Source organism: Calypte anna, chromosome Z, assembly GCF_003957555.1.
Source record: "Calypte anna isolate BGI_N300 chromosome Z, bCalAnn1_v1.p, whole genome shotgun sequence".
Classification (NCBI taxonomy): Eukaryota; Metazoa; Chordata; class Aves; order Apodiformes; family Trochilidae; genus Calypte; species Calypte anna.
In genome coordinates, this window is record NC_044274.1 from 64,728,040 (window position 1) to 64,788,987 (window position 60,948).

General features: G+C 38.6%; 1 protein-coding gene across 1 annotated transcript; it reads right to left on the minus strand.

Annotated features, from left to right (window-relative positions):
- Positions 1-7,640: 7,640 nt before the first annotated feature.
- PTBP3 (polypyrimidine tract binding protein 3) lies at positions 7,641-40,958 on the minus strand. The gene is made up of 17 exons (XM_030467627.1): positions 40,635-40,958; positions 37,427-37,549; positions 37,218-37,283; positions 37,063-37,134; positions 26,146-26,221; positions 25,139-25,308; positions 23,662-23,808; positions 21,639-21,797; positions 18,857-18,967; positions 16,206-16,374; positions 13,389-13,457; positions 12,550-12,689; positions 11,044-11,077; positions 10,309-10,401; positions 9,543-9,759; positions 8,451-8,528; positions 7,641-7,773 (listed from the first exon to the last, which is right to left on the minus strand). The coding sequence occupies exons 1-17, from the start codon at positions 40,956-40,958 to the stop codon at positions 7,641-7,643; spliced, it is 2,181 nt and encodes a 726-aa protein (XP_030323487.1).
- Between the last annotated feature and the right edge of the window lie 19,990 nt (positions 40,959-60,948).

Below are 60,948 nucleotides of genomic sequence, written 5' to 3' on the forward strand. Positions count from 1 at the left end.
CGATCCTTCAGTCCGTTCTCTTAAAAAGTTGCCAAGTATGGAATAATGTGGCTTTTCAGATTGAGATTGGCTCTGGAGGGGAAAAAAAATAGCAGCACAAAACACCCTCAGTGAGAAGTGTTATGGACCCTTTATCATACAAGTAAAATGCACACACAAAACAAGTTAACCCATAGCTGGAAAAACACTTTACACCGTACATTTAACACACGCTCACTGCAGAAGGTATGATTTCGCTTTTTGGCCAAATACCTTTTAATGTTTGCATTAAAAGCTAAGGTTCTCTTGGGTGGACACTGACTAGATGTACTTCAAGGAGACTGAAAATAAGACACAGAACCTGAAAGCATTATCCTGACTAAGCAGCAAACACTGAGGAATGGGAACAATTGCTAACTTTAGATTGCTGAAGTATTTCTCTCCTTACAGGAGATCTTTTGGAGTCAGGCAACCCATGGAGCTACCCTACACTAAACTAAAAAGGTTTCTCCTCATTGAGAAGAAAATTCTTCTCATGTTTTGCATCTGAGCTGGGCTGATGGGGGCCAGCAAAGAAATGGAAATGGTCTCTGCCTCTTTCTTATGCCTCCTTGTCCCTGCATATTCAGCTAGATATTTTTCATACCTTTTATTTAGTTACCCTTGTACCCCTCTGCTACACTTTGATGAATTTAAAGCCAAGTACTGACGTGTGCTTAATAAAATGTAAGAGGGGATTTAAATTTTAATACACACGTTATCTTGTTTCTTGTTCTGTAACAGTGTGAGCTGACTGTAGAGTAACATCTTGGGTGTGATCCACATCGTATGAGATCTTATCTGCTGGAAAAGTCAACAGTTACTGCCCTTGCTTCATCTAGCAAGTAACATAACAAATTCTGTTATCAAATATGTTATATCAATCCTATTTAAAAGTGCATTTTCGTTTTCCAGGAGGAACACTTGTATTAATAAGGGAAAGATAATTATTTGTGACTTTATTGCAGGAGTACAACAACAGCAGACAAGAATCTGAGATGGGATTTATTTCTTGGCTAAGGAGGAAAGGGAGAAGAAAGGGAGCAATTCCACTCTCCTACCATACTTCCTCCGGCAGACTTGGCCAAAAAAAAAGAAGCCAAACTCTGGCTACCGAAAGAGCTAGCATTTTCTCCAGAATGTTCATATTAAGTATCAAGGACAAAAACAAGAGTTACACTTGGGGGCTTCCATCTCTAGCCTTTGAAGAACAAACATTTTTCTGAAAGCTGCAGTCCTGTGTACACTGAATTAGATTTTTCTCCCTACAAAAGCACCTGTACTCAGAGATTGGTATTTGCATAGTTTAAGCTGGATTTGCTCGGTGTTCTGGTCCTAGTCCTGAAAGGGGCAGTCACTAAGTACATATATTAGACCAGATTCTTCAAGATCTGCTAGGCTTGACTCAGTTAAATCCTTATCAGATTGGCTGAGAATTGCTCAGAAAGGGGTTATGCACTCTCCACATCACACACATGCTTTTATTACTTTAGACTATTGTCTGTTTACCATCAATCCTGAATTCTGGATGCAAGAATAAAAGGGTCTAAATTAGTGTTGTGCAACACAGAAGAAGAACCAGATGAGTATGATGGAAAATCAATCAACAATACAGTCAGAAAATGGGAAGCTGAAAGCTGAACATCTTTTTTAGCTACTATTTACACCTTTTAAAATCTTTGTGCAAATTATATGAACTAGAAGCCTAAGAGCAGGAAAGAATACAACATGCTAATAGAGAAAACAAAATAATTCTCACTGATGAGGCTTCACAGCTTGATGTTTCTCATTGCTGTCTCATGGAATGAAGAAGCCTTCAACTTTTACAGGCTCAGGCCTGTAGAACTGGTGTCCATACTACTGAAAATAAGAATTTCTGTCCCACTCAAGGAAAAGTTTAGGTATTGCTGAACTTCAGTTGCTGTTGAAGATGTTCATTAGCCTTCTTAAAATACCTTTGATATAAGTATTATATAAAAATATTTGGCATATATATTGCCAAAAAAACTTGTCATGTATATTATACGCCAAGTAAGACACTATGAGCTGCATAATTATAAGACAAGAAAAGACCCAAAGCAATAGACAAGAACACAGGAAAGTTTGAGTATACCTTTAATGATATTTCTTAAAAGGCACACTACAACAACTCAAGTTAGGAAAGAATTAACTATAGATACCAAGCAAACAGCAAATGAACTAACAAAAAGAAACAATATACTACAGCATAAACAAAATCTAATTAACCATCACTACACACACTGCAGCATAAACAAAACCTAATTGACCATCATTACACTATCAGAAAATAGGTTTCTTTAATATTACATCTTCTTTTCTGTTTTCATCTGAATATTCATTCATCTTAATATTACATATTTTCACTTAAGGCATCTCAGCAGACATAGAGCCCTTTTTATGCAATGCCACAAGATGTTTACAGATGAAAGCTGCTGCTTATTAAAATATACAAGACAATTTTTTTATATATATATATAAACATTTTACATTTCCCTTTGTTCCTCTAGACACTTTTTGGTCAGGTTTAAAAAAGAAACGAAAAACTTGATGTTACAAATATTTACAGCATTTTCTTATGTTAGATGAACATTTTTTAAACTGAAAGGGAACTTCTGTGAACAGATCATGTAAAATGAAGGAATGCCAGCAATTCTTAGCCATTCTTTGTGTGTCTTGCATACGCTACTAAAGCAATCCATCAATATTCTGCCTTAAGTCACACCATTTGGTTCTCAGTACAGTCTCATTTCCCACTGCGTCTCACCCACCAACAGCAGTCTCAACCAAAGTCCACTTTGCATTGTGTCTTCCCACCAGAAAGGATCATAGAAGAAAGAACTAAAAAAGAGTCACAAAAGAACTCAGTAATCCCCAGTCAGTCAGTCAATCTTTGGTCAGAGTGATGTGACATTCTGATGCAAGAATCTGCTGTTAGCATCCTTTGTCTTGTGCTGCTGCAGCTCTAGGGCAAAGTTTTGCAAAAAGAGGGCAACATACTCAAAAAGAGTTGGAAAGTGGTTAAAATTGACTTAGTGGCACAGGTGGTAGCTTTCAACTCATAAATAATGCACAGTTTCCAAGAATTGGAAAACTCCTGACAGTGATTACATTAGTCTGCTAAGGTAAAAACTTACTTCACTTATCAAGGACCTTCATCTACATAAGCACTTAACTTCTTTGGGCAAAGGCTTCAGGCACACATATTACTATTGGAAGCTGAAAATATGTGGGTTATGCTCAGATGCCTGCATATAGCAGTACAAAAGAAAAAAAAAAGGCAATGGTAAAGATAGAGGGATACTTAAATCTATATTGAAAGAGCTCTAATTTACTTCTTGTATAGTCAGTGGAAAACATTAATTTTTAACAATACATCATTTCTATGGGGAAAAACTATTTATTATACTTAAGACACAAAAGAGATATGAAAAAAACACCAAAACACTACATGTAAAACTACCAAAGGCACGTAAACTTTGGTCCAGTTTTGTTCCAATCCCCCACCTCTCCTGCAATAAAACCCTGAAGTTACCAGGGCAAAATGTAAAGGTAAACCAGTGCTTTTGGTAAGAGCTGACCTCTCATTTGAAAAACAGCAGTATGCACTAACAGAATGGAATGACAAGCAAGAGGTTCACAGCTCTTATTTAGGTAAGAACTCATCACTTTCTCACTGACATCAATCAGGGGAGGGCAGGGTACTTGATCACAAAAACAACAGCCACAGTTTTATCAACAAAAGTGGGTAGTTTTGTTGTCATTAAAAACACAGGTCTGACATCTGTAATCAGAAAATGTCACATATAGGCCAACCTACTGTGGATGTGGCCATTGCAATATAGGGAGCAGCTGTGCCTGTGGGGAGGAGAGGGTGAGCCAGGTGACCCAAATGGACTGATCACAGTGTTCCTGCCCATGGTGCTCAGTATGACAGGGCTACTCAAAGAGTCCCTCTCTGGCTGGTGTTCTGGCTTGGTTGGGTTTTGCTTGATTTATCACCTCTCCTGGGTTCTGTCTACTCAGTGGAGAAGAATATTGTTTATTGAGACAGGTCACCTTCTATTGTCTCCCTGAACAGGAACCACTTGGCTGCTCCAAGGCTGCTCTAGACTGTCACAGACATTCCCATCTGCTGCCAAATCCAATTTGGGATGGACTGAGGAATGTGGGTACCCTATTTATATAATTGTATATATTTGTAATTCACCATTATTGTTGTTGTTATTACTTCATGAAACCTATTCTAGTTTTTCTCCAACCATAAAGTGTTTATTCCTCTTTTTATCTTTCGTAGGAAGTATAGAGGGAGAAAATAAGAGACTGGCACCTGGTTATTAGCTGAAACCATGTCAAGGACCTCAGTCTGTAAGTGCACAAAAAAGTGCAAGTGATGGGACCAGCAGACAAGGCAACCAAGACAAATTATGAATCAAGATTTCAGACATTAGTTCTGATGTCCAATGTCATTCAATGAAATTCAGACAGGTGAAAGATGCACCATTATGCAACAAATTAGAGGTTGCTTGAAAAGGCACTAAGCTCTTCTTGGGTTGTTAAAAAGGTTGTACTACACTTTGAGCTAAGTGTGCATCCACCCAAAAAAATGGAAGCATAGGCAGCCCAGAGCTGACTTGTGGACTTGACTTATACATTGCCAGAGAACACTACCCTTAACCATTTCCTGTATCTCTAGTCAGGATGTAACAACTAGTGTTTTTAGACTACAAGTTCCAGGCTACACTATGCACATTACTAGGTACTTCACAAATTATTTAAACAGAAACTAAGAACTTATATTAAAGAAATTATGATCATATCTTAAACAACTATGGCCACAGTATAGGGATTGATCCAGAAACTTTTCTGGAGCTGCACAGTTAACAGGGCAAAAGGCAACAAACATAGGCTGCAGGATGTTTACAGACAGATTACATATTAGGGAAAAAAATGCACAATGAGAGACAGTCAAACATCAGAACAGTGAAAACAGAGAATTTCTGAAATCTCCATTCCTGGAAATACTGTAAACATAACTGGACAATTCTCTAGAGAATTCAACTGCTTGAAGTTTGCAGGGGTAAAGCCGCCCAACCTACATAATTGAGAGAATCTGTACAGCAATATCATCCTTTCCCAAATCCTGCTTTTTCACATATATCAAGGGGTATGCTCGTATATGCCTTAGAGAATCAAGAACTGAGGTGCAACTGTGCTTTTGCAGCCAGGCAGTTATGAGTCAAGCACAAATTACCAGAATTACTTCTTTTGTCCTGATCCTTCACTAACAATGCATAATGATAAACAAGGGTCATGTTTTTGCTTTTAATTATTCAAGGCAGAATACTGAATGAGATAAACTGGCCTTAACTATTGTCTTCATTCTTCTGAGCAAACAAGATGTATGCAAAACTTTTGTTGCTTCTCTTCACTCTTTGTTAAAGAACTCTTCCTAAGAAGTATCTTTAACATACACACAAATCTAAAAGCAAGTTGAGAAGTATAATTCAACTGTAGAAATAGAATAACATCAAAGTTGAATTTTAAAAGATGCATGATAAATCTCTCACAAAACCACACAGCAAAGATTATAAATACCCACCACCCAGAGTTTTCTTAAATTATTAATTTCAAAATCTCTTCTCACTCAAGATATGGGCTTCTACTGAAAACAGCCTGGAGCTGACATTAGCTACATATGAACATTAAGTTAAAATTAATAAGTGATTACATTCTCTTTTCAAGAGAATATAAGAGGCTCTTATCCCTTTAAGTTTGATTAAGCTGCCTCATCTTCTGCTACCAGAGTCAGTAAATCAAAATACACATGCATGCACATATAACATTTAACACAGAAACTTATATATACTGCTTGTGATACATGTACCACTATCAGCTCTCAAACTGAAGGTGCATTTTTTGCTGCTTTAGAGTTACATTCAGATCTAATACCATTTATATATCTTTACAAGAAATTCCTTACAAGTGCACTTTGCTGAAATTAGAAATGTGTCACTTTTTAATAGAGTACTCTGGTACCACACAATTACTTATTTTCAAGATTTTTTTTTTTAAAAAAACAAATATTTGGTTTCAAACTTCACCAATACCAGATTAGCAATTTTAGAAAGCAACAATTCAAAAGACTTTCTCAAATACCAAAGATAACATTATTCCTAAGCCAATTAAATATTCATAATGTACTATTTACTGGAAAATTATTTTTTGTATGTGTTTTACAGTAAGCATTATAGCAACATGTGTATTCTGACAACATTGTATGTATTAACAATAGCACGCTTTGTTTGCAGTATAGAGATCTGGCACCATCTTTGCTATGAATAGCAGCTGCACCTCTAACTTTGATGTTTGGTCTTTGTGACTTTGATGTTTGGTGTTTTAATACATTTTTTTTTTAGGGGACATTTAATGGGCATGAAGTTTTTTGTTAGCCTAGCACTGGTATCAGACAACTACAACCAGGTAAATTTGAGGAATACCCACATGATTACACAGTGATGCAAACTCATTCTCATCTCTATTGAATCAATACACCAAAGCACAACAGACTAGAATTTGGGGCACTACTTACTTTAAAAAAAATAATAAATATTTGGACATATCAAGGAAAACATTTCTAAAAAGACTAAGAAGAGAATTTTCAGAAAGGCCACAATATATTTTTCAGATACTTCAGAGAAAACTCTTACGTTCTTGTATCATAAGCACATATTAAGGCACGTCATAAGAAGATAAGTCAATACACAGTAATTTAAGTATTAGAGATTACAATGGTAAAAAAACTCTTGAGGTTTAATTTTTCTGCCCCCACAGATGTCTTTAGCAAAAATAACTTCTTAAAACCACTGAATATTTGTCATAAGATTATAAATATTTTTGAAAGAAATGTTAACAAATCTTTGAAAACCCCTTTTCCTACCTTTTTTTTTCCAAAGTCCTTATTACACTACATCACTTCATTGTGAAAATAAGACATCAAATTTGACTTCCAGTTGAGTCAAGCTAAGTCTCTGATGCTACATCCTGAATGAATTTGTCAAATATATTGCATTCCACAGAGAGAAGGAAATGTCTTTTCTCTAATAATTTAAACCATATTAAAAGCACAGAGATTTGTTTTTAAGAAGTTATGTTTTAAGAAATTATTTGTTAAAATTTGCCAAAGCATGAACACATACTCTGCTGACATAAATGCTTGGTTTTCTTCAACACAAGCACTTTTTCACTTTCAAATTAGTGTTTAATCTGTGTAGAGTAGATTTACCATTTTGTTAAAAATATTCTTTGTTTGGTATGTTGTAACAGCAATCTAAAATATATTATAACTTGATTTTGATAATTTTAAACAGGAAATCTGACTATAAGAATTGCTGCTAAACAATTTCATAGACTAGTATTTCTATTTTTATGAATATTAACCTTTGATCACACACTGGCAGCTAAAATCTAAAAAGGTCATCACTTGGTTCTTTGTGTATGAATGAGCATTTTCTTTTAAGAGACAGAGTTGGCCATAGTTGTTTTCATACTCAGCTTTATGATCTTCCTAGAACTGTGATGCAGCCTTAAAGTTCACAGAAAATTCAGAGTGGACATTTTGAAAAGGAAACTCGGAGGTGATGCTTTTCTCCGAAGTCATGATTGTGAAGCTCAATGAGAGCTTGAATTGCTTCTTCCACAGAGCCCAGCTGGATCAGAGCCATTCTGCAATCTGTCCTGAAGTACATTGAAAACCAGTATTAATCCTGACTGAATACTCATTGCACCAACCAAGACAGAAACGTGACACAAGGATTTTTTCAGCCACATCACACACACTGAACACCTGTACAGCAAAAGAATAACTAGTTGTGTACCTGCTAAAATAACTAGATAACAAAACTGTAAAGATTTTGGAGATTATTGGCCTACAGCCATGACATTCTACCATTACACTGTACTTCAAAATAATGGTCAAAATAAGGCTTGAAGACCTCTAACACTTGTTTTGTCCATGTACATGGGAGTATTCTAGCAGGTATGAGCATACTAAAACAATGGTGTCAAGCGACCTTAATGAATGTTAGAGAAGATTCATTGCCATCTTTTAGATGACATTTTACAAAGACAGAGCTTGTACTTAGTTTTAAAAAAGTGAGTGTTTACTTTCCTTAAACTTATCTTACTTTGAACATGTGGAATTTGTCAAAAGCCTGAATACTTTCAATTTCATTATGGTGACATAGCATCCCATTTAGAATTTTAAGATTAGAATTTTCATATCATAGAATTTTCATGTCATAGATGTACTCTTTTGTCTATAAATATACACGCATGGAATTTCTAAAATTTTTTAAAAAGTAATTAGCCATCTTCCAGGATGAGAGCTGCATTTAAAAAAAAAAACAACTTACTGGAAAACTCTGAAGGCTTTCACAGTAGATCCTGTACTTGCAAAAAGATCCTTCAGTTCTTCAGCAGTAACAAAAGTCCTATTTAAATAAACAAACAAAACAAAAATAAAACAGAAATAAAACCACCTCAACATTTAAAAGAGCACAGTTCCGCAGTAGTATCAAAATCTCAAAATAAATTTGAACAGCAAAATCTATCTCCATCAACTCAAGCCTTGTCAACACATTAGCCCAAACACCTTAGCTTTGGCATGAACATTTAGCAACACAATGTGCTACAAAAGATATTTCAGATACACTACTGCTTTTCACGCTCACTGATTCATCCTACAATTAAATTTAGGTTGTATAAAAATCAGTGATAATAACTGGTATCTTCAGAAGTACCTTTTCATCTTACATGTACAGTAAGCTTCACGTATTTTCAATTTTCAAAGCTTTCTATTTAATCAGAAAGCCATTTTCTACGTCTTTTTTTTCTTTTTCTTTTTTTTCTTATTTTCCCTTTCCCCTTCCTGCACAGCTACTGAACAAAAGAAGCCTCTAAAAGCTGATGTTTGGCTGTCACTCCACACAGTGTTGTCAACATTCTAGATAGGAAAAATCATTATTTCTGTTTTTAAAAAAATGCACTCTTAAAAGACTTTTTTGAGCTAAAACAACTTCCCCTGGGTCCAAGAGGTCTGAATTCTGTAGAAACCACTCCTTAAAAAGTGTTATTAGAATGATTAAATCTGCACCTACATTAAAAAATTATGCTAGTAATGAACTTGATGAAATGCAACTCCAGTACATTATCTCAAAACCCATGTCTTTGACCTTTGCAAAAATGTTTAACACAGGACTTAATACCTGAAAAACAAAAGCATATTTTCAAGAAAATGTAAATTGCATTGAAACTCTTTAAGAAGAGCATTCAGTCTGTTATCTTCTTTACTAACAATAAAATAGTGACATTTAGAGGATTCATTTTTGGTTAATCACATAGCAGACTGACTTAGAGTCTCAGGAAACTTAGAAAGGCCAAGGAAACCATTATGTCAGACTTAAGAAAAAAGGGTATTTTCCAGAAAATCACACATGGATACTCACGGGATGTTGGAGAGATGCAGGGTATCAGATGGAGGAAAGATATTCTGGAAATTCTTAGAGCCAGGATTCTTAAAGCGATGTAAAGGGCTATGGCTATAGTCCTTTGTCAGACCATAGTCATCGTGTCCCGCACGAGGAAGTTGAACCGTATAATGTTTTGAAAAAGTAGCATGGAGGACCCTTCCATAAAGCCTCTGTCCATTCAAGTGGAAGATAGCTAACCAGTGGAAAAAGAATATGAAGAGGAGTGAGGGGAGGTGTAGTAAAAAGAATTCTTTAAATAGGGTATTTTATTGAGTATCAGATTTCCCATTCTAAATTTAAACAGCAACTTCCATGTCTACCAGGTGGACTGTACTGTAACATTCTATTTGAAAAAGGTATAATGACTCTCCAGTCCAAATACAACAAAAATGCAAAACATCACTTCAATAAAGAGCTGTTGATTATTCTTAAATATCTAGATAAACTTCAGGAAAATTGTAGGATGTCTTATTAATTAAACTACAGTAATGTTGTATGATGTTTTAATTCTAACATGTCCAAGATTAAGATTCACAGGATTTTTTTTTAAATCATGATATGAAAATAATTTGTTTACATGTAAGCAAACAGATAATTATAAACATATACAAGGGAGGATTATTATGTAGTAAAGCATCACAATGATGGATTTGTTTATGCTTTTCAATGACAGATGGCAAGTTCCTCATCTGTATCACACTCTTGCTAGTTTGAAGTATAAGCATGCCTTAAAAACTAGTACCTAATTGAGCCTGAGCTACATCTGCCATCTGAACCAGAGCATTATCTTTTTTCTTAAACATGATCTTCACACGTTGCACATCACCGTACACACCTGTGGAAATCCAGAAGGAAAATTATCCAGAGCATTACTACACAAAGCACAAGAACAAGTCTCTTTCTTTAGACTAATATTAGTGTTACAAAGAATAATCACCTCATTAAATAGATGGGTTAGAATATTAGCAAGAAGGAGACCTTTAAAGCTTATGTATCATTTTCTGAGACAGAAATGGTGGAAAAAAACCCAGGATCTTAGGAATAAAAATGCATGTTTATGTTCAGCTTTTAAATAATGCAATAGTGCTAAAGTCATCTTAACAGAAGCATATTAAAATACTCCATGACAACAAGCTGTCCTTTGCAACTAATGTATATGGTAATCCAGTACTCCATTTCTTCTGACTCAGTCTGTGTTTTCTGTACTTTACTTTCCCATTCTTTGCAGTAAATAAATGTAGTAAGTAAATTAGGTCCACAAACTAATACACTTCTAATACTTAAACCATTTTGCCTTTTTGGTACCTATGGCAAACAACTACTGATTCAAATTATTCTCATTTTAAAACCAGCAAATTGTCTTGTGTGGTTTTTGGACGAAGACAGAACAATGCAATTTGCATTAACCAGCATGTGTCAGACAAATGAAGACAACAATAACCCTGAAGTTTCTCAAGGTATTTTAAATGTATCTTACCAAACAGGATGAAAAGTCCATGGGGTGTGATGGCCTGTTAAAATCATAAAATGAATGTATTATTTTAAAGCCATGCAAATAAATAAATCTATTCCACAACTAAATGGTAAACTAAAAGAATGGAAGAGACACTGCACACTAATACACCAACCTGTCTCTCCAAAAGCCTTAACATATAATAAATACAGTGTCTAGCATTCTTGTTAATACATATTTGATGTGCACATAAAATATTTAAACAATCTAACACTTCAGCTCATGCTTTTTTATCACTCAGGTCTCTGTCATACCGAATAAGTTATTAATATTTTAGGTGGCCTAATTATTTAAGCTTATTCTTTCCAAGCTAGCAGTTCATTCTCTGGAAAATGAGAGACATTTGCTAAACCAGAAAGAGGAAAAAGCATTAATAAACTTTTTTTGGTAATTTCTATATAGCAGGCAACACCTATGAAATTAAAAATAGTTGCTTCAAAATGTATTTGCTTTGTCTTCAGTTTTGTCCCTGTCTCTGTACATGACCATGACATCCTTAAGTGGTACACATATCATTTAATTGTTTATACATGAAGTATGTTTGATTAGAAACTGTGAGCAGAGAGCTAAATATTGAAAGAAATAATTTTTCTTTGGTGATTTTAAATTAAATCCTTGTGTATCAAGCTCCTTAAGCAGCAAAGAAGGTAATTTACACCTTAATGTAGCCAAATTTTATTCAGCTGAGCTAAAGGTTTTGCCAGTAATGAGTACTAAAAATGCCTAGGTATCAAGAGCGCTACTCACACGACCTAGGTCTCTTCCATCTCAACTCATGGCATTGTAAATGTGTACCATATAGACCTAAATTATTTAAAAACTGAAGATACTGCAGCCTGAGTTTTAGCCCATAATTTTTCCATCAGCAGCATTTAGTAATAAAGAACAGTTACTATCAATATTAAATTTAAATGCTTCTAGAGTTCATCCTTCTGGCCCAAATATTTTAATTCAGCACAGGTTTGTTATTTAAAAAAACTTCTTAACCAAATGAGGCTGCAGTATTTCTACTATAAATTTATTTTTGAAGTCAAAACCAATTAGTTTAAAAGTCACGAGGGAATGTTCAAATACACATTTAAACCCTGAAAGATGGGAGAAATTTAAATTGAAATAAGACCAACCAGACTTTCTATATACAGAAAAAGAATTCAAAGACAACAAGTATTGAAAAGTGTAACGTTACACAACTGCCAACTAATTTATTTACAACAATTTATATTTCCAACAATTAATGTTGAGGTACAGTCTTATTTTGTACCTTTTAAGAAGTTGGGCATTTTTTAATGTATTTATGTTGTATCATGCTTTGTAGCAAAAGTACTACAAGTCAGAGAATAGGGCTGGTCCTGTTTTTTGTATTACCAAGACAGAGATTTCTACTCTCACTCCTTAAGCTGATGTCAGTTTGCAAGGATTCTGGCACTGGTACAAGTTGATACTTGCATCAGTTCCACCAATCAAACCTACTTCAGGGTTCAGATTGCTGACAAGCAAAACAGAAGTTAGTGGAAGACTTATAAGACCAGGAATAGTCATCTGTCCAGATGCTGCAGATGTAGCCATTGCTTGAGAACACAGTGCTCCAGGAAGAGGTGGAACTGAAAGACCTGGAAGGGTATTAAAAACATCACTTAACATCTCAGAATGGAATCACAGAAACATGGAATTCATTGGCCAGAAAAGACCTCAAGAGACATTTTAGAAGACAAAAACAGGTTACATTTGGGGAAAAAAGTCCATATTAAATTAAAAATATTTTTTAAGGAATTTAGCTATTCCTAGAACCTGAAAGTAGGAAGCACCTCCTCTCTGGAGGTGAAGAAATATATTCAGCTACACCGGCAGACAAAAAAACCCAAGGGGAAAATAAATTGCAGCCCAAGGAAGAAGAAAAATAAGTTAGCACAAATGTTTATCCTGTGCTAGAAAGGAAAAGATCACAGAGCCTCGAAGACTACTGATTTCTAATTTTACAGAAAAAAAGGGGAAGACTTCCTGCTTTAGCTTTTAATGCCACTGCAATATTATTCTTCTTAGAAATATAGGTGCTTGCTTTCTTCTCTTGCAGGTAATCCTTTATCATGGCATTTAATTGCTTTGCTTATTAAGTGATAAATTACAGAATTTATTCATTTATTAGAGAAACTAAATTTACTGAATAATATGAAAGTCACAATAACTCTAAGGAACATTGTATTCTGATTGCTATATTTGAAAACAATTTGCTCTGCACACAGGTGTATTCAGATAGACCACTAGCCCTGAACACAATGCCACATTTTTAGAGAAGAGGTACTTATCATTACCTTGAGCAAAGTCCAAAGCTGGAGTAAACCCAGAAGCCCCTGCATATGTTGGAAAGAGACCTGGGGTCCCTAGAGAGAGACATAAAATTAAAACAGATTTTAACAGTTCAGAAAACAGAAGAAAATCAGCAATAAGGATCACATTCTAGTGTTGCTATTGTGTCCATGATTACATCTTTTAGAAAACATTTGGGATGTAAACTCTCATTGAAATCCAGGATTCTGTTTTGCAAAAACAATTTAGGGCCACATTTGAAGGTAAATATTCTGATCAGCATTGATGTTCCTCTCGAAAACCAAGTCAGGGCAAAATGTAATTTAGACAAGTTTAAATATGGAAGCACATAATAGATTAGTATCCATCACATTTAAGACACTTGTGGTGTAATGTTCAGCAGCTTTTATTTTACAACAGAAATGCATTCTAGAAATTTTCTGGAAGTAAATGCACTTCAAGACATTTTGCAGTTATGAGATACAGCTATTTCCGAGATGTTTCTTAAACCAATGTGGGCTAAATTGTACAACTACAATGAACCTGAGGTTCTGAACTTTACTAGTTATTAAGATGCATGAAGTATACACATTTTGCTTTTTAAGGAGATCACTTTCTGAGCTTCTATTACTTTATAAATAAGCTGTTAATTTAATGGCTCTCCTGACAATCCCAAGCATTTGAAAGATTTGGAGTTTTGACATGTGGAGAATCCCAGTCTTGAAAACAACTCAGTGATTTTCACAATTAGTCTGGAGAGTTAAGCACTACCTGGGGCAGCAGACAAACTTGTCTTCTAAGATGCAGTTAAAGATAAGCTTGAGTTGTGGATACTGTTATATGTTAGCACACTTCATTTTTTAAAGCATGGCACGCATAATCAGCAGATACACCCTGCAAGCATGGCAATATGTCTGTTTTACTACTCCAGGCTCCACCATTGCCTAAAATAGCCACATTCACTAACAGAGGTTATTGACAGGGATGATAAAATACCGTGAGAAGTATCTGTTATGAATTAAAAAAACAACAAATGAAACAGACACAGCAGGTCAAGTATTCATGAATATTGCATCACATTACACATCCTCTTATCTGAAGCAACAAAGTCTCTTTCGTACAAACAAGAATACACTTATCACAGCAAAGCAAATAATTCTGTCTGTGAAATACAGGCACTGGTGTGTTATACTGACAAGTTCTGGCTATACAGGTATTAATCAGTTATTCACAATTGAAGAATGGTAATGAAAACAAGACAGAAATAAAGCTCTTTTATTCTGCCAAACGAGACCTGCATGTAGCACACTGATACGAAAATCAGGCATGCAAAACATGTCAGACAGACATGATGCAAAAAGAACTGGAATTTTGTGTTGGATTTTTTTATGTGTAAAATAATTTGCTCCATGTCTAGCAGCTAGCTCTCAAAGAAAGTTAATTCATATATCTCTGCTTGTGCACACTGGGTTAAAGAACTCTTGAAATAAAAAACATTGACAAAATGTGCTTGTTTATAGTGCAGTATCTTCCACCAGAAGTAAAACAAAAGAAAAAAAAAAGACAACCTCTCCAAGTTTAAATAACAGTTCAGTTTTGCTACTAAGATAACTTCATGTTTAGATAAAAACTGGATGTATTATTCTGATAGTTATCTGCTTTATCTTACAATTCTCCATAAAAACTACATCCACTAGCAATAACATAGGAAGTGTAAGTGCTGACTGGACTCACAACATCTTTTCCTCATGTTATGCAACTGAGAACTATCAGAACGTGCCTATGGCAATACATCCATGATGTTAGCAGTGACAGAAAGGCTAGAAGCAAGTTCCTCACAGTCTACAGGTATCTTCAGAAGAAAAATATCTATGCTGTTTCTTCACTGTAGCTGCACTACAAATTTTGATATAGAGATTAGACACCTCTCTACACCATCACTGTTCTTACAATTTCAGAAAATGTTCAGACTGAAAACAAGATTGCTAGTAATGACAAGTTTGAAAGGCAATTCTTTCCCAGCACTTGCTACCTTTCTAACCAGCTGGACAGCACACAGGTACCTATTCCACAGCTGAGACAGCTCTTAGCTGGGTATTGTTGCTAATGATTGTCATTGAAGAGAAAAAAATTGCTGCAAATTGCTCAAATTGCACTGTGAGCACTTCTGCCAGGTCATGAGATTAACCTGTTTGGTGATTTGCACTACCAAAGTTGATTAAATGAGTATGCCCGAGCTGTTCATGCCAAAAAGGCTTCTCCAGTGTGGCTTCCAGCAGACAGACTCCTCTCTGACTGGAAGTGACCACTGAAGTTCAAGAAAAATTCTGAAATTTTGTCTTTTAGAAGGTGACTACCAAAAATATATAAATAAGTGTAGCATTTCTAAGTCTCTTGTGGTTTTGTTTGTTACAGCAGACAGTTATCCTAAAACAACAACATATAAGAGCTAATGCCCTTAAAACATTTATTTTTGAGCAGTTTTATGGAAAGAGTGTCACTCTTTGGATGACCACCATTGACTGTTCTGATAAGTAACATTTATTATACTATCTGTAGCAATTTTATCACTCATTATATGGCAGCATTTTACAAATGTAGCTTTTTGACAACACTTTGAACTTGCCCAAGAGAATTCCTCATGTTGAAGTTTCAGATATTAATTTGAGTGGGACTTTCTGCTTTCCATATAAACTTTATTGGACCTAACAGAAGTGTGAGCAAAGTGTTCCCTCCTATGAACCTGTGAAGAAGCATAAATGGAAATTCAAAAGTACAATGATCTTATTATGGATTTATCAATAAAAATGAGGATTTCTTACCAAAGGCAGCAGGTGGCGCCAGGGCTCGGTGGCCATTACCAGAAGGAAGGTCAAAGCGAGTGAAATCTCTGCTCTTTTCATTGTTGAACCTTACCTTCAGGTTAGCTAACTTGGAGAAATCAACATGCAGAGTGCAGCAGCCAGTGTAGATACTCTGGCCATCTAGAGTCTAAAGAATAATAATAAAATGTTCAGAGACAAACCACTTAGTAGCAGCCACCACTCTTTCCACTCTGCAACTGTATGCAAACAGAAATTAATTTTCCGTTTTTAAGGTGCTTCATTTAAACACCAACAAGACAATGATAGTACCTGCCAATATCCTTACCTAAACATCCTATGTAGAGTACTAGTGTAGTTGACTATTTAGAATTCTATAATCTTGTGCTTGTGCCAATGGGTAAAACATAGCTTTAAGTATAACTCGGCTTCCCAACTGTACTTCTAATCTTGTCTCCCACTTAACACATGATATCAGATGCTACTAGTACTAGTAATTTTATTGTGGAGATTCATGTACAGAACTGTCATACAGGCTGGTGAAATGCCTGGAGCACAAGTCTTACAAGGAGCAGCTGAGGGAACTGGGGTTTTTTAGCCTGGAGAAGAGAAGGCTGCAGGGAGAGCTTATTGCAATCTCTCTTCAACTACATGAAAGGAGGTTGGAGCCAGGTGGGGGTCAGCCTCTCCTGCCAAATGAATACAGATAAAACAAGAGGAAGTGGCATCAAGTTGTTCCAGAGCAGGTTTAGATAACATATTTTTTGAATTTCTTCACTTAAGAGGTTGTCAGGCCCTGGAATGGGCTGCCCAGGGAAGTGGTTGAGTCACCATCCCTGAAGGTATTCAAAAGATGGGTACCTGTGCTGCTGAGGGACATGGTTTAGTGGTGGACTTGGCAGTGCTGAGTTAATGGCTAGACATGACAATCTTAAAAGTTTTTTCCAACCAAAATTATTATTTAAAATCCATTTTTTAAAGAGCAGTTATGCTCAGAAAGTCACTGAAGTAGCATTTTCTGTCTGTGCCAGTCATAAAAGAATTGAGATGGATGAAGGAGGAAGAAAACTCCCAGGAGTGACTTGTCTGTTAGAATTATTTAATACAATCTAGATTGAAATTATAATTTTGGTGAAATCCTTAATAAAGCATAATTTATTATTAATACTATTATTTAAGAAAATATGCTACTGATAGCAAAGAGGCTGTAATCCCAGTATCCAACTGGGATACTGTTGGCTGTATCCAACTGCCTTTACTAATTTGCATTATATACTTAATCTCTGAAACACATAGTGAATATACTGACTGCAAGTAGCAATAGATAAACATTCTGTGCCTTCAATTTTATAGTTGAAAATAAAGTCAATTTCTGTAACAGAAGTAGGGTAAAATTCCCATTCACTATAGTGTTTCAGGATTTTTTTCTGAAAATGAATGCTAAATACCACTTAATACTAAGCAGAATTTGCTTTGGAAAAAAAAAACAAAAAAAACAAAAAAACAAACACATTAGGTTTACATGGGAGTGTTTGACAGTTGTAGGGCTGCTGCCCTATGGGGTAAGAGACCAGGGGCCGCCTCATGCTGGACAGAGTTCCAGCCAGCTCCAAAACAGACCCATTGCAGCCCAGAGAGATACCAGTCAGGACACTGATGGTACCTCTGTGATAACAGAAAGGGTAAAAACCACCATATAACAACTGGGAGAGAGGAGTGAGAAAAATGTGACAGAAAGAGCCCATCAGACACCAAGGTCACAGAAGGAGGGGGAGCAGGAGGTGCTTCAGCTGCTGAAGCAGAAATCTCTCTGGAGAAGATGGTAGGCAAGGCTCTCCCTCTGGAGGTCTCTGGTGGAGCAGACATCCACCTGCTGGCCATGGAAAGCATCCACATTACAGCAGTTGCTGAAGAATCATATCCCATGGGGAGGACCCACACTGGAGCAGAACAGTGCAAAAAGGAAGAAGCAGCACCCTAAGTTGAATATTAATGCCTGTGATGGTAATTAGAGAGCAATCTCCCTGTTTTTAACCCAGGAGATTTTTCAGTTTGTTTTCTCCCCTCTCCTGCTGAAGAAGGGGAGGGATAGAGCAGCTTGGAGGGTGTCTGGCAGCCAGACAAGGTGAATGCACCACAGAAGAAGTAGCTGACATAGATGTACTCTCAGTAATTAAGAAAATTCACTTTTAAAAATCAGGGTACAGCTGTCTTGAAAATAAGAAGTTGAAGGTGAAAACTCTAAAGTTTGTAAATTTCTCACTGATAATCAATCAAGTAAAACATGTAACAGTTCTGTCCCTGAAAATATTCCATGTCATTTGAAAGGCAAAAGACATTCTGGTCCATGAGCATTCCCATCACTCATTGCTACTGACAGCTCTGATTTTTTTTTTTGGCAGACTCATGCAAGTCTTGGGGTATATGCTATGCATTTATGTTTGCAGTTGATAATAAAGTGTTATCATCTTAACTAACAAGGGATGTCAATGTGCAACAAGAACGTTAAAATTATGAGAAGCCATAAGTTAATGATCAAACTATTCCCAATGTTCCCCATTAATCCTAGGAGAAACAAAATAGAAACAAACCAAGAACAAATAACAAAACAAAACAAAAAATAATCAAGCTGAAGACACTACTACACCTACCATTTTGGCATAATATGCATTCATTGGATCAGCATACTGCAGCAGAGCTTGGAATTTATTGTTCTTACTGAAGGTGATAATCTTCAAAACAGATCCAAATTTTGAGAAAATCTGAGAAGGAAAAACCATAAACAGTTGAAAAAACATATGAAACTACTGATTAATGCACATTAGAAACTAGTATTTTAATACTTCATATAGATTTCTAAAAATTATATATTTTGCAAGGGCAGAACAGAAATTGAAGGAACTCTGATTTTTGCTTTGGGTTAAAAAAAAATATGAAAAAAGAGGTTGCAAAAGATGTGGAAGTAAGATAACATTTCCTTAGAGATTTAGCAGTAACTGCCCAGCTAAGAGCAGGAAAGGCCAGCCCAAAGAGGCATTTGTCTAACATCTGCAAAGAAATTGTGGATAATTGAAGTTGAGCTTTGAGAAATGGGCGTTCACAAGTCAGTTGAGATAGGAATTGCAAACTGCTTTTCAAGGTATCCATCTTAGCATTCTGTGCTTAAAACAAATTCTGCAAATTTAGTGACAAAACCCACATATTAGATAGTTGATGTGCCTACAAATCAATTACACAGACCTACTGTCCAAACTAGAAGACAAAGAGGGAAAGAAGCAAGACAAAGACCTAGTCTGGGACCTACCTCTCTAATTTAAAACTGAATTCCATTTGCTTTATAGCAAATGCAGGCATTGCAGAAGAATTTTAAAGGGTGGAAATTAAATATATATACACTCTTGTATGAGAGTGTGCACTACACAAAAGCAAATCCACAAGGAATGAGGACAAAAGTCTAGCTATTATGCAGGGGCTGAAAAAGAATTTTGAGATTAACAATGGAATAGGGAATGTGAGTTTGGGAAGTACTAACAGTTCTAGAACAAGCTGCTAGAATCAATGCCAATTTAGGAAAGCAGAGCCACCTAGACAAGTATTAAACCTGAAATGATAAGAAAGGCCAGGGATAAGGAAAAGTACCTCTTGCCAGCCTATACGGCCTAGAATCATGAATATGAGACACACTATCCTAACCCTTCTGTGCCCATTTTTTCAGCCTCTCAGGGACAAGGTTTTTATGCTTTAATTGTTTTGTAATAGAAGACAGAACAGAAACCTTTTCCACAGCAACTTAAAATTAGCCATTGAGTTTCTGTTCACAGAAATACACTTTCTGAATTATGCTTCTCCATGTTTACCCACAAGACGAAATAGCCCTTTTTAAAGATAATGAGATTCAGTGTATTCCTGTTTGGTTTTAAACCTAAAATCCACTGTGTATATCAGTTTTGCTTCTGTGACGATGAGAATGAGTATTCTGTTTCTTGTAATAAATATTTTAAACTAAATTGTGATTAAGAGGGCTAAGCTTCTTGACAAGCATTTATATAATCAAAGTTTTGGATAACAGCTTGAGTATTAGTGTTCCATATGATGGTAATAAATTAAAGTTTTAATTTCCATTAACCATAGAACTTACAAAGTAATGTTACATTGTAGCTATCAGGTACAAAGTGCTGCCTTATTAGATTAGAGTATCCTGCTAAGAACTCCAAATAAGATCTCTTTTCAAATATTGCTTAATTTTCTAGAACTGTTACAAATGTGAGGGTCATTGTCCAATCCAAGCATTGAAAATACAGTTCAGATGCACTGAAGTAAACATCAAACAGATTAAAGAAAATTAGTGTGAATCTCCTCTTCCACTGCTTCCTTATTAGAAAACAAAACAAAAAAACAAGCAACAAACCAAAGAAAAAAGCCACACAAGATTAGACTCAGGAATTGCTGCTGCCCTGTATTACAGATTCCCTAACCAAAGAAGTTTGTTCTTGGGTTATTTGGAGAGCACTTGTAATCCTAAACAATGGTCTTATTTGTATGAGCTCAGTAATGAGTGAACAACACTCATAGATACAAAAAGAAGTTTAGACCAGGCAAACTGTGACATCAGAGTGACAACTAGTATCCTAGTTAATCAGTATTGGAGGAGGGAAAAGATACAGAAATAGGAAATATTAAGATGTAAGAGGAACAATAAAGTGTCAGAGAAAGTGTAACAATCAACTGTTGTTCGAGCAGCTAGTAAAGCAGCACAAATCATCTTCTAGGACTGCAGGTTTCTGTAAAGACATCCCAGTTATTTGAAATCACATTTATTCAAAAAGCTCAGATTTGGGCTAAGCTTTTATTTTTTCAGAAATTTACCAGTAACTACAAAATCTTGAAGTATGAAATCCTTTGCAATACCTGAAAAAAGTACTGCCAAATCCTTCAGGCACTAAGAAACGGTCTCATCATGTTTTGTTTTTAAACTTGCAGTTCTCAACAGCAGAGTACAACCCCTGGCACGAGTTACAGTAATGGCTTATTGGTGTACAAGGTCATAAAAATAATTATTTTACTAGCTCATGATGTAGGCATAAATTTCAAATAACATCAAGTTTGCTACTGCTTCCACAGAAATGAAGGAACGAAAAAAACGAAGCAAGATAACATGAAAAGCTGAGTGAAGAAGCTCTAGTTCAAAATTTTTGTGCAAAACTGATTCAACTGTAGATGTCTAAGTTGCAACAGAACATTTCACAGTGACAGTCCTCTGTCACTCTGATCATGAATCCACAGGTGGTACTTCTTTTTAAAAAAACAAACAAACAAACAAAACAAAAAACAAACAAATGAAAACAAAACCAAACCAAAAACCAACAAACCCCACAACAATTTACAATGGCAACACTGAAACAGATTTGAACTATTTTTAGCAGTCCTCTTTACCTGAAGGAGCACTTCCAATGTGATGGGGTAGAAAACATTTTCAACCATGATTCGAAGAACAGAACTTGGACAGAACCCACCTCCAGGAGGAAGACCATTTATAACATCCAAGCTTCCACACTGCTGAGTATTCACAGCTTGTAATGCAGCCTGAGCTCTCTGAAATCACGCAGCAGAGACCAGAATCAACTTATGCACATATAAATTATTCCATATCTAAACAAGGTTCTCTTACAAAGAAAAGCAAGTAAAATGGATTTAAAATGCAACTTTTAAAAAAAATATATTCTTTTTATCTGATTATCATTATATTAAAAATGCCATTTTAATAGGTAAATCATACCTCTTCCACAAAAAGAAGTCAGATTGTTCCTTCACAGATTTTTTTCAGTAAGCTTTTGTCATTCTAGAGGTTTTCCAGCAAACCAGTGTTATGATAATACTGTAATGGACCTATCTGCTCTGCTTTATTAGGACTTCATTGTCTTCAGGAACTAAGCTTTGCTGGGGATAAGCTTAAAGGTTCATACCCTGCTCTTTTTTTTTTCTGAGCCAATCTATCTATTTCAAAAACCCCTTCAAATCCTACCCCACAAAGAGTTTCATAGAGACTTTGGAGTCTCTAAGCTTGCTTTTGATGGGCTTTCATAAAAAAGGCCTTCAGTCTTCTTCTGAAACCACCATGGAGAGTGGTTTCACACAACCACGGCTGTGTTGAGACTAAGTCTCATCTCCATAACACTATTTCCTTGAAAGAAGGACTAAACATGGCTATTACCCAGTTCCAGAAACATGTAACTCTACAAAACAATTTGTACTTCAGTTATGAGCCTAGGCACCAGGTGAGTCATGTACTGTTTGGCCTGTTAATTGTTCTAAAATAAACCCAAATGTAAGAGTTTAATTGCAAAAAAATACTTTTTTTTTTTCTTTTAAGTAGACAATGTTGTTTTTATAGAATTATAAAGCAAATGTCATGCAGTGAGTTAAAAACAGTCTGAGAAAGAGATACAAGGAGTCTGTTTGCAAATATGATTACAATTTTCCTGAGGCCATTATATACATCACATCCTTAAGAATTCCCTAAATCTTGCTTTTCCTGCTGAAACACTTTGAGGAGCCATTCTTGTTGCTGTCCACAGCCCTCACCAGAGCCATCTCCACATGTTCTCTGACTTCCCTAATCACATCATTGCATCTTCAGGTCATGCTCTGTGATCCTCGTGGGTCACCTGTCTGCCATTCCACCTTTTCTATACCTCTTTTTACTGTCTGAGTTCAGTTAGGAGCATTTTGTTCATCCAAGCAGTCATCCTGACACCTCTTATTTTCCTGCTGATCAGGATGAACTATTCTTGTCCTTAAGCTCCTCCACCATAATTCTACAGATATTCAGAGGTCCTTGTCTGAAAGAAGTTACTGCTTAGGTAAAACAAGCAGAAATAATGTCCATCAGGATGTGACTGTTGGTGTAGTCAAAAGTAGTCTATTCATTTACCAGTGTTGTCATCTAACTTTTTTAGGCAGCTAAATGCCACACAGCTGCTCAGTCAGCTAGCCAGCTGGGGGAGAGAATGGGAAGGGTAAACTCCTGGGTTTATATACAGGCAGTTTAATAGGTAAAGCAAAAGCTACATGTGCAAGCAAGGCTGAAAAAAGGAATGCCTTCACTACTTCAAGTCAGCAGGCAGGTATTCAGTAATTTCCATGCAAACAGGGTTCAGCACACGTAGTAGTTACTTGAGAAGAAAAACATCAAAACTCTGAACATCCTTCCTTCAGCTTTTAGTATTGAGCATGAATTCATGTGATGTGGGATATCTCTTTGGTCAGCTGGGGTCAACTGTGTCCTCTCCCAGCTTCTTGTGCACTCACACTGTCAGGACAGTGCAAGAAGCAGAAAAGCCCTTAATGCTATATAAGCCTCACAAGATATTGTGAAGAAGATTAACTCTATCTAAGCCAAAGTTAGTGAACAACTCATGTGCTATTCTATCCTGCTAATTGGAAATATTATACTTACAGCATGATTAGCTAGATTGTCAGTCTTAAGCTCCTTGTGGTAGGAATACTGAATCTGAACAGGCTGGCTGTGGAGGTGAGGTGTTGCCATAGTGTAGTACTTCATCACAGCACGAGCGCTATCTTCAGAAGCCATTTCCAAAAGTGCCTGCAACCAACACATAGCAGTTTTCAGGGTTGTTTTGTTTACAGGAGAGAACAAGCCATCAGAGAACCATTTACTCGCAATGTCACTCTCACTAGGAAAAGACCACATTGAAGTACAGTACTGATTTGTTTAGCAGTAAAATGCATTTCTGTGTGTGTACATGTTTACGGGGATGTATTTGAGTTGCTATTTAGGTTTTCTTAAGAGGTTTTACACTGTAAGTACTGTAAGTAATTAAAGAAGAGGTTGAATAAATGGGACATATGGGAAGCAATGCTATTAAAAATACCACATTGCTAATAAATTTACTAGATTCTTGAACCCGAGCACTATTACCTGGGTAGAATATATATATACTGACTGAAAAAGTAGGAACAGGACAGTGAACATCAGTTTGTACATTGTATTAAGCCAGTTGAGTGCTCTAGGCAATGTCTGAATCAATGTCCTATTTTTAGGACTTCAGTCTTTATTCATGATGCAAACTACCCCATCACATATAAGAGGATTTTGAAAAAGCCTAAGCAATTTATTTCACATTAAAAACTTTGCATGCATGTTAAGTATTTATTCAGGCAGGTTATTTCAAGACATATGTTAACATCAATAGGCAAAATGTATCTTTTTATCATCTATGTATTCTTACATAGGTTGGACATAATGTTTAGCAATATTAATAACAAGTTACTGAATCATTATTTAATCCAAAGGTGTATTAACAACTTAAATATCAATACATCCTCTCACATTTGAAAATATTAAGACCTTGAGCTAACAGTGAAATATTTAGACATTGTTGCAGTCATTTCAGCCAAATACAATATTGGTGAGGCTGCACCTTGAATCCAGTGTTGGGCTCCTCGCGAGAAGAAAGACATTGAGGTGCTGGAGCACATCCAGAGAAAAGCAGCTGAGAGAACTTGGCTGGCTTAAGGTGGCTGAGGACAGAGTTTACCCCTCACTACAAAACTACCTGAAAGAAGGCTGTAGTGAGGTGAGGGCTGGCCTCTTCTCCCAAGTAAAAATGTGACAGGATAAGAGGAAATGGCCTCAAGTTGCACTAGGGAAGGTTAAGATTGAATAGTAGGAAACAAATTGTCAGTGCAAAAGGTTGTCAGTCACTAGAACAGGCTTCCCAGGGACGTGGTGGAGGTATTTAAAAGATGTGTAGCTGTGGTGCTGAGGGACATGGTTTAGTGCAATTAGCAGTGCTAATTGTTGGACCTGATGATCTTAAACAGGTTTTCCAACCAACACAATTCTGTGATTGTGTAACATGAACCACATCTTCAGCCTAGCTCTTTCAATGGAAACAGTGAAAACCACGTACCTGTTTTTTCCCTTTTAGCATCAAGATGTTGGTAACTTTGCCAAAAGGGAGACCCAATGAAATTATGTCTGATTCAGTAGCTTGACCTGGAATTTGACGAATATGAAGGACACGTGAAGGGGAGTGTGGCCACCCATCTCGTTTGAATTTCTTCTTTTTATTCCCATTATCTAAAATATTCCAGGAAGGAAGGATGGACAAGCAAACAAGACAAACTTATTGCAATGTAGATATCAAAACCCAAACTTCTGTCTCAGAACTGACATTTACTTATCTATAGCTCTTTGAATCCCAAGTAAAGACAGTTCCTATATAACTACAAGACAATTTAAAACAACCCCTTCAGCTACTCCAAATATCCACTATAATGGGAATGGTTGTGTGTTTGGGGTTTGTTTGTTTGCTTATTTACTTGTGTTATTTTAAATTTTTTTGAAGTCTTACAGAAAGGCAAATAACATCTTCCTGAATGCCCTTGTAACATATTTACAAAATATTAATTACACAGAAAAGGAGCAATTAGCACTTGCGAGATAATAAATGAATTTTTTTTATTACTATCTTCTTTTCCTGCCTGGCATGTGTCTTAATTAGATTCAGTTGTTATCTCAAATAACTTTTTATTTCATTAAAGAAAGCACACTGTTTCACACAGCTGTAAGTTGTAAATTTAGAGAGGTTGATTGTTTTTTTTGACATATGCTTATTTAGATCTTGTAACAAGTAAATGGCCAATGGCTACATTTTGAAAGAGAGGAATAAAGTCCTTGAGAGCACTTTTAAGCAGAACACCACAACTGGAACAGGCTCAGTGAGGCTGCTCATGGTGATCCTAAGTAATAATAATATTAATATGCTTATTAATAATAGCAATATTATTAATAATTAATGATATTTATATAGTAATAATATTACCAGGGGGCAAAGGGGATATTTGTTTTTTTTAAACCCCAACATTTACAGAGAAAATATGTACTGCTTATATGAAAATCCTTTTCTATATGTACCTTTAGGTGGAGCAGAACTGCTCATGGTCAAAAGCCTCTTACTGACACCCAAAGAAAGAAGCTTGCCAGGTCCACACTAAAAAATAAATAACAAGATTACTAGTAAAAGCTGCTATAGAGAAAAGTTTGATATAACAGCACAACTCCTGAAATTTATTTTTCCCAAGAACACCCCCATTCTATACACATTATTCACTAATGCTGTGACTTGAGGCAGATTTGGTGTATAATCCCAGAACTGGAATGTCTCTATCAAAAGAAGCAAAGAAACAACAACAAGTAGTTATTGAAAAAAAGGTCTTGTGGAAAAAACAAAACAAAACAAAACAAAAAAAAAAACAAACAACAACAACAAAAAAACCACAAAAATGGGAAAAATTTTAACTCTATTTGTTACTGTTTTACATGTTTCAAGATATTAGTGCTATCTTATATGCACTGTTAAAACACTGTTATCAAGAAGGAGTTAATGTTATTCTACATCCAATATTGCCACATTAAACTGAATGGCAGCTAGTGTCATCATACCTATGAGTTAGCATCCACCACAGACACCTCACATACAAGTACTAAGTACACTCCCTGCCATACCCTAGCTCCTCAAAATCATACCCAGAGAATGAATCCAGCAGCTGTAAGTGAACTCAGCATGGTGGACATTTAGCTAGCAGTACTGCTGCACGACCCGCTTTCTGCAATAAAACTCCCCTCAGAATCTATGTCTGACACCAGCTTTTTATTAATGTCATGGTTTAGGTCAGTACAGACCAAACACTGGCATTACTTAGTATGCAATAATTTGATTCATGTGAAGGAGTATAGTTTTGGGGGGCCTTTGCCTCTGCAAAAGACTGAGTTTTAATTGCAAGTACCAGAACAGTGGTCCTGCTGCTTCCCCCTTCTCTGCTGAAAGGAGCAGCAGGTGTCAGGGATGCTAAGTGCATCAGCCACACAAGCTTGATCTCAGACACCCCTTGAGATCCTTCCTTTGAGACCTCCCTTTAAGACAGAGGACAGAACCTTGGCTCTTCACAGTGAGATGGGTGACATTTATGAAAGGAGAGCATCTTCTAGATTGTTTGATCTTTACTGTTCATTAGACTTCTTTGAGCTGTTACTTGTTGATTGGTCTGGTGAGTCATCAGGCAAATATTCCTGTGTCAGTTCAATTTGGCCTGAATCACAACTCCTTTCACAGGTCTGACTGTGTGTTATCTAACAGAAGTCCTATCCTTAACAGCTACATAGCAACATAAGGGAAGTCAAACTGTGGGCATACAACATCAGAATGATGCTGGTTTTTTTCACAAATAAGAGGCTACTTCAGCCTTTGATTAATGGGGCTTCAAATACATACGTAGATATGCTGGACAGTTGAATTCATGTAGAAAGTTATTGCACAAGATTTTGAATTATGAAAAACACCATTCCTATTTTTGTAACTTGGAAAATAATAGTAATTAATAAAAAGATAAGAAATTATATTCCTGAGCCATATGACTTCTCAGCTGAAAGCATTTACCATATTAAGAGGTAACTGTTCTCAGAGAACTGCATAGATATCCTAGTAAGTTAAAATAACAAGTAAATTAGATTCAGCATGTTAGCTTGAGCTCAAATGAAGAAAGCTCTGCCAACACAAGGAAGCTCATAGTCTCTAATGCTCCTGGACGTTTTACCAAAAGCAATTTCTACACTTGTCTATGTGACACTTTACACTTTAGTTCAGCTTTCAATAAAACTCAACAGATTCATTTGAAAATAATTAATTAATCTGAAGGTCAGAATAAGAACTTATATCCCTGTTGTTTCTTTACCCAGTGTACTAAATCAATTTCATCTGTAAAACAACACTAATTTAAAAGTTAATTTCTCAAAGCCATTTATATGTATATCCATTTAGAGAGACAAATACCTTTGTTATTGCAGAAAACAAAAGTTTCTGGTTTGTACACTAGAAGAATTGATGAATGAGCATCACCAATATCAAAGACATTTGTCTCTCCTTAAGCATACTAGGGTCTGTGAAAAAGCACAGTAAAATGTATGGTACAAATGTTGCCTCACTAAGGTGGCACGAGTGTGAATGAGCAAAAGAAGTGGAAATTAGAAATTGCACCATTTCTGTATCAGAAATTTACACTTGAAAGAGCACATGGTGTAAAACTGCAGTACAATCTACTGTTTCACAGGAGTTCCCAGCAGAAGTGGGTGTGAGCCAAATGTAATTATCAGTGAACAGTAATTGAACAATTTGCTGTTCATTTAAACCAAAGAATAAGGTGACACTTCACAGACTTATGACATTTCTTGTACTACTAAAGAGAAAAAAATTCAGTAATGATAAAGTTCTGCATTCAGATAGACATCTTTTGATTTTAATTACAGTCTTCTTACACCAATCATGCCTTTCTAATGTTCAGAAGAGATCGGAGAGGAAGAAGGAGTGGAGATGTTGCCCTCTATGTAAAGAAATGGATTGAGTGTCAGGAGTTGATCCTAAAGAATAGCCACAAGCAGGTTGAAAGCTTATGAGTGGGAATTAGAGAGTGGGACAGCAAAGGAAACCTTGCAACTGGAGTTTACTGCAGGCTGCCTGATCAAGTGAAGCCTATTGATGCATCCTTCTTACTCCAGTTCAAGGAGACATGGAGATCACAGGCTCTCATCCAGCTGGGGGGATTTTAAACACCCTGACATCTGTTGGAGAAATAGCACAACAAGCTGTACACAATCCTGGAGACGCCTGGAGTGCCTAGACAATGACTTATTAAGATGAGAAATTAACAGCCCTACCCAAGGGGATGTGTTATTGGACTTGATGGTCACAAATGCAAGTGAACTAACCAGGCATATCAAAGTTGAAGGCAGCCTGGGCTGCAGATATCATGCACTACTTCAGGAGACAGATAAAAAGCATGGTAAGAATTCTAAATTTTAGGGAATGCAAACTTCCAGCTCTTCAAAGAATAGGATCCAATGGGATACAACCCTCAAGAACAAGGGAGGAGAACAGAGCTGGCAGATCTTTAAGGATGCTTTCCATAGTAGGATTTGAGCCTACTCAAATCCTAAGTTGTATGAAATCAGGCAAGGGAGGAAAGAGACCAGCATGGCTGAGTTGAGGCCTGTTGGTCAAACTAAAAAGGCAAGATGGACCTATACAGGCAGTGAAAGAGAGGACAGGTATCGTGAGATTATAGGAAAGTTGCCCAGTTGTGTAGGGATGAGGTCAGAAAGGAAAAGGTGCAGCCAGGACTGAACTTGGCAGGAGATGTAAATTAAAACAAGAAGGGCTTCTACAAGTATGTAAAACAGAAAGGGAAGGTGAAAGGAAGTGTCCCCTCCCTGATGAGCCACGGTGGTGAACCAATAACAACAAATGAGGACGCTGAGATTCTCAACAATTTCTGTGCCTCAGTCTTCACTGGCAACCCCACTCCTCATGTCTCTCATATTGATGGCCCACAGAATCACATCCTGCATCAAAAAAAGCATGGCCAGCAGATCATGAGAGGTGATTCTGCCACTTTACTCTGCTCTGGTAAGACCTCAGCTGGAGTATTGCATCCAGCTCTGGAGCCCTCAATACAGGAAGGACATGGATATAATGGAGAAGGTGCAGAGGAGGGCCACGAAAATTATCAGGGAGCTGGAACACCTCTCCTACAAAGACAGGCTGAGGAAGCTGGGGTTGTTTAGCCTGGAGAAAAGAAGGCTGTGGGGAGACTTAATAGCAACTTTCCAGTACCTGAGGACAGCCTACAGCTGGAGATGCCTTCGTAAGTCCATCTACAGCTGGAGTGGGACTGTTTGTAAGGGCCTGTGGTGATAGGATGAGGAGCAATGGTTTTAAATGAGAGATGAGTAGATTTGTATCTACAGGTTGCCCAGGGAGGCAGTTGGGGCCTCGTTCCTGGAGATATTCAAGGTGAGGCTTGATGAGGCTCTGAGCAACATGATCTAGGTGAGGGTGTTCCTGCTTCCTGCAGGGGAGTTGGAATAGATGACCTTTAGAGGCCTCTTCCAGCTCAAATTACTCTATGATTCTATGACTGTATTATGATTCACTATCAGAGGTTTTTGTCCTCTTCCAGGTTCTCCCCTCTGACATATCAGGCTGCTCAGCTAAAGTGTATTACTGAGAGAGGCTGCAGTAGAGCAAGGCAAGCAAGGTAGTAAAATAAACTATCAGCAAAAGCAGTCTTATGAATGTGATTATCAAGTGCTGTAAAATTAGTGTGAAAAGTTAAATTTTAAAATTAACATAACATGTGCATTTTCATTCCTAAACCTTCATTTAGTAGGAAGGTTGTAAATTCATCCTAAAGGGCGAAGTCCATATGCAACATTTAAGATGTTCCAGAGATCAAGCAGGCATCATGAAACAGATCCAGTCCTTCCTTAGAAACTGTGGATCAAAAAGAAGATGGCAGCTTTTTCTTAGTTGCATCATTAGCAATTTAAGTTTGCAACCCTTACTAAAGACCTTCATCCTAATTCTTAATAAGCAATTGAATGAGTGAACATTCAATAAACACTATACACAATAAGCCCTGCACAGTCTGAAGATACTTTACCTTAAACTTAAGGTTTTTTTTCTTAAAGTCACACATGTATCTATATAATGTAATTTTGTGTATACTTCTGTGCCATTTTACACTTTTGCTATGCACAAGTTAGAAGATGCTTACCAGACGTAAACATCCAGTAACCAAAATAAACCAATAGTAGGCTGTCTCTTTTGAATTTGGTCAGAAGAAAATTTACATGGCCTAAAAATATAAAAGTGTCTTATGTAGACAATCTGGTTTATAATTTATTATTAAACATTAAAATTGAGGAAGAAATATGGCTAAAAAAAGCCAGAATAGAGATATGGCTATCAGTGTGGTGTCAGCAAAACCCAAGAAGTTTTAATGGACAAAGTAACACATATATGTGAAGGGCTCTAAAGAGATTCCTACCTTTACTCCAACTGCTGAGAAATTTGTAACAGCATTGAAAAAAATTGAGAAAATGAAAGTTAGCAAAATACTGAAACGGTAATGGCAAATAGCTTAAAGGAAGAAAGAAAAACATTGCTATAAAAAAAATGTGGTGAGCTATGATATTTTTTCCATTGTAAAGGAAATAGTTTTAACAATGCACAGCATGGAGAAAAAGGAAAATTATTAGCAGGATCACAATAGCAATCAACAAAATTTCTACAAAATTTTTATATGAAGCACACCCTTGTTTACCATTATTTTTTTATCCTGGTTCCTTCCAAAACCAGAAAAATGCCTTAATGGGATTCCAGGATGCGATGTTTATCAATAGCTCTACCTTGCTATATATGTCATGTTTAAAAGACATCAACTTTTGTTAAACTGATTTCTGTACCATTGCAGAACTAATTATATATTAAGAAAATAGTATTTCGGGGAAAAAGTTCTCTCTTCCCATGCATCCAAAACACACACATCATGGATTCACAGGAAGGAATCCAAAAGGATTAGTCTCTAAAATTATCAGTCACTCAATTTAAAAGCATTGAACTACTTCTTCTGACATACAAATTTTGAGAGAGTTATGAACTGTCTAAAGGAAAATTACCATTGTCAGCCTAACCATGACACTCTAAGAAAAGGTTTTGGATTATTTGCCTTTTGAGTATATGATTTTCTGCTTTTATTTAAAGCTATTCTCCAGACCAGCGAAAGCCAGAAATTTTTAAGAGGAAGAAAATTTTTAAAAAGAGGAAGAAATTTTTAAGAGGAAGATTCATGTTCTCAATCAAGCATGTAACCCTGCAACTAAAAGCTCTAAGAATTGCACACTCAGATGCAAGTGGTTGGAAAGTATTAAGTCTGAATCATGGTGTGCATCACTATTTACGTATTACTTGATCAAGCTCTAGTCCTCATAGATGAAAGATTTGCATCAAATCAACAATAGAGTATAATACTTCTATTCAGAAGCTGACTTTTCAATTACTATTATATCTTCTAGGAGAGTGCTGCTGTATGCAGGAAAATCATGGTCACACCTGTGGTACCCACAGTTCTCATCATTTTCATCTCATCTGTGTTTTGTTTCCTCCCCACTTAATTAGCAACATTTCTTACCAGCTTCTCACTGAACAAAACTTTCTTAAGCAGTGGTGTCTGTTCCACTTCTTCATCTGTTGCAACAATAAACCTGCCACTGTGAGAACCATCCTTTAGATTAAAGCTTCAGTATTAATACAGTAATTACATAAATGAGGGCAAAGTTGTAATTTCAGACTGTCTGAAGACTAAGGAGACTGAACAGAATTAGTATGCTCCTGGTTTTGTTTATGTTCTCCCCTGCATGCAGAAAGCCTACATATTTTATTAAATGAGTGCTCCATCTTTTCAGTCTATATAGACAACCTCTTTACCTCTCATATTCCATCCTAAGTATCATTACTTGCACAAAATGAACTTTTCCCTTCAGCAACAAGACAGCCTCTAACAGTATTCATTTCTTCTACAAATTAACTAGTGAAATAATAATTTTCCCTGACCAAAGAATACTGCAAAGAGATTTAATACTGCTGCTAAAATAATTTTACTGCTAGACATTACTTCTTTAGTAGGCTTTACTCTAGCCTTTTGCTTACAAACATAGAATCATGGGAGAAAAAAGATCCTGAGAAGAAAACCCATAAAGCAGATACAACTCTGGAACTGTTTTAATCAACACATCCTGTTGATGTTCTCTGTGATTTATAAAAAAAAAACAAAAAACAAAAAACCAAAACAGTTTTACATTAGATTGCTCTGGTTAATCAAGTTGTTAACACTTACTCGACTAGAACAGAGTTTTTATCTAGTCTTTGGACTGCATGTTTTGAGAACTCTGGATACTACTGAGACCTGGCTTTCCTGTTTTGTGTTGAGTTCCTCTCCCTATCTTTCAAGGTACAGACTCAAACAGCAAACAGTATTATGATAAACAACCTCTTCAAAGGAATGTTATTCTAATCATGTTAGACTACAGTTGTCATGAGCATGCACTAAAAATTTCAATTTTGTACACAAAACTGATAAACCCTGGGCTTCAAAACAAAATTTGTAAAAACAAAAAATTCCTAATCAATCATAATCTTGTTCCTTGATGATTTTACAAAGACTGTATTTATATTATGACTGTCTAATCCTCAAACCAACAGAAAGGAAAAATCAAGCAGCAAAAGCAAGCAACAGATAGCCAGGGCAAAAGGGAAACACAGCACAGTCAGAACCACCTTTACAATAATATAATTCCCACCGTTGGATATGCATAAGCATACACTCATACACTTAAGACTTATTTCACATGATGGCAAGAATGAAACTGCCATTAGCAAATCAATTTCCCTACAAAAAGCATGTTATCGGGTCTTCTGCAGAGAAGGCTTAGCAGTGAAGAATCATGTTCAAGATACTTTTACATTTTTAAAGCAATTAGTTTTACTTCCATACACTTGCTTTCTGGTTTAGAAAACATAGCTATTCTACATACACAAGCTTTATTTCAATAAAATGAAAGGCATGTATTAGTGGATAAAGCAGAATCATGTAGAATAAAAGGATATTATATATATTCATCATTGACCAACTTACATAACACTTCCAGACTAAAGGCACTGAAGACAGCTCAGTTTCTGAAGCAACAGGTAACTTCTTTTAGTCTTGAAATCAAAATCTAGAATTGTAAAGAATACAGAAATTAATTTATTTTGTTTATCAGGAAGTGACTACCTTAGCTCATGCATTAGTTTTACCTATATGACTGGACAATATACTTAGTTCTACTATTTTGGTACACCACACTTACAAATACTTTTTTGTCTGGTAGAGAAAAACCAAAGGGAAAAATAAAACATTAAAAACCCAAACAGCTCAAGAAACTGTGAGTATCTGCAGTTTGCATTCATCTTTGGAAACTGGGCAGTTTTATGAGGACAGGAAGCATTCCTATATCTTCACCAAATTTTACTAGACATAAACAAAATGAAAATAAAAAAACATGTGCAGCTACCTAAAGACAAGAAAAAGTTTACCAGTCCTCAGTTGATCTGATCCCAAACCAGAAGACATGGTAGGATTTGACTTCTGCTCACATAAGAAGTGGGTTTGGATCATCCTTATTCTCCTTCTCAGGAGTCAGCAATATTTTGTTTAAATTGCAATGGTCCTAGTAGGGAGAACAGACCCCCCTGTGCACTCATGTGAAAAGTATACACTTGCACAGAGTGTAAGTATGCAAACACTATTTTGATTCCCCTGCTTCTGGTAGTCACTACTGAGAAAGAATGATAAGTCTTCTCCTTGGCTTTAAATGCCACTCTAATACAGTGTCTTTTAATAAGTAAGAATGGCAGTAAGTTACATTACTTGTAGTACAGTAGTAAGAAAGTTAATTGCAAAGAAAATGCCTAGGTAATTTAGACCTGTGAGCATTCATTCCATTGGCTTTCAGGAGAAATTCAGTGTGGTTTCCTGGTCTGAGAGCTGCCCTGAGCAGAGGTAGTCACCACTTACCACTATCGTGTTTCCACGGCTCCCCCTGCAGTCACCAACATCTCCAAGGTGGATCAGTACCAGCATAACTTACTGTGCAGCTCACACAGGACAACTCTGGAGCAGATGGGGAGGTGCAGAAATGTGCTGCTGGCAGTCCCAAGTTTGACACAGCTTTAGGTAACAGGGAAACAGCAAGAGCAGAGAAGAATGGTACCAACAAGAGCAGTCAAAATACTTTTTCCTTTTCACTTACCCACACTTCACCACGATGCCAATAATGTTGCCTCTTGCTCCACTGTAAAAGCCACGTCTGCAGACCTGAAAAGACAGGCTCTATTTTTACTTGCTGAAATGAATGGGGAAGGTGGGAGGGGTGGGGGGCCGAGGGGGGAGAAGGGGGTGAGGGAGGTTGGGGGGATGTTAAAAAAAAATACAGGCTTCAGCACAAAATTAAGTACAAATAATACAAATGATCAGCAATAGAAAAACTGAAAGCAAGAGTGCAATGTGATGCAACCCTTAATGAGTGCAAAGGAAAAGAATTAAGGAATGTACCTTAAGAAAGAATGGCTATAAGGCATGCTTTTATTACATACCAAATTTTCATCCTCATTTTTTACACAATATTGTTTAATTAGGATATCCTTCAAAAGAAAGCTGACCCAAACACACATGCTTACCACTTAATGCTTCCAGAGGTGTTTCAGCTAGCACAGGATTAGTTCAGCAGAAAACCTGATAAATACTCCCTGGTAGCACCCAGCATACTTAAGTGCTGATCTCACCCCCAGAGGGTACCAAAGCAGGAAAATTATTTTGACTATAGACAAAATCAAACAAACAGTCATTTGATATCTGGTAAGGAAACTCAGATTGGATTGACTTGTATTTTGCTATTTTTATGTTTCTGATTGTGTCAGATGATGCCCATTTCTGATTATATCAGATATTAATAGCAAACAAGTTTGTTCAATGAACAGCAAGCTCATAAGGAGAGAATTTCATTCATGCTAGGCCTACATTAGATATTTTTGACAAGCACATGACTCAGAGTGGGTTAGAAAGAGATACTGATGAAAGAACTACATGCAGGAAGATGTAAGCTATGCAATACTGCCCTATGTAGAATACAAATCTGATGCCTCTTAAGAGCCTGAACATCGTCTTAGAGATTTTGTTCTGAAGAGCACCAAAAAAACCAAACCAAACCAAACCAAAGCAAAAAAACCAACAAAAAAAAAACCAACAAAAAAACCCCAAAACCACAAACCATCAACCCACCCCCCCAAAAAAAAACCAAAAAACCCAAACCTGCCAAAAGTTGGTTTAAGAAAAGTTTAAATTTGTTTTACTTTAAATTATTAATTCTAGGGCAGTTTCAATTAACCATGATCTTAACAGCTTGCAATGAACAGTATGAAGATCCTGCAGCAAGCCTCACAAAATAATCAGCAACTTCTAACAAAAAAAGAACAACCTTCAACCACCCCCGCAAAAAACAGTCCCCCAAAGCCATCCTAAACCATCACAGGGAAGATCCAACAAATCAGTGCATACTCAAACTCAGCCACCTGTACCATTAATGAAACACCTCAGAAAGCAATACTTCAGAAAAATTATTGAAAAAACACTCAGCTGAGTCACCTTTAATGTGCCTGGCTCTATAACAAGCAAGTTTACTAATAAGGTAGAAATGAAAAAAAAAAAAAAAAAAAAATAAAATTCAAAAACAGGTTGCAAAAGGAACCCATCACATCATCTGAAAGAGAATAGAGACCATAGGAACCATACAATCAGCTTAGAAATTCCACAAACTAAGAGAAAAAAAAATACTATTCTCAAGTAGATTAAAAGAAAAATGAGAATTCAAATTCTTCCTAGCACATTTGACTGATTAAACAAGGAGACGAATGCTTCAGTGAGAACTTCCTTAATTTTCAATTTTCCAAAAAGTAGTTTCAAAGCAAATGTGGAAAAGGCTGCTGATAGCAATATTACTGATTACATTTTTCAATGTTCTCCAAAACTATAGTTCTCCACACTACTTGCTTTTTGATTGATCAGCATTTATGCACAAACAGTCTCACCAACCTGCATTCCTACCGAGGCTTCCACTGCCAAAAGATGTCAGAAAAGTTTGTTCTGCACTGCTTTGAGGCATAAGAAAGACGGATGGACAGACAGATGACGGACGGACGGACAGAAAGACGGAGAGAACAGCTAAGATTTTACAGGGCTCTGAGGCACTTTAAGTTAATTATATATATATATATATAATGAGCTTGGCTTATTAGTTTCAACTTAATAAACATTATCAAGACAAATGGCAGAAGTGAAGTGACCATCGCACTGCCCCAGCAATGGAAGCACAGAACTTCCAACTTGCTAGAAATAATCTTACCTCCTGAGGACCATATACAGTGTAAACTTTATCACTGTAACAGCTCACCGTAGTTACGGCCTTTGGTACAGTCTATAAAAAATGGCATTTAGGGCTACACAATAAACTGTTCCGATTATCGATCAACCTTACAGAAGAGATGTCAGCCAGCTCACTCTCAGACGCGCGCTTCTGCCAGGCTCCAGCGACACGGCAAGCACCGGCACCTCAACTCGTTTCTCCTACGGACCCGGCTGGAGGCATAAAAGTTGAGTTACCACATGAAACTGAAACCGCGACCCTCACTCACCGTTAAGCAAGCAGCGCTCCAAAGGGCTCTGGAACCCGTTAAGAGAGGTTAAGTAAAACACGGTCAAAAACGCGCCCGAAGAAGCAGCCGAGAAGCGAACGCCGCCGCTCCGGAGTTACGGGAGGGCAGCGCGGGGCTCCGCGGCACCCGCTGAGCGAAGGGCGGCTGCCGAAGGACTGTAAGCAGCCCCCGGCCCTTCTGGGGAATCAAAAAGAAGGGAAAAAAAAAAATTAAAGGCGAAAAAAACAGAGAAACCCGCAGGCGATGGATCCCTCGGAGATCTCCGCGAAAGCACCGATCTCTCAGCTCCCGACAAGCAGCTGCTCCGCTCCTTGCATCCAGACCTGACGGAGCAGACCCGACACCTGACGAAGTGGACCCGGCACCTGACAGTGCATTCCCAGCAATAGCCCCTCCCAAATCCAGCCCCTCCGGAACCCGGCCCCCCGGCACCCACCTTTCCCCTCGCTCCTCCGGCCAGGGGTACCTCCCTCGGCCCTTTCACCCCACCCCCGGAGCGGCAGCCCCCCGCTCACGGGAGGAAGGAGCCGAGCTGGCCCGGCCCAGCCCAGCCCGGCCCCCCGCCCCGCCCCGGGGGCTGCCAGGTGAAGCCCTAGAGGGGACCTCTGTCCCCATGGCGAACTGCTGCCACCCGCCCCTCATGGCGGCCCCGGGGGCAGGGCAGCGGCGGCCAGAACTAACCCATCCACGGTCCTGCAGGGTTCAATGGGACCGGGACTGGGATGACAGGGAGGAGCAGCCGCTGCCCCCCCAACCCCGCCCCTCCCCTCCCCTCCCTGGCGCCTGCGCTCCGAGGTGGCGGGGGGAGCAGACGCGCACGCGCCAGGGTTGCCGCGGGTGTCCCCCTCCCCTCCACTCCCCCCGAGACCCTCCACTCCCCCCCTAACCCCTCTACCACCCCCTCGGGTGGTCGCCTGCCCCTCGCCCCCTCCCTCCTCCCCGCCCACCTCCGCGCTTGTGTGTGTGTAGCTTCATGTCATGAGGTCAGGAGGAAATGTGTTCCTCTAATCTGTGCCCCGTGTAGGACAGATTTTAGGGCCTTCCCTGAAGAAACTCCTTCTCTGGGCTATGGTGTTAAAGAGATGCGTAGCCTCAATCAAATGGATGAGAGTCACAAGGCAATCTTGGCGTTATGTAAGTCCTGTGACTCACACAGACATCAGTGGGAAATAGAGACCTGCCCCACTGCTGGGGATAAAGCTCTTTTTGTATTACATCTCCATAGAAATACTAAGTATGGAGGTTTCTCATGTCACTCTTGACACATCTAAGAACATGGGAGGAGATGTGTCTTCAGGGTTGAAAAATTCTACCTGAGATGTCAGTGCTTCACACAGTAAGAAAGTTACCATGTGACAGTGATGGGAACTCTGTACATGTGAGGGTTAGGCTGGGACACTGGGCAGAGGGAGCCCCCATTGGTCTGAAACAAGAAGGATTAATGTGTGTAAGAGATGTCTTAATTTCAAGCCTGGTACCTTGTGACAGTTGTTTATTTGACTGATGCACAGAACTACCTGAAAGTCAAAGCTAAAAGGTAGTGAAGACAAGATGACACTAGAAGAGGGGAGATCGTATGCTTACAGAAGCCACTTTTATGTTGGTGCCCTTATACTGTGAATCCTTGGATACCAAGTGGGAGAAGGCTTGCATTTCTATTTGTTCAGTGCCAAACACAATCACAGAGCATGTGGCAGCATCCTTTACAGGAAGCAATGGGACTGATACATTTGTATCTCCTGGAGTTCACTCAGTGTAAGATTTAGCCTGGCACACAGGCTTTTGGTCACAGAAATCATAGAGTGTTAGGGAAAGGGCCTTGAGAAATCATCAAGTCCAATTCCCCTGCCAGAGCAGGGTCACCTAGTGTAAGTCATAATTCCTGTCATAATTGAAAAGTCTTTTATTCTGACATTGTGCTTTATGTGACCAGTTTTTGAGCATGACATTTCCACAGAATCACAGAAAGTGAGGGGTTGGAAAGAACCTCAAGAACTTGAGTCCAACTCCCCTGCCAGAGCAGAGTCACCTAATGTAAGTCATACAGGAACACATCCAGGTGGGTTTTGAATGTCTCCAGAGAAGGAGACTCCACAGCCTCCCTGGGCAGCCTGTGCCAGTGCTCTGTCACCCTCAGAGTGAGAAAGTTTTTTCTTACATTTATGTGGAACATCCTATGCTCCAGCTTGTGACTGAATAGAGCCTGGCTCTGTCCTCCTGGCACTGGCCCTTTACATACTTCCAGGCACTCATGAGGTCACCCCTCATGCTCCTCTTCTCCAAGCTATAGACACCCAGCTCCCTCAGCCTTTCCACTCCCTTAATCATCTTTGTGGCCCTGTGCTGCACTCTTTCAAGCATTTCTCTGACCTTCTGGAACTGGGGTGCTCAGAACTGGACACAACATTCCAGATGTGGCCTCACCAGGGCAGAGGAGAGAGGAAGGAGAACCTCTCAACCTCCTACCCACCCCCTTCTAATGCACCCCAGGATGCCATTGGCCTTCTTGGCCACAGGGACACATTGTTGGCTCCTGGTCATCCTTCCAGCCACCCACCAGCACCCCCAGGTCCCTTTCCCCCATGCTGTTCTCCAACAGCTCAGTCCCCAGCCTGTATTGGTACCTGGGGTTGTTCTTTCCCTGGTGCAAGACTCTACACTTCCCTTTGTTGTAATTCATTAAATTTCTCCCTGCCCAGTGTTCCAGCCTGCCCAGGTCCCTCTGAATGGCAGCACAGCCTTCTGGGGTGTCAGCCACTCCTCCCAGCTTTCTGTCATCAGCAGATTTGCTGACAGTGCATTCTGTTCCCTCATCCACGTCACTGATGACCATGTTAAATAGTCCTGCTCCCAGTATTGACCCTTGAGGAACTCTTCTAGAATCAGACTTCCAACTGGACTCCATCCCATTGAGTACATCTCTCTGGCTTCTATCCTACAACCAGCTTCTGATCCACCTCACTACCTGATCATCCAGGCCACATTTCTTCAGTTTAGCTCCAAGGATGCTGTAGGAGGGATGGTGTCAGATGCTATACTGAAATCAAAATAAACTACATCCACTGCACTGCCACCATCTATCCACCTGGTTCTATCCTCGTAGAAGGCTCTCAGGTTGGTTAAAAGTGACTTCCTCTTGGTTAAACCATGTTAAGTGCTCCTAAAGACCCGATTGTCCTTGATAAACCTTGAGACAGGACCCAGAATAAGTTGTTCCATCACTTTTCAGGGAAGAAGGTGAGGCTGACAGCTCTGTAGTTACCTGGGAGAGCAGCCTAGCAATGACATCCACCAGTAACCTCAGCACCCATGGGTGCATCCCATCAGGGCACAAGGATTTTAGGATGTCCAGATTACTTAACTGATCCTTAACCCAGTCCTCATCAGCCAAGGCAAACTCATCTTTTTTCCTGACTTCCTTGATGGCCCTAGTGGTCTGGGGCTCCTGTGGACATCCTCCATCACTATACACAGAGGCAAAGAAGGTGTTCAGCAATTCCACCTTCTTTGTATCCTCTGTCACCAGGGCACCCACCTCAGTCAGCAGTGGGCCTACATTGCCTCTGGTCTTAGTTTTATCTAGCATGTATTTGAAGAAGCCCTTCCTGTTGTCCTTAGCCTCTCTCACAATTCCAAAGAGACTTTAGGTTTTCTAGTTGCCTCTCTGCATTCTCTGACAACAGTCTTATATTCCTTCCTAGTGGCTAGCCCTTCCTTCCATGATCTATAGGTTCCCTTCTTCCAATTGAGTTTACCTAGCAGTTCTCTGTTTAAATCATATGGGTCTCCTGGTTCCCTTTCTTGATCTCCTTCCCACTGGGTTGCTCTGGTCTTGAGCATGGAAGCAGTGCTCCCTGAATGTCAGCCAACTACTCTTTGTCTCTTTACCTTCCAGTACCCTGTCCCATGGGATTTTCCCTAGCAATTGCTTGGAAAGGGCAAAGCTGGCCTTTCTGAAGTCCAGGGTTGCAATTCTACTGAACTCCACCATCTCATGGTCACTGCCCTCAATCTTCACTGCTTGCACCAGACCCTCCTTGTTGGTTAGGACAAGATCCAGCAATGCTCCACTCCTGGTTGGCTCTTCCACCAATTCATCAAGAAGTTATCATCAGTGCACTGGAGGAACCTCCTGGACTGTGAATGGCTGATTTGGCCTTCCAGCAAATATCTGGGTAGTTAAAATGTCTCCATGAGATCCTGGGCCTGTGATCATCAGGCTGCTGCCAGCTGCCTGTAGAATTCCTCATTGACTTCCTCATTCTGATCAAGTCACCTTTAATAGACACTCACCACAATGTACCCTACATTAACTGCCCCTTAATTCTAACCCACAAACTCTCTCAACTAGCTCCTCATCTACTCGTGGACAGAAAACAGGGTTGGAAATTTTCTATACTCATTCTAAACAGCATGTTGTCCGTGCTGTTTAGAATGTATATTGAGAAATACAACATGGTTTATTTCCACTGACTGGAATTTTGTTGAATAGATGTGTTGTGTTTCAGCTCTCTGTTTTATTAGGACATATAAACTGAACTACAGTCTTGTTTGCTTTAAAGAGGTATATGGTGTAACTTAATTAAATAGGAGTTCAAGCAGGAACAGAGGTCTGTATGCAGAGATCCCATTATAGCATCAGGACCTGGGTGCACAATAATTAGCCACTCAGCATGCAAATATGATTAGCCAGACAAAATCGGTCAACATGACCTACTCTAAACAAACTATATTTATCTGTTTTCGGCAGCACAGCTTTTTCTAGAAAATTACTTGTCTTTGAGGTTACTCAGATCAGGTATAAATAAACTAACATATACCATATTTTTCTTATTCATGTCTTATGACCACTACCTGCTATTCCCTGTTTCAATAAACAGATTTGTAGGACAGGAATTATACTTATGAGTTTCAGGGAAATTAATTTATCTGGAAAAAAAATGTTCTTTCTTTTCTTCAAGAAATTTAGTGTCACTTTTGCTCTTGCGAGGTTAACAGGTAAAAAAATATAACTTTCCATCTTTTTCCCAGCACCTACTATTTAGCCATTTTAAACAATACACAGAATTACTGTGAACTTCTGGCTTTCATTCTTATCTTCTAAATTATATGGTAATCATAGTAAATTGGGAGTTTAGACATCTTGTTATATTATTTGTAACTAACTCATTAGGATATGGTTTTAAGTTGTTTTGGGTTTTTTGGTTTTTTTGGTTTTCGGTAGTTGGAACCTGAAAGGTCTAAAACAGGAACCAAAACAAGAGATTTCAACTTTTCCTCTTCCATGACAACACAAGGCCTTCACTAGCAAATGTTACTCAAGAAATAACTGCCCCAAATTAAACCTGACAGTGCACTGGAACTTGCCCTCTCTTCAGCTGTTCTGATCTTACTACTTGTAAGGTCATTTCACAAAATTAATTTTTAAAAAGTAACCTCCTGCACTGTTTTGTTGGGGTCAGTCTAGTTAGCCGAAGTGGGGACAGCAATTTCCAATAGAAGGGTAGAGCAGATACCTGGAGGGTGGCTGCTGGGCAGAAACTTGAACAGGATGTTCCTCTGAGCAAACCAATGCCTTTGAGTGAACCACTAAAAATAATAGCTAGATATTGGGATTTACCATCCTGTGTCTTTCACAAAGGGGCCTGATGCATTGCAGAAACTGGGTGCAGAATCTTAGTAGAATTTTATTGGCAGTGAAGAAAAGGGAGAAACTGTATAGGCCAGTAAAGCTGTGTTTAATTTAGGATGAAAAAAATGTGTGGCCATGGCTCAAAGACAGCTTTATTTCATTTTTTAATTTTTCCTGAGATATAAACTTGATAAATCTCTGTTCAGATGGTAAGCCTGAGAAAGTGTTAAAATATATGTGCTGTTTTAATAGTCATATATTAAGTGACTACTAAGGAGTTTAGTTATAGTTGCTTCACTGTAAAGTCTGAAATAGCTTCATATGGGCAACATGTTCTTGTCATTAATACTTGGATACCATTCAAGGTTATGTTTCCTGTCCTGATTTCAATTCTAAGACCACAGTAAACCTAAAGGTATTTGTTGACAAATGGCAAAAAAATGTTTGTCTATCTCAGAAAATTGCTAGGAAAATGAAGTAACCAAACCATTCGTGTATCTAACCTGCTAACTATAGCTTAAGTGGACTGCATTGCAGGGATTTAGTCTAAGGTTGCAAGGGATCTATGGATTCTTTGTAGGGATCCATGCTACAGTAGGTAACAAAAGACTGAGTGAGGACAACAAAAGATTTTGGCAGAGTTTGGATGTAAAGAATCTTACAGAATGGTGTGTGACATATAGAAATGGCACAAATAGTAAGATCCTTTATTTGTGTTTGTTGATGGCAAACTTTAATTTCTAACCAGAGCATAGAATAAGCTTTGAAGAAAGATCTATAAAAAACTTGGAATGTAAAATTATGTTTCAAAATCAGTATTTGTGCATGTAAACAGAACTGACAGGAGGTGTTAGATTGTGAACCCCCCAGGGAGGTATATGAAATTTTTAAAGTAAATATTTGACAAGCTCCTAGTGTCACCCCAAGTCCAGATTTAAGCTCAGAGGCAGCCATTTGAATCACAGAACAGAGGGTCAGGAGACAAAAGAGAGGTACAGGGTAGGAGCTGGAGCTGCAGTTATACCTCCCGAGATAACTAATGATAAAACAGTACCAAACACATCCTGATGTGTTTGACTGTTCTGAGCCACTCTTTGTCCCATGAAAAAAACCCAGCCAACCAAGGAAAAAAACACAACCAAACTGAAACTCAAAGACAAGAACAAAACTAAATTCAGTGATATAGGCAGTAAGTTTTGGCATGCTCTCAAGCTACTTCATATTACTTACCTGGAAGCACAAATATTATCCATTGGTTATCATTGCATTTTTATTATGCTGAAGTAAGTTTCCCACTGCCACCATTTGCAAACCTTTTTGAAGTTGCTGGATGTGGCAGAGGGGAAAAGCATTCAAGGACTTTTATTAATTAGGGCTTCCTGAAGCAGAAGCTACTGCTAAAGTTGCGATGGCAAGTGGGACTTTCTTAAGAAGCCATCCCATTTTTCCATGGGATGGTCAGGCTGCAGCAAGAGGATGCTGCTCCCCAAAAAAAGGTGAGAGATGAACAGCCACAGAAGGTGGTAGCCTCAGCAGCAGGACGGAGTCCATGGCACCAGAGCAGGGCAGTGGTGATGGCAGCAGGTCCTGTTGACAGTGTGGTGAGCAGCAGACAAAGAGGATGTAACATGCCAGGTTGATTCCAAGGTGAATCCAGGAAATCCAAGCAATGATTCAAGTGCAGAGCTAGGACCAAAGGTACTGAAGATGTAGGTAGCTTAGGCAGGGACAGAAAACCATGCATGAAGTTAAATGGAGACCCCAGTCAGAGGGTGTAGATGGAGGCTCTGGGAGAGGATTGTCAGGGCAATCAAGGTTCCTGCTTACTGTCATCTGGGTTCCTGATGGGGACTTCCTGGTCTGGGATTTCCTGTTGATGCTGTGTAGGTCAGAGGCAGAAAGAAGACGGGATATCAAGCTGAAGACCAATCAGCAGAAAGAAGAGTTGAATGGCTGTTTCAAAGGAAGCTAGTGTTCAGAACTTACTTTGGCAGAATGCATGTTGAAAAAATAGAAATTGCTTTTGAAGAACTATTCCTACTTTTCCTTTCTTTTCCTGGTGGGATACAGAGTGGTGAGAGTATTTTTTATTCAGAAATATCTTCCCAGTCCTTCTGGATAGCACTAAAAAACTATGACTCCCATAGTCCATGTTTTTCCCAGATGGAAGTGGTTTCACCTCATTAGTTGTTTTAAATTTACTTATTGGCATGATGTAACTAGTTAGAACATCTTGATGTAATAATGCTGGTAGTACTAATGAAACAATGTTGGAGATCACTTGATCTAAAGTTTCTTAGTTGACTTGATTGTTAGCTGAAGAGAGACATGTTGGTTATTTTGTGTTTTTGTTGGCTGTTTTTCTATCTTTCCAGTTTTAACCATCCACTTTTCAGGGCAGAAACTAAGGTAGTTACATCTTGACATTCTGGGGCCTGGATTTCTGGTACAGCATCTATTCAGTTCAATATTGTTACAAACAGATTTTATGAAGATCTGTCATTCAGTGTTCAGAGAGCTGCCATCTCACTTTTGAGTATTCTTTTTCTCAAAGTCATCACATCTAAGTTTTCTCATTTTTTTTTCCACTGCGGCCACTACTGTGCCTAACAGTGGAGAAATGATTGCATCTTTGCCACAGAGAAGCCTTTGTACCTCAATGTGGCAACAGCACCACATGAGTGAAATAGATTTCTTACCTCCTCCAGGTGTCTTCCTGCTACAGCTTGACAGATTTGTTTGCACCTCCAGGTGATTTTTTTGTTATAACTTGTTATAGCTCCAGTGGCGAACTGTATTTGTTAATGATTTATTGCATATTGGGAAGTGCCAGGGAAACAGCAGATCTTCCAAGATGGCCAGTTAGCTGATAACTGTTTAGTTATATGACTAAACCGATATCTAACTGATAGTGATAAATAAAACTGATAGAGGAATATTGTTATCACACAATACCTTTTTTGTCTATGAAAAATTTCCTTAACACTCTTCCAGTGTTAGAGACGGGTTTAAACTTAATTAATGGACCAAATCTCCCACTAGTACATCTCTTCAGTAAATTGAAACACATCTTTATTTTATAGCTCTGTCATACTTAATCACGTTCCTTTTTTCTTTCCAAATATTCAACGAACCTGTTTTGATAGGTAACCACCAATTTCACTTTTCTTAGTAAAAGATTTTTATATATCCAGGCTGTGCCCTTGCAGACTTTGATTGCACAGCGAGATGTTTATGACTTGTTTCTTGTACATGTTTTTCATTACCTTGTTGTCTTTTAGGATGGTCCAGTGTCATTTTAGAGTTCAGTTCCGCATTATACTTTGCAAATTAGTATTTCCAACTCCGTAGGTTGCTCCACAACAGATGCAGAAACACTCCTTCACATGCACTTTTAAAGTAATTAAAATGTATCAACATTGTCCTGACTGGTTGAGGAGTCTTCGCCAGGGAAACATCTGGCTAACATTTGACTTTTGGACAAGTGGAATGAGGATCTGAAAAATGTTACTTGCTAATGCAGTATCTATATGTATTGCTTGACTACAGTTAACAACTCTATTCCACGACTTTTTGGAATTACTTGAAACCAAAGTGCAGTGTTTTAGAGTTGGCACTGACATTTACTCATGTATCTTTATCATGTGTGGCCACAAACAGGTCCCTGTGGACATCTAGGCCTTCTGAGATTGCTCTCATGAAGACCCAACTTTCTACTTGCACTTTTGTGGGACTAGATAATCTTTGGTTTTTGCCTATGCCCCCTACCCCAAAACTGGTTAGACTACTGCATAGTGCAACTTGTATGTGTTTGTGTCTTTTCTCAGTTCACAGTCTGAGAATGCCTAGGAGAGTGCTTGAGCACACAGACCACAACTAGTAATTTTGTGTTTAGTCTTACAGCTCTTCTTTTGGAAGAGTTTTTAATTGCTGCTGGTAAACTTTTGTGCCTTAGAGTTAAACCTAGGTGTTCTCCTATACACCAAATTCTTCATGGGCTCTCCTTAGTGACTTTGCATGAGCCTTGACACCTTCATTTAGTAAACCATCCATATTCCTGGCAGATTTAACAGGCTATATCTCATGACAGAATGTTTCCATTCATAGTTCTCATCTATTGTGGTTTCTGTTGTTGTTTGTTTGTTTTCTTTAATAACTGTGAGATGAACTGAAAAATCCCAAAATGAGCATGAGTATTGGAGTTCTTTAACCTTCCAGATCCAGCTGGAAAATAATATGGAAGAGATGGCCCTAGTTTTATTGAAGAGGATGGCTTCTGATGGCTCAGATGAAATCCAGTCTTACAAACACTTGCCCTAGTAGACCTAAAGAGAAGATGACAATGAGGCAGAGAATGAAGTGGGGAAAAATACTGTCCAATGCAGATTTGGCACTCTCTTTAGAGAATGTCTTTTCATACACTTTTTTCTTCCTAATCACTCCTATTCTCCCCATAGCTGTGAGGAATGACAAATCAGCTGTGTGTTTGGTTGCTCTTCAGCAAAGATGGGAGAATGTGCTCATTGAGGGAAGTTAGGTATCTCTGAGAATGCTAGCAATAGGTGATCACTATTTGTCAAAATCATCTGTAGAACAGTTACTATTTATCAGCCCTGTTGTTAATGACAGCATTGCTATTCTGCTCCTTCATGTACCCGCATTCTTGCATGTGTTCCCTTTGGGTTGCCTGTTCTTCAGGGAAAGGCCAATTATGCACACCCTGTTGGCTCAGCAACTGGCCCAACAGGATTCTGCCTTTAATATATTATAGGTAAGAAACGAGAATTAAGAGAATAGAATAGAAATATTTCATTTGGAAGGGACCAACACAATCACCCAAGTACAACTCTCTGACTGCCTCAGGCTAAAAGTTAAAGCATGATGTTAAGTGCATTATCTGAATCAGAATCTATCTTTAACACTGACATCACCTTTCTAGGAAGCTTGTTTAAGGCTTTGAACACCCTGTTGATAAAGAAATGCTTTCTCATGTCAAGTTTTAACCTCCTCTGGCATAGCTGTGAGCCCTTCTCACGCATCTTTTCAAGTGGATATCGACCACTCAAAAGACAGGATAGTGAAAAAGTCTGCTGGTCTCCTTGAAAACTTTTTTTTTTTTTTTCTTTTTTCCAGGGGATTATATGAAGACTGAGAAACTTTGCCAAGAATCTGCAGTAAACAGTATCTTCTTTGTATGCTTCTTGTAGCATACAAAGCTTGTAGCACTTCTTGCTACAATACTGTATGACAATGCTAGTGACAGCATTTTCTTGCTGACTGTTCAGAATAGGAATATGTGGTTGTATGTGTTCCCCGTTGTTTTTGAGTACATACATCGTTTGAAGGCTTAAGATTAGGGGAATGATCTGTACTTTGCTGCAGCTGTAACAAATGGTGGAATACTAAGAGCCCTTTAGAGTCTGAAGGAAGAAAATATGTAGTAATAAAAGAGTGGCTTGCTGTATTCTGCTATGGATAAAACTTGCACGTCAGTCTTTGTAGTCTTCTGCTTTGAGCACCAAAGTCCAATTCTGCAAGAGTTTTGCATAGAGATGCAAGGATTTAGAGCTCTATGAGGTACTGGGTCAAAGTAGCAAAGAGTTCATTCCTGAGCTGGGGACACTGGGCTAGATCCTCAAATGTATTTGTATACCTACTTCTGGTTTCAAATGGTATTTTCAGAACTTGTCTAATAGAAGATGAGGTCAGTTGTAGCAAGACTGAATTTCCCTGTTTATTAGAAGACTTTAAGAGGCATTGTGTCAGAACCAAGGTAATTAACCATAAATTCTACTGGTATTATTATCTAGAAGTGGCCAAGAAATACTTGGCATGTTGGGAAAAAGAACGAAAAAGAAAAAGAAAAATAAAATAAAATAAAATTAAAAAAAAAAAAAAAAAAAAAAAAAAAAAAAAAAAAAAAAGGAAAGGAAAGTGGCTTGGCCTATAGCTGTAAACTAAGAGAGACAGGAACAAATGATCCATCTTAATTTCTTATGTTCAGAAGGGAACACCTGACAGCTATGCAGTATTATTTCAGCTGGTTACTTATGGTTTTGGTTCTTTGCTTTTTTAAAGCAGTTTGTCCATTTTATTCACTCTGCAAATTCCCTCAAGCACACTCTGCATAAGTGCCTTAACAAATCGTATGGAAACATATCTTCAAATTCCACTCCTGCAGCTGTTGCACGGGATAATAATATTTCTTTAAACATAACCACATTGGAGAAAAAAAGCAACCGATGACTGACTGTTCTAAATGTTCTAGTTTTACATGGGAACTCCAGTTTACAAGGGAATAGTGTAAATGAAAGATGAAATAAACTATTAAAGACTTTTTAACAGAAATACTAAGTTTGAAGAATATTAAGTACAAATTCAGGTGGTTTTGAGAGAAACTTTACTGCTGTCATTTACTCAGCTCATATCTGTGAGTATTCCAAAATTTAAATCAATAAGAACACATATTCAGAAGTGGGACCTTTGTTCATGAAAGTATAGTCATATATACAGTCAGGGAAAATCCTACCAGCCTAGACCAGAGTCACTGCTCATATAAAGTCAGTTATTTCTTGCTACTCAGACATTCATTTAAACCCCAGAGGAGGGATGTGCACACATGCTCACAAAAAATTCTGTTGTAAAAAGCTAGTATTTCCAAACTCAGGGTTGAATAGTTTTCCATATATTCAAATAGTATTACTGAACTCAGTAGGACCTCCAGCATGTGTTACATGGACAGGGGTGAACATGTAGCTGTCCTATGATAGCTATGTCCTTCTCTACCTATGAAGCAGACTCATTTCAAGAAGATGGAAGTCTCCCAATAGTCTGTGCTTCACTTCCCCCCAGGAGACTTCTGAGCAAAGTCAAACCTTACTTGTAGTGAGCACCCTTATTAATTCCTGCTAATATAATCATAGAGGCTACAATAAGGTCTCCTCAGAGCCTTCTCCTCTCCAGACTGAATAACCCCACCTCTCTCAGTCTGTCCTCACAGGAGAGGTGCTCCAGCCCTCTGATCATCCCCGTGGCCCTTCTCTGGACACACTCCAGCACATCCATTTCTTTCTTGAACAGGGGCTCCAGAACTGGACACAGGACTCCAGGTGGGGTCTCAGGAGAGCAGAGTAGAGGGGGAGAATCACCTCCCTCAACCTGCTGGCCACATTGGTCTTGATGCAGCCAAGGATCCTGTTGGCTTTCTGGGCTGCAAGTGTGCACTGATGGCTCACGTTGAACTTCTCATCCAGCAGCACCCCCAAGTCCTTTTCCTCATGGTTGTCTCAATCCAGTCCCTGCTCAGCCTGTATTGGTGCTTGGGATTGCCTTGACCTGGATGGAGGACTTTGCTCCCACCCCTCCAGCCTGTCAAGGTTCCTCTGAATGGCATCCCTTCCCTCCAGTGTGTCAGCCACACCACACAGCTTGGTGTCATCAGCAAACTTGCTGAGGATGCACTCAATGCCAAGGTCCATGTCACCAACAAAGATGTTAAACAGGACTGGTCCCAACACTGATCCTTGTGGGACTCCACTTGACACTGGCCTCCATTTGGGCATGGACCCATTGACAGCCACTGTTTGGGTGGTCCATCCATCAGACCCATGTTTTACCAGTTAACCTTGAGTGGGAATCAAACCAGGAGTGCACAGCCACAAATTGTTACATGTGCTGTTTTGCCTAACTCTTGCCAAGTTTCTAGGAGGGAACTGGACCAGTCTCAGCAGTGCCTTGAGGCAGAGCACCCCAGACCAGCATGTCTGCATTTGCTAGCGGTGTGTACAAAGAAAATGTTCAGATTGATTCCAGTTCTAGTACAGGTTTAGAGCTCTTTTACAGAGGCTGTAAAAACACTGTGTGTAAAACTTTTGGAGCTCAGTTATCTCTAGGAAAAGTGACACAAATGTGCTGCCTCATTTCTGGCATCAGTGTTGTGCAGTAGTCCTCCAGCATGACACTGGAGTCAAATTGGTTGAAGGATGGAAGGACGAGAAATTTCTAAACTGACCTTAAGCCATCTCTCTCCCTTTCTTTTCAGTATGAAACTGAGTGTCTTTATCTTATGAGCAAAGAGATAGCATGAGTAGAGAGAAAAAGATTTTATTTGGATGGCAGACTTTTCTGTAAGGTCAAGGGAGGAGCCTTAGTAAGCCTTAGCATGTTAAAAAACAACATAAGCACGTGCGATATTAATTCCGTAACGGTTTGTAATGTATTTCACCTACTCGGGTAAAGGGTACTACATCATCACAACCCTGCAAAACCATACACCACGGACAGGTATGCTGTCAGGGTTACAAGGTAAAAGCCATAGAAAGTCAGTTGTGAAATGAAAGAGCCTTATCTGGGTTACAGCAAAACACAGGAGGATTCACACTTTGAGGTTGCTGAAGTATTTCTCAGGTAATTGGAGACACAGTCAACCTTCAGCTTGTTCCCTAACAGTGCACTGTTTATGGGCACCCAGACCTGCCTAATCCACAACCTATTTCCTGACATATTTCCATAGTCAGCTGTATGGATCAGCAGGCACAAGAGAGCAGTGTCAGCCCTACTGGTTGTTATTAAAGATTAAGCATGGTTCCTTGGCCATACATGTTACTTGAAGCTGCAAGCCTTCTCTTAAAGCTCTGGAAAACTTGTGTGTATAATATATGGTGCCTTGATTTGTTTGTTTAAACTTTTTTTTATCAGAGAGACACTATTTCTCAGCCTTTAACATTGGACATCCATCTTACTCCAAGATTTAGGTTCTTTTCCTGGACGTGTTGAAGCTGGTGTGATAGACTATCACTACTCCTTTAGAATCTTCCCATCCTTTGCTAGAAATATGGCCAATTTTCACAATATCTCCCCTAAAACCAGTGAGAAAAGAGGCGTGTCATGAAGAGGTAAAAATTCAGGCAGATAAATACGGTAGAGGAACATTCATAGAAATAATTGCTCAGGGTCACACAACTGAGCTGGAATTGAAACCTGACAGTGTCCTTTCCACCTCATAGGCTGTCTTGCATGCCAGCTTTACTTAGTCTTACTGAAAAAGAGTCACCCATTTGTACCTGCTTTTAAATGCTTTTCTGATTTATCCTTAATCAAGAAACACATAGTTGTACCATGACCCTATTTTTCCACATGCTGACAGCATGACAGGTGGCCCTCTTCTCTGTGTTGTTTTTCACCCTATCTGAATGCTTCTTCTGTCTCATTCCTTGTCCATCATGTTGCCAATATCCATCTTTATGACAACAACATTTTCTGGAGAAAATGGCAAGGAGAGCCACATTAGGGTTCATTACAAGGTATCTAAATATTGTATAGTTTATTCTGCTTCAGACTAGGTTAGAATAAATTACAGTAATTTAGACTCTGCACAATCGGGAGTTGTAAAGAACAATTCTCAGTAGAAGTGAGAGTGCCATATTTTTAAGGGACCAGGAAATGGAAACAGCAAGTTTTGTTCTTGGCACAGGTGTGCCAAGTCTGGAGTGTGCACAGGTCTGGAGTTAGGCCCAGCATATCAAAGGAAGGAAGACTGTAGCATGAGGAGTCTTTTTAATTAAGTTTCATGTTTACAGTGGTCCTCTAGTTCTTTGTGTGCCTGTGTATGTGAATGTAAAAAGGAGAGGTTGCACCTTAGGTTATATACTGAGATTTTACTTTTTTTGTCTGCTTAGCTTTTATGGTAGCCATACTCACTGGTGATTTATTACTGGCTTATTAAAAAGCTTCACTTTGAGGAAAGCAATGGCTTCATTATAGGTTTCTGGCTTTTCATAAAAACAAATACTCTAAGATCTGCATCAGTGATATAACAAATCAAAATAAGGACACTTGGCTTAGTCACACATTTTTTAGCCATCTGCATGTAGGTCTGCTGTTACAATCGGTGTTCTCCACTTATAAACTTATTTTCAGATATGGTACTATGAAGACTAATAGGCTATTGCTTTTACTCTTCTAGCTTGGTTTTCTGTACAATATATACATATATTAAAATATGCACAACCTGAATGCAACACACAGTCCTTGCCATTGCTTCAACATGGAGATGCAGTTGAAGTAGAAATAGGCCTGTACTGAGACTGCCTGTCACCTGACTGTGATCAACACTGACAAAGTTTTGCTGATATGGATGATGCAGATTAAGGAGGAGCCTGGAAAGATTGCTTACCTCCATAGCTGAACATGCCTCAGCTAAATGTAGCTTTACTGGCAAAAAAAATTAAAAATAAAAAATTTTTAAAAATCTTTTTTTCAGTATACAAAACTAGATAACAGACTAAAATGTAAGATTACTAAAAATGTAAGATATATCGACACATCTCTCTCACAAGCAGGAGAGGAGGCTTGCTTTTAGCTTTGTCGGTAGAGGCTTCCCCTGCTTTTACAAAGAGAACCAGAGCATACTTTATAAAGTACCAGTTACTTTTTAGTAGCAGTTGTGAAAACAATAAAACAGAGTACAGGTTCACATTTTGTCTGTTGAAGGGCAGCTTCCTGCCCACCCCACAGTCAGTAATTCAGGAGGAGGCCTAGGGTGGATCTGGGAGTCAGTCTGCAGGCTGCTTGGATTCTGCCTTTGGTGAGGGATTCCAGTGCCAGATTGCTGGTCCCATTTCAGCAGCTTTACCTTCTCACTGAGATTTTCCTGTAAAAACTTCAGGAAGCTGGTGACATGAAACTAGTGTTAAATACCTACTGACTCCTGTTCTCTAACAAAAATTAAAAGCTGGGGAGAAAAAAACCCAACAAAACGAGAAGTTAGCTGCTTCCGAGAAAAAAAAAAATAAGTTTGCTTGCTGCAAATTGTTGAAGAAGTCTGAAAGCAACCTGTATCAGTCATCTGCTGAGAAGGGAAATGCAGGGTTATAAAAAGAAAGAAGCCAAACTATTTGCTGTCTTTGAAAACTCTTATCTCTGGCTGGGTAGAGAGAAGGCAGTTCCTCTGTTTAGAAGAAAGGAATTTATCTTCCAATGAGCTGGAAGGAAAGATGCTGCACTAAAAACAAGTTTGGGGTTGTTTCAATAGTTTTAGGTTTTCTTCTTGAAGTGAAAGCATGGATGTGTCTAGAAACACTAAGCAAACTGATCAGCTTGTTTACCCTTGTGAGCCCGAGGTGTTCTGAAGGTTTTAGGCTGAACTGAAGGGCTCTAGTTTTCTAGGACTCTTGGAAAAAAGTTGTCTCCACCAGCAGTGGGAAACAGAGAAACTTGGACAGAGCCAAACTCAAAGGACACACAACTGAACTTCAGAATCCACGTCTCCAGAAAATATTTTGTAGGAAACTAAATTGTAGCCTGGGAACTATAGGGATATCCAAAAATGTGATGTCTGATTGATCCCAGAATAGATCCTGGAAGGTGACACTAGCAGAGAGCTCAGGAGTGCAGTGCTTTACCATCTAAGTGGTGAGTGGCTCACTGAGGATGCTGCCAGGGGCTGTTGCAGTTGGGATTGTTTGCTGGTCCTAACTGGCAGCTGGATCCCGTGGGCATGTCTTTGTGCCTGCACAGTGCCTGATGGAAATCACTGCATAGCCAGAGGCAGCTTTTTGGTATAATAATAGCTACTGGAGCCAGTGGATACAGGCTCCCTTTGGCTTAATGAGAAGTAATATTTTATAATCCTGTCCTGTCGGCTAGGTAACAAAGAAAACTCTTTTACTGGTCTCTCCTGGGTGTTTGGGTTAGTTATATGTTTTCTCTTGATTTAGGTTAGTTTGAATGCACATTTTATTATCTCTGGTTGCAGACTGATGTTTTTTTTCAATACAAGCATGCACAGAAACCTCATGCTAGTATTTCAAAGCATCAGTTTTGTAACAACGTTATGTATAAGGTTTCAGTTTTATTTTAGTGATAGCAATTAGTAATATTTCTGCAAAAAATTCCTCCTCAGCTCTGATCCTGTTCATCTGGCTGTTCTTGTCCTTTACATTTATTTCTTGTGCTCCAATAAATATTTCTTTATAAGGACTATCGACTAAAGTCATTGCTTCAAGCATTAGTGTCACAGCTTTCTTCTTTTGCTTCCTTTTCATTGTGACTTATTATTAACTGACTTCCTTTACAAAAAACATAATTGTTTTCTATTTGACACAGTCCCACTGGTACTTCATATTATTTCATTGTGCTAGGTCTGCCCTTATGCTTATTCTAACAAACAAGGTTTCTTACTTTTCCTGTGATTTCTTGTTTTCTGAATTTCTAATCATATCTTCTTTCAGCTTGCTTGGTTTGTTATTATTTTGGGGGGAGGGAGTAGGGAATGGGGGGTTGTTGGTTTTGTTTGTGTTTGGTATTTTTTAAAAATAATGTTCAGATAGCCATTGTAGTCAGTTTAGGACTTGTTCTCACAGTTTTTCTTTGCCTATTAGAATACCACATAACTCAGAAGATAGTAATTCTGTTTGCTGGCTGGCATGTTTCCCTCTTTTTCCTTTGATCTGTGAAATAACTGCTCTGCAAGCTAATAACTGCTCTGCAAGCTGACCTCTAAGGCAATTCCTTGTGAATAAAATGTGCTTTTCTCAGAGAGATTCCTCATAGATCAGAAGGCTGAAACTGTTGGCCTCAGTTAGTGGAAAAGTTCCCAGCCTGAGTTTTCTCTGGAACTGGGGATGGAAGAGGTGACAGCTATGTGGATATGAAGCAGCAAGAAACAGCTGCCTCAGTGAGCAGTGTTTTGCCTATCACTTTGGATAAGTTTTTCTACTATTAAAAAGATGCATCCCTTAATTTGGAAACCCCCATTTTCTGTTGTTCAGCTTCTGCATAAGAGCTGCATGGTTCTGAAGTGGCTAAGAGCACTTCATACACAGTAGTGGGTGGCTGTGTGTGTTTGGAGGGAAGTGTTTTAATTTGCAGTTGCTTTTTCTCACTCATTTCTAGGAAAAAATGAAACTTGAACAGCCACTGCTTTCACTTCTCTGCCAGGTGCTTATTGTACTTAGATGATTAGCTTTAGTTACTTCAGCTTTGAATGCTTGAAATGAAATTAGGCAAGTTAGTGAGAAATGTCAGGATAAATCCTATACTGACCTGTATTTTTGTTGAATGTAGTTACTAATGGAGTCATTGTTTGATTTATGTGACAATGGGACTACTTAGGATGACTTTTCAGTGTGGAGTATTGCCTCAGATTTTTACAGAGTGAGTAGGAAGATTTGTTGATGCAACAAATCAGAATATTTAGAAGTGCTACAAAGGGGTGCTGTCTAAAAAAAAAAAAACGTACTAAACACCTAATAGTTCTCTGATCCTGCAGCTTATATTTGTGCCTTTATTTTTATTCTCATCCTCCTGATTTGGAAGACGAAGGCTACCACATATATACCCATCTGTACACATCTGTGTATATATATATAATGCACAGCACCAAGACAAAGTTTACTTTTTTTGTCCCTGAGTTTGATGGGTTGTTGAATTTTGAGGTGGACTTTGTCCTCCAAAAGTCTGAGTTTCATTTTCAATGGGAGATTCTTAACAGCTCCCAGAACTGAATCTGAAAAGGACTGATTGGTTTGGTAACAAGCAAAGAGGAGTTCTCCTTTCACAGTGTTCCATTTAAAATGGTATAAACAACACTGAGAGCCCATTAATTTAATAGTTACCTGATACCTGCTGTTATATGCTGGAGAAGTAAGAATTCGAGAAATTAATCAGTTGAACCAAGACATGCAGAATAAAAGCTTTGCATCCTCGGGGAAATGGAAGAAAGAACCTGTATTTTGATATTTGTACAGTGAGTCAGGTATTATCAGGGTAACTTTGTAGAAGCACAAGGACACATGAGAAAGGACAAAGTGATAAAGATTGGGCTACTGCAGGAGCTAAGCATCTAACAACATCTGTGTTTAAAGTGACTCGGTATATAGAGGTAAATTGTAGGTTGGTCTTTCCTCTGCTGCTCAAGAATTAAGGAGCTACATGGAAAACTTCTAGCTCACTTGATGCCTATGGCAACTTTTTTATCACAGACTGAAGCACAATCCTTATATGACTGTTTTCATTGGGTATCAATGCAAGTGACTGGCCCACAGACAAAGACAGGCAGGAGCAGCCAGATTGCAAAGTTGCTGAATGGTGCTAGATTTATCTCTGTGTATTTCTTCAATATCTGGGACTATAGTTCCTGTTTTACAAAGATGCCCTACACTGACATGATCCATATGTGATATTTTCCCAAGTCTGTAGAGGCTGTTTTTTGAAGGGCTATGTCTGACCTTTAGAAAACATGGAGAAGGAAGGATAGAGCATCTCAGCCTACAGGTCCCTGCCTGAACAAACTACTCACTGTGACTTGAATTTACCTTCCCAATGTTGTGAGGGTCAAAAGCCCCAGTGACACACAGAAAATCAAATGGAATATGGGCTGTGGGCAGCTCCCAAGTAAGAAAGCTCTGGTTCAGCTGGAACATCACTTGCAATCATTTGCATCTGTATTGTAAGGAAGTTGTGTCAGCCAATGTACACCCACTGCAGTATGGGGCCCAGCATACTGAAGGTAAACAGGGTGGGTTCAGCAGCTGGTGTACCAGCAGGAAAAGGGAACTACCTGACCCCTTTGCAGAAAGGGTGGGAAAGGGAATTTGGAGTGGCAGCCCTCTCAAACACACAGATTTAGGAAGCACAACTTACAAATTGTTAGCAAATATCTCACTTAAGTTGAAAGCTGAGGTCATTGAAATTATTTCCAGACAGGGAGAAGTGATAAGGAAGAGTTTTTCAAAAAAATATCACTGTAAGAATGCAGGTGCCTTGGAAGCATCTCCTTGAGGTAGTGTCTGCCTCTTCCCTCAGCAGAATGTGTGCAGTTTGTCTTTATGAGATCACTCATGCTCTTTTTTGGTCTCTCTTTAGAAACAACCCCTTTGTACACCTCTGTCAGCAGTGCCTATTCTTTACTCTCACTTGCTGTGTAGTGCAATTCTTTCTTGCACAGCTAGGATGTTCATGGCAGAGATCCTGTATTCTGCTGCCATCTGAACACATGGAGGTACCCACGGCTCCATCCACAAACCCTTGCCAAAGTGGCAACCAAGGGAGAGAATTCTTCCTTTGCAAGGCTGATGGGAGTCTGCCTGTCTCAGTTCAGGAGGCCTCTGGTTCTAAATCAGATTAAATGTGTTGATTATGAGAGACCCCTCAACCCCCATTGTTGTCTTTTGAGAACACCTGCAGTAACAAATCTGCTATGGGGGAGACACCCAGTCAGTCATGGGTGGTGACCCCAATGTCAGGCATACTTGGAGAGACTGGAAGAGCAGCTCTCCTGTCCAGAGGCCCCTTAAAGGGCCTCTCTGGAGGCTCCCTCCTTTTCAGAAACACTGCAATGAGATTATCTGTGGGTATTTAAAACAAGTATGAAAGAGTAATGCTTTGATTCATGCATGCTCTGCATGGCAATAAATCTCTCCTAGTACCACTGATATTTTTCCCCAGAAGAGCAGTGTTCTGGTAGACAACAGCATGGCACAATTTCCTGTTTCTAAGTTACCTCTTTTTAAAAAATCTTTCCTCTAGATTTTAGGAACACACACCAATTCACGGTAGTAATTGTCAAGAGTAAAAGCCTGGGAAGTGTCTTTCCATACTTTGGAAGTTCCTCCCCCACTGCAAACCACTCAGTATTTATTAACCCTTTCTTGCATTAAAAGCCATTAACCTCCCAACAACCTTTTCATACCCTCATCCTTTAGGCAAGTGCAAACAGACCAATTCATCCACACATGTTTCCATTACCATGCTTACCAAGGTTTATAAGCCCGGCAAAAAGATTTTCATCTTTTTCCTTGAGGCCAAAGATGGCTGCTGACAGAAGGGATAGCTGTGGCTGAACTGCCAGTTTCTGTGCTGTATTTCTGATCTTAGCTGAGGCATTGACTTTGTTTCTGACTCTTTATATAATGTACCTAGCGACTGAAACCAGAAGGCAACTCTCAGACAACTTTCAAAGACAGTGTAACATATGATATTAGTGAGACAAATATTGAATACAGTTATAAAATGCCATAAATAGTAGCATTATTAAAAGTTAGATAGTTTTGAAAACAGTAGGTAAACCCAGCAATTTTTCATGCACATGATGTTTTACAGATTATTTGCATTGCTTTTTCTTCTCTAACCCATGACTGAAACTGTGAGCTAACAGTAAAACCCAAATTAGTGTTCTTAAGGAGATGTGCTAAAGCTTTAAGTCAGCAGCTAGGTAGGTAGCTCTGGCTTTGATGCCAGAAATCCTGCAAAGACTGTCAAGACTTTGCTTCCAAATCCCTGCTTAATAGCTTGTAACTTGCCACAGCATCACTGCAGAAATAAACCATCTGCTAGCAAAAAAATCCAGTAGGTAAAGTATAAAGTTTCTCTTCAGTTCTAACATTTGTTTTGACTTTGTCTTATTTTGAGTAAATGAATCGTAGTCTCTTCCTCCAGAAAACTTTGAGCTTCATAATACATGCTCTATGTGTGGTTCTTACTCATACTTTGGCTTTATTAGCTCCATAAAATGGCTAATTAATTCTGTACTTGGATACTTATCTTCTCTACTGCTATGAAACATGCACCATTGAATTTTTGTTGTTGCCAGTTCCTAAGAAATGAGAAGTTTTGATTATGGAGTTTTCAAAGAGAAAACCACACACAGAACCTTTATTGAATCAAATACTTATTTTCTGCCTGTGATTAGGATGTGTAGTAAGCATCCATTATAACTTGCCTCTCTACATTTTCACATGGGATTCAGATATTCTTAATCCTTCTGACAAGGAACAAGGGAGGCAAGCACAGTACCCTCCTCCCCGCATACCTGCCTGAAGGCCAAGGATGCAGCAGCCTTGAGTAGCAGTATACTAACAGTTCACTTGAAAAACTCAACAAAGGAGGTTTTTTGAAAATAGGATCTAGTTTTAAAGTGTTAGTGGAATGTTTTGAAGAAAAATGGTGGCCTTCCTCCCCCCTTTCACTCCCTCACTTTTATTTTCCCTGTGACTTAGCTGTGTTTCTGGGTGGACACCAAGGGACAGAGAAGGCAAAGTAGGAAAATAGAATTCTATGTCCAAGTATACAAGCAATTTGCTCCAACATTAAATTTTCAAGATTCACTTTCTTATAACAAATATGAATGTCAGAGAAGATCTGCAGCAAGAAGCTGAGATTAGGCAGTATATTCTGCACTTGTACCAGAGGTACCTGGGGACAGAGGCAAGCTGTACACTGCCTCCTTCCATGAGTTAAAGACCTTGCAGGTGAGACAGGTTGCAGCAGCCACGACAAAGTCAACTGCAGCCAAGTGCCAGCTTGGTTAATGCAGTTCTTACTTCACAGAAATTTGTCACAATACATTTAAATCAAGACCACTCTGCTATGTAGCACATTTTTAGAATCCCTCTGCCTGATGGAACTGCAATACTGCTCTGAAACAGCCTGATGAAGTTGCATAGGAAATGGTAACTTAGTGCTTTGACAAAATGTAACCAAAGAATATCATACATGTGAATTCATAAAACTTCCAGGAGATACAGTTGTTCACTTTCTAAGTTTTAAGTCTGATGGTGATTTATCCCAATACAGTTCCTAAGAACCAGTTTTGTTGTATTTGTAAAGTGTTTCTTTACTCATGCTATTCAAAAGCTAAACACCTGCCTCTATGTACCCTCTCAGTGTCTGTGACATGTCTGAAAACACTGGAAGCAAAGACGTATCAAGGTGCCTGCAGGATTAGACACCATGGATGTAGTTCTCAGCAATTTGTACAATTTGGAATTTCATTATTTACCCTGTCAAAATAGAAAATTCATATCTAACTCTTTTAATCTTAAATTGTCTTGTATGACTCTTTCCCTACAGATTTCATGGTTTCTGTCTATTAAAACAAGAGACTAAACCAAAACATTAATCCATGTATCTTGCTTAAAACTTTCTCCTGGCTTGAAACCAGACT

Coding starts and splice junctions, on each gene's coding strand:
- PTBP3 (XM_030467627.1), bottom strand. CDS start 40,958: ATGCTAGATAAAACTAAGACCAGAGGCAATGTAGGCCCACTGCTGACT. Junction 12,690..13,388: donor AGCTTTGGACTTTGCTCAAG/GTAATGATAAGT, acceptor ATACCCTTCCAG/GTCTTTCAGTTCCACCTCTT. Junction 10,402..11,043: donor TGGACTTTTCATCCTGTTTG/GTAAGATACATT, acceptor GGATTTCCACAG/GTGTGTACGGTGATGTGCAA.